The following is a 63,226-nucleotide window of genomic DNA, read 5'->3' as shown; positions in this document are numbered from 1 at the left end:
ACGTGAGACTCGTATCGAGTGGAATACGACATTTGTAGGCAAATTGGTGATGGCCATGGCGATTACACACTCCGGTCTAAAACTCCAAGGATATGGGCTCGGAGCAAAAGAGATAATTAATATGACGGAAGCATTCTCAGTGGCACATGGCAACAGATTTATGCCATCACAACGATCTTGACCATAACAACAATCAAGAAGCTGGAAACCCTAGATTGCATTGCCAAAATTAGCAAATGCCTCTCTGATTAGATGCTCCGCCTTCTTATCATGAACCCAACTATGCTCCCCAAAGGTAGTGCGGAGAAGAGGTATCTAGTATGCACGTGACAAATTTCCCATGCCTCGAAGGATAATCTAGCTTGCAGGGAATTGCTTCAACTTTCAAGCTCCTCATGGAAGGCTCGTGCAATCATTAGTGTCCCTTGCATCTAAGCTTGTCAAGTCATTACAATTATGCGTATCGGAGGGGAAATGAAGTAGGGGAGATGTTGTGGAAGTAAGGGATCGAACAATAAAATAGACAGATTAAGAAAATAAATAGGACATCAAATTCTCGTGATTATGTTGTAGTGACCTACGTCCACACAGAGAGCAGCAAGAAATTTCATTATAAATCAAGTTATATAACGGAGATTATAATCACACTCGATTCACTTTCAGGGTCCTCCATTACACTCAATAACTCACAAAATAATATTTCAACCCCACGAAAGAATTTAAAACAAATCTTACCATAAAATTTAACTAGCCTCAACACTAAAATTATTTGTGTAATTCCATGAAGAAAGCCGCGAAGAAAAACCAACGCCAAGCGCTCGATCACAACGGCACTTCAAGGCTACTACTTCGTTTTTTTAAGGAAAAAAAAAATCGCCTGACCAAGAGCACATATGTGTATGAGGTCAACGAAGTCCACATGCAAAAAGTAATCCACTACTTGAATCCCGTGAAGGTCGGTCAAAGGACAAGTCCGCGCCTACTCGGATTAAGAGTCCGTTTGTTTGAGAAAAAGTATTTTTCGGAAATCCATTTTTTAGACTTTCATTTGTTTGGTTCATCGAAAATGGTAAGTCAACTGAAAATACTTTCCAGTCAAGGAAAAAATTCACATATAAAATCAGGAAAGTGAATTCTCTAATATAAGAAGGTGAAAGCACTTTCCAAAATTGTCCATCTTGAATTTGTTAATATTTTTTTATTTTCTTTCTTTTTTCTGTTTCTTTTCCTTTTCTTTTCTTTCTAAGAAGGAAAACATTCATGTATTTTATTTTCTTTATAAAAATAATTTAAGAATAATTTAAAAATAACAAATAATTTAAAATAATTTAAAAAATACAAATTTTTTTGATATTTTTCACGATTTTCCTCACTAAACAGCTGAAAATACTTTTCAATTATTTTTTAGGTTTTAGCCAAACACCAAAAAATGAAGTCATTTTCCTGAAAACTATTTTCCATAAATAGTTCATTTTCCACGAAACAAAGGCATCTTAAGAAACAAAACCCAATCATATTTTCTTGTCCATTTATTTTAATTTATTTCTTCTCCCCACTTGCCAACAACTTGGACTTGAAACCCATTCGTGTGTATATTTTATTTCTTTCTTTCTTCGCGGACTTCATCTTGCCAAAAAATAGTTACCCTATTTTGCTTTGCTCGATTTTTCACATCAGTAAAATATCAAATTCCAAATATTCAAACCACCATAATTATCTCAGGTAGGATTTTGATCACAAACTCAAACTAGAGACATAATTTTAACAATTTCCACCATAGTTTAATGTTTGAGTCAAGTCACAATCACTTTGATAGAATCCGGATTTCGCTACTACCCTGTAGCCCCACATGAGCTCAACCGCCACAAATGTCTTTCAAGTACAAGACTCGCTTAAACATCCCCATAATCAAGGACCACATAAGAACATCAACTCTACATATACATTTAACTATTCCACAAGAATTTTTTGACACAACCTCCTCAATTTGAAATAAAGCAAAACATATCTATTAGGAGATCGAACACGTACCTAGCCAAACTCGGCAGTTACAGCAACCGTTGGCTCTACAGGTTCCACATTGCTACAAACATTAAATGTGTCGATTACTTTGCTAGTACTCGCTGTCTCAGGAGTTTCAGGTTGCAACTACACCTCAAGCTGAACACCATCCAAATCCATATGAACACTGCTATTAACACTCTTAACTAGAAATTCTAGAGACTCATCAAATGTAACTTCTCTATTGATAACATGTGAATTTAATTATAGGCATCACAATTGATAGTCCCTCTCATATTGTGCATAACCTAAGAATGTGCACTTTCTTGTCCTTCCATCGAGCTTACCATCACTAACTCGAACATAACATGGGCAATCAAATATCCTAAAAACAAAATAATGATCAACATTACATAACCACACTTCTTTGCGAGTTCGACATCCAATCACAAACAATGGGGATCTATCAATCAAAAAGCTCGTCGTAGTAAACGCATCCGCTAGGAATATTTTAGCCATACCAGCACTATAGAGAATTTTATGGGCAGTGTCTAATAACTTTTTGTTCATCAACTCTTCACTGGCTCTAGCGTGGTGTCTCATTATATCTTCCTTCATATAGAATTTGTTTAACAACTTTGAGCAAAACTCAATACTACTGTTAATCCTCACATGCTTGATCGTTATACGGGTGTTCTTTCGATCAAAGCTTTCAACTGCCTAATCATTATAACAGTATCAAACTTGTGACTCAGCACAAATACCTAGGTCTTCCTCGAGTAGTCATTAATAGTTAGCATAAATCTGGCACTCTTCCTTGAAGGAAACCGCGACAATCTGCGAACATCAAAGTGAATCAACTATACAGCCTTCATGGTTTCTCTCATACTCAAATTGAACTGCACTTTCTGTCGTTGATCTAAATCACAGCACCTACATACATTTAGTTCTTTAGCAACATAACTATTTAGCAAATTTCTTTCGCTTAAAACCTTCAGGCTTTTCTTGCTAATTACCCCATCGCATATGCCACAATTTAGACTCTCAAACAGATGCAAGTAACGTTTCTACAACGAAATTAGGATTGAGTAATTTCAAAATCAAGTAAAAGGAAAAGAATTTGGAGGATAAAAGCTTTTAGAGATAAGAAACATCCGCAAAGAGAAAATCTGATCGTGAGATGAGTTGGAATTTGAAAAGAAAGGATTGTTATCATTCTCATCGATATGGACCCATTATATTCATATAAATAGAGGACAGGAAGGCCACAATTGAAAAAGAAAAGAAGAGCACATAGAGAGAGAGAGGCGATTCAAGAGGTCTTCAAGAGAATTGCGCGGCCACTGTGCAGACTCACGCCCACCAACATCTCTTCATCCAAGTCCTTCACATAATACTAAAAAGCTCAAGGAAGGAAAACGTGGAGGGAGAGGAAAAGGGCAGCACGCCACTTTCAAATCTCCAACACATCTGCCGAAGGAAGAAGACCAAGTCGTGGCATTGGCATCCCGGTCTTCCTCCATCACGTCACTCGATCGCTCGACGTCACTCCCAATGCTACGACCAGACTGAGGTCCATCGACGGCGAAGCTCCATTCCACTGACGTCATGGACGACGCCGACCCAGAGTTGCTGCACCGCAAACGGCGAGCAAGTGAGTTGCACCACGACTGGAACGCCTCGGGTCCGCCACTGTACACATATTGTCCGCTTTGAGCCCCATTGGACTCTCACGGTTATGTTCCTCTGAGCTTCGCCCAAAAAACGCGTATGTACAGATTGAAAACTCCGAACTTTATAAGTCAGTTCAAAACTCCCCTCTAGGTAATGTAAGACAAGAGAGGCTCTCCTTCCCTGTGCACGTCCAAGGACCAAGGCGCGGACGTACCGCCATCCTTCCTCCCCGCGCACTGCCGCCTGGGCCGTCGCACTCTGCACCCCTTATGGGCATAGGGCCCTCGCTGTGGCCCCACATGCGGTCAGGAGTCAGCTTTGATACCACTGGAAACCCCCCGGTCCGCCGCTATACACATATTGTCCGCTTTTGGCCCCACTAGGTCCTCACTGTTTTGTTTTTTCCAAAAAATATGTATGTACAGATAGAGAACCCCGAACCTTATAAGCCAGTCCAGTACTCCCCTTAGGCGATATGGGACAAGAGAGGCTCCTCCCTTCCCTGCGCACGTCCAAGGACTAAGGCGCGAACGCATTGTCATCCCTCCTCCCTATGCACCGCCGCCTGGGCCGTCACAACGACGGTCCTTGGTGTGCTTCCTAACTTGACAACCCGTTCTGCTTCTTGGGGTGCTTCCTAACTTGAAAACCCGTTCTGCTTCTTGGGCTGTGTTGACACCTAAATTTTGGCGACCTAATTAGTCGTTCATTGCCTAGAAAATTAGGGATCGATCTTGGCCCCTAAACAAAAATAATAGTTAAATTGCATATAGATTAGGAGCATTTACATTAGTAATTAGGCCCATATAATTGCATTTCCATTAGACTGGCGGCGCATGGACTCGAGTGAATAGTTTTGAGCTTAACTGGACTAAGCCCGCAGTGGCTAAAATCATGTGTATCAAGTGAGGAAAATTTGATGAATATTTGAAACAATAAAGCTTGATATTATCAAGATTTTATGTCACAAACAATGTAATCGGCATGGATTCCCAGTATATCTCGTACATGCTTAACTATTTGAAGGAACAAATATAAAGAAGAGCACTGTGTACGCGGCCACCGATTTGCATATGGAGAATCCCATCCACGCTTGGAAGGAAAATTATGCATTGAGCCGTAAAATTGAGCAAAATTCGGTCAACATGGGGAGGGCAAGAAAATTGATCAGCATTGAATAAAGAAGAAAGAACTCATGCATGATCCTCTGGCCATATTCACGCAATATTGGCAGTATAGCAAAAAGGAGAAGGAATAAAAATCAATCTCACTTGATTGAGAGAAAATCAAAGAGTATATTTCTTTTCCTTGTCTCAAAATTTGATATCCTGTCACTATAAAAGGGCCACACATTCAGAGCTAGGGGGGCTTTTCTTTGGGTCTGATCACACATGAGAAACACAGAAAGAAGAGACAAGAGAGAAGAGAGAGAAGATTTATCTTCTTCCTCGGGCTTGCGTTTCCACGATCACGACCGAGAGCTCCACTACCAGACGCTGTTTCTTGCTGCTCTCGGACCTCCTCGTGGTTGCTCCTCCACTCATCGCTGCGTCACTTAACTAAGTCGGTGGCAGTCCGTGAAGAAGTTGCCGCTGCTGTGCCCACCTTTGTCGACGACAACGACGAGGAGCCGCTTCGACCTCTGGCCCTCGATGACCCTACTGCTTGTGCTAAACCGACGAGTCACATTGTTGAAGTTCCCTGTCCCGTGACGATTGCCACGACCTACTTCCTGTCTTGGCCCTGGTGACGTGGCTCCTACTTTGTTCCGACGAGGATTCGCTGTCCACGAGCTGTTTCGCCGTCACTTGATGCTGTCCTTGCCGCGAGCCCAGCCGAGACTGAACTTCTACGTTTGGCTCGGTCTTCTCTGATTTTGCAGGTTCACTCAAGGCTGGCTTATTGTTGACGGAGTCAACATACTACGTCCAAGCAAAGTCCAACTTGGTGATACCCCTGCCGAATTGCTCATCATTGATGCTGTTTGCCTGTTCACCGTGAGCCCCTACGGAGTGAGCCGTGACATCCTTGCGTTGCCAGCCACCATAGCACCGTCACATCCCGGTCTGGCGTGTCTCAATCAATTTGGACGATTCCCGGAGGTCCTCCTTTGAATACCACAGCAACGTCCACACAGCAGCGAATTTCCGGTAGCGATCCAGCGAGCTCTCGACTTTCTTGCCGTGCTCGCTGAATCAAATCAGCTTCTTTCCAAGCCATCCAGCACTGGCGGCACCACCACCATCAGCCACCGCAATTCGAGCTGCCCCTGAGCCGCCTTCGGTCACCCGCCATTGGCCATTCAGCGATCCCGATCCGCCGGTGATTCAAATTTAGAAAATAATCCGCAAATCAGGTAAAGATCTCTATCCAGTATATTTTCAAAATATTTAGATTCCTAGTTTGAATAATTTAGATATTTTGTAAATATTTGGTGGATAGCTAGATATCTTAGGATAATTTTGTGGTATCCACAATATTCGAAAACACCCAAAATTAGGAATCATTCCTAATTTGGCAACGTATCTGGACGACTATCCGACCTTATCCCTAAGGTACAATGCACGGCGATACGGAAAATCATTATCTTGCTCATAATCACTTGGATACGATAATAGATTTTATTTACTTTCCAAATTTGAACAATCGACTTTCTGTCGATATCTATAACCCTATAAATATGACCGTTAGTTTGATTTCTTTGCCTTATCTGAATTTGAAGAATCTTGCGGATTGCGTGGATTGTTTGAACGTGATTGTTATCTTTGTTTGATTGTTTTCCTTTTAAATAAAGAAAATATTTGGTAGTTAGATTTAAATTAGAAATTTTGCATGCTTAAGGAATCCTTAATATATCTAAAAGAATAAGATAATTATTTGATTTAAATTGGGATCTAGGGTAGCATATTTCCTAGTTTAAATTAGAGATTATTTTAATCTTAATGGATTATTTAGGATATTCAATAATTTCGAATTTTAATAAAAATCCCAAAAAAAGAATCACTTTAGGATAGATCAAATCATTTTCTCTAGGATAGATTGCATGTTGATTTGAGTATTTTTAATTCCGAATTTCATTGAAAAAATACCAAAAAATAAATCATTTTTCCGTCATTAGAATTAGGTCACGTCGTCGCATGACATATAGTTCGCATGCTAGGTTGCATTAATCGCATGTCATTTTTTGCACGTCATTGCATATAGGTTAGTTTGCATTTTAATAAAGCGTAAACCCTAAAGAACACCTTGAGTGCCTTGCTTTGTTAATTAGAAATCATATTAGGATTGTCTGTGTGATTTTCTACTAATAATGCAGATACTTGAGTTGCATTACGGTACGTCATTTTCCTAATCTTGCAATTTATTTATTGCTTTCTTGGGTGTTAAATTGGTGGTTTGCGCACCCACGTGAACACCTCACATATTAGTGATTAGGTAATAAAATGGATTCAGACTGCCTGCATAAACATTTTTGAAAAGAAAAGGTACCGAAAGGGCGTTAGACTAGATCTAGCGTAACCAAGTCCCCGAGCTTAGAATCTCTGGTTCGTAGGAATAAAACATATCTCCCTATGTTTTATTTAGGTTTCTAATTAACCTACCACAAATAGATTAGTGGCGACTCCAAGCATGAAAACTTTTGCATGTTAAAAACTTAAATCCTAAGTTGCGAATTGGTAGGGCTTGGGAGGGCCCGGGTTAGGCTTAGTCTTAATAATCCATTAGCCTGAGGAATTTTAGGTCGCGACAGGCTGCGATGCCTAAACCACCGGCTCTACCCTGACGTGAGATCGTGAGCTGCACCACGTTCAGCCGTCAACAACTTCGCCATTCTGCTCCGGACCGCTCCTGCTCTCCACCAAGCCAAGACAACTGCGGGCCAATCTGCAGTTTTGGCCGCCGACAAACTGATCTATTTTGCAGGTCGTCAAGCCTTGATCGTTGTTCACAGCTCCTACCGAGCTGGGTGTTTCGCAGAGTCCATCGCGAGCAACGCTGCCTTGCACCACCCTCGCTGCTGTAGCTCACGACATACCATGAGCCATTCCCCCGATGTGAGCAATTCATTATCTGAACTAATGGATAGTTATCTAATTGAGTCATCAAGTGTTATGCAAATCTCCAAGATTTTTCAGCTACCCTTAGCAAGCTTTCCTAATTCGACAACGTGCACTTGGTCAAGAGTCCGACCTCATGGGCATGACGGAAAATCGATAGGATCCGCCGGTTAGTTACCAAATTTGAATAGATTGTGATGGTTTTCAAATAATTTTTTAGGGTGGTGTTTTTTCCACTATTCCTTTGGCTTATACATTCCAATTTTTTGTGTTTTAACCATAATATCCTTGTGTAACCCACCACTTTTATTACAACTCTACAAAAGTGGTCTTTTTTTGTTTGGTCAACTCTTTTTATTACAAACCAAAAAAATAATCTTTTTATTTTGTTTCTTTTTTTTTCCTTACGGATCCCACTTTTCTTCTTTTTCTTTCTTTCCACGCTTTTAATTGCACCACATCTCTATGTTTGCTCTCTTGTAGGCCATTTTCTTCTTTTTACGCTTCCCTACTCCTCCTCAAGTTGTAGGGCATTGAAACAAGGTTGGCTTGCATTCATATTAATAAAGATCGAATACCCAAAAACAGGGTAAACATATATTGGCAACACTAACACCAGTAGACGGTTGCTGAGGATTTAAGTCAGTTGTCATAATAAGGTTTCAGAAAGGCAATGAGCTCTTTTATTACATATTACACCATTGAATCAAATATGATGTCACATTCACATGTTTAATAAAGTTTTCCAGCTCTAAACTTGAAAGCTGGCGTACTTTCAACATTGTTATGTTGAAGCCATTTTCTACTTTACCCAATGTTATTTGTGTCTAGCTCAATTTGTGACTCTTTGCAACGATATAAAGTTTTTCTTTTTGACCTTATGAGGGCATCTTGTACATGAGTTGAGATAATCAATGCGTTGTGTTTGTTCAGGACAGAAAGGCCAAAGTGTTGCGTGTGTAAATGCTTATGTTTCCTGAGTACCATATATCATTGGACGAAAGCCATAAAATTGACTCGGAAAATTATTAGTCAATTGTCATTACCAACAGTGTACTAGTGTTAGGGTTGCCAATGTATGTTTACGTTGTATTTGTAAAATCGATCTTTATTAGTGCGAATGCAAGCCAACCTTGTATCAACGCCCTACAATTCAAGGAGTAGGGTGGCGTAAAAAGAAGAGAATTTCCTGCAACAGAGAAAACATAGAGACTTTTGCAAGACCCGAGAACTGAGACATTAAAGGCACAGAAATAAAGAAGAAGAAGGAAAGTGGGACCCGCAAGGTAAAAAAAAAGAAACAATATAAAAAGAATTTTTTTTTACCAACAAAAATGGTGGGCCATGCAAGGGATAGTTTGGTCAAAACATAAAACAAATGAGTATTTAAGCCAAATGAGGAGTGAAAAAAGCACGGCCCATTTTTTATGACCACAGAATCACCCGATTAATTGTTGCGAATATTATCTTTGAGTTATTGGTGATAACAGTTTTCCCGAAAATTTGAAAATACCACAAAGATTTAAAGTGGTAGCTATGATAGAATTAGATTTTAAATCTTTGATGATAGGATAGAATAGCTCTGGATAGGAAATTCAAACTTTCCTAATAAATAAAATAGGATAATTTTAGTTAGAGTTTGCATTTTAGGATATTACCCATAATGAAGATAAGATTTTGATAAGATTTTGATCTAAATTGGGATTAAGATATGTTAACTCCTAGTTTGAATTTAATAATATCCAACTATAGATAATTAATCCTCATCAATTTTAATTTCGAATTTTAGTGAAAAATACCAAAAATATGTTATTGAGATAGGTTATGATTACATGTTTAATTTTGACATTTTAATTTCGAATTTTTAATTAAAAATGAAAAATACCAAAAAATACCCCTAGCATGTCGTTTAGTTAATTCCATGTCTTAAGTTAACTTAATTGTTTCGCATACCATGTTTGAATAGATCATGTAGACTATAATTTAGAAGTGGGTTCACATATCATGCACTGCATAAAGCCTAGTTTTAATAAAAAAAATTAAGAAAACCAAATAAGAGATTGTTTAGAAACCATGGCTAAGATAGTCTTTGTTTCATCAATTTCTATCTAGGTATTAAATTATTGTTTTGGTGCAATCTATTTAAATGCTTTGGTTTATTGAGTATTTATTTAATGTCTGTGCACCCTAATGAACACCTCACATGTTATAACATATGTCCTAAAATGAATCCAAGCTGCCTGATAAATATTTTCGTGAAATAAAAGAGAAATGTATTGAAAGGGCGTTAGTCAATCCATGATCTCTAGTTCGTAGAAATAAAGTAAATCTCTCAATATTTTACTTGGGTTTGTAATGGATCCATCAAAAAAAAAAATTAGTGACGACTCCTAATTGAAATGCAACTTATACCCTAAGTCGCAAATTGGTATGAGCTTGGCAGAGCTCGGGTTAAGTCTAGTTTTGATAATCCATTAGCCAAACTCCTAAGTGGTGCACCATTCGGTTGGTCACTACAGCTTTGCGACTCCGCTGGAACTTGAAAAAATTCATATTGGACTTAGGCCAATTTTCTCTTTTTGAAAAAAATATTTTTGCATGGCTACGAGGTTTCCAAGTACATCGGTGTTAGCTATTCTTGCATATGAGAGTTATAAGGGCAGAGTGATTGTTAACATTTGTCTTGCAGGGAGATGTTGGGGTTGAATGTTTTAATTTCGATATTGAAGCGCTATTTGCATATGAACTGTTGTGCATGCCAATGCATTTCCACGACACTCTAGCGCACATGGATTGCCGCCACACCCAGGTCGCATAGGATCACCTAGGATGGTATTAAGATGGATACCACTCCGACCGTCTGCGGTACAAGTCACCCATCTCAATCTCGAAATTTCGTTTTTGGTGTCGAGAGTACCCACCTCTGTTTGCATGCCCACGACATAGGTCGGCTCTTCGACCAATCCGGAGTCATGAGAACTCAACTTAGTCCGCATGCTCGCGGCTTGTCCGATCATCCTTGCGACTCCACTTTGTTAAGCCTTCTAGAATAAAAATCAAGAAATGTAACATGAGTATATCTATGAGACTGCCATCAGGGTCATCGTTGAAGTAAGTCTTCTAACCTCCGTCTTGCAATTTACTTACTTTAGTGCATATCTCTGGTAGGTCCATACAATCTAGGTTAGCAGTGGACTCAATGTCATTCCACTATGAAGGTAATAACCACAGTATTTTTCAAAAAAGAGGGAAAATAAAGAACTGAGATTTTTTAAAAATTTAATTCCAATTTATGTTTTCGTTTCCCCGAACATATCATGAGTCTTGCTTTCCTAAGTAATTTTTATGCCCTTGTTTTTCCAATGAACTCGTTATTAGTTCATTTCAAAGAAAAATCGGAAAAATGTACTGGGAAGTGAAAAAAAATGGAAAATTGAAAAGGAACAACTAGACTGAGTCTTGGACTGGCCATTTTTTAGGTCGTGTACTTATATTGTTCCATTTTTGGAACTAGGTAATTATGGTCCTGTACATAACAAAGTAGGAAGAAAATTGCCATCATTTGCAACATTTGGAGACTACTTTGACACAATCCTGTTATTCTTCGACAAAAAACTTAAAATCAAGTAGTTAACATTTAGAGGGAAAATTTCAAATCAATACTCAAAGGGGGTCCATTTTCTCAAAAAATAGTCTAAAGTGGACATAATGTCAAATAAGGGCATGAAATACTCAATCAGTCTCAAATAGGGGCCAGAGTGCCCAATTAGTATCGAGTAAGGGCTTGGGTTTGCCGGCAGGTTAAATGTTCACCGGTCGGCAAGCACATTACTGTTCCGGCGATCGGAACAAGAGCAATTTCTTCTTTTACTTTTATTTGTTTTTTCTCTTTTCCTTTTCCTTTTCTTCTTCTTCTTTTTTTCCTCTTTTCCCTCCGCCGGCCATAGCCAAGGCCGGTGGAGGTTGCTGGCCTCAGGCGGAGGCCGCCCGACGCCGGTGAGGGAAACCCAAGGTCAGTCCTCGCACGATGCCAGCGAGGGCGGCCTCCGCCTGAGGCCAGCAACCTCCGCCGGCCCCGGCTATGGCCGGCGAAGGGAAAAGAGGAAAAAAAGAAGAAGAAGAAAAGGAAAAGTAAAAGAGAAAAAACAAATAAAAGTAAAAGACGAAATTGCTCTTGTTCCGATCGCCGAAACAGTAATGTGCTTGCCGGCCGGTGAGCATTTGACCGACCAGCGAACCCAAGCCCTTACTTGAGACTAATTGAGCACTTTGAGCTCTTATTTAAAACTGATTAGACACTTCAGGCCCTTATTTGATACTGCGTCCACTTTGGACCCTTTTTTAAGAAAATAACTCCACTTTTGGTACTGATTTGAAATTTTCCCACATTTAGAAGAGGCAAAAACTGCTCCGCTCACATGTGACCGCCTAGGAACACCACCACATACTACCACCACGTAATTCTCCAAAATCGCACTCTATCTGTTAGATATATTTATATTATTTATGATATCTCATATTATGGATATCTTTTCGATAGATTTTAATTGATATTTTAAATATCTTTTTGATTGTTTGTAATATTTTATTACGGTAGATACTCATTCTATAAAATTTATAAATAGACTTATATACTTTTTATTATTATATATAGAAATATACAGAATTCTTGATTCGCTTTTCCGGATCATTCTCAACTATGTCCTCGCCCGAGCAAGCCGTGGTCTCTCTCCTCTCCAACATCGCCCTCTCAATCGATGGCGCCGCCGTCCTCGGCCTGACCCGTGCTTACGCCGCCGTCCGCACAATCGTCAAGTTCACCTCCAGCTCCTCCGCTCTCCGCAAGCTCCAGGACGCCCCGTCGGTCCGAGTTTCCGAACTCCGGTCCGTGCTCGATGTCGAAGGCGGTTCCGATTCATCGAGCCGGTCAGAAAGAGAGGTGCTCGTGATCGTGCGCGGCTCCGTGTTCTGCATCACTTTCGTTCTCTTTTAAGATATATTTATTTGGGGAACTACAATGGCTTGGAGATGGATGCACTGGTGTCGTTGGGCCTTAGTTAGGAAGGATATGCTAGTCCGGTTTGGGAAGACACCGCCAGAAAGTTGATTTGGTGTGCATACCTAGAGAAAAAGCTAGAAGCAAGGGGAAGATCAATATTTAGGAAGTACAGAGGGTCTCCCTGGCTTTTGCATGCACTGGGTGCCTATACCCTTCTCTCCCCTAATTGTGAGTTTATAGTTGAGTGCGTCCACATATCCTGTCACCTGCTTTGGGGGATCTTACTCGAACTATACGATAAGTTCTTTTTTTATTTTTTTTCTTTCTTTGTAGAACTATAATATCAATGAAAGGACAGGTCTTAGTCATGTGGAATCCACTAATGGAGCAATTATAACTGCAGTTCATGCATTAAAATGCCGTAATTACTCGTGCCAATTATGGTTTTTCTGCAACGGATCTGATAAGCTTGATCTTCTATTTTCCATTAGAAGTGCATATACAATGAGTGGAAGAGATTTTTTGGATGGACTTGGGATCTACTCGCTATCTTGTCAAGATCCTTGCGAGAACGAAAATCCTCATCACTAAGAACGGTAATTAGAATTGTTCCAGAAGTTGGTTCTTATTTTTAAGCTAAATTTTTGCGGGAAAACTGCTGTTAAAGGTTACATTACTTGTTCTTTGAGTGGGTTTACTTGTTGGATGTTTGTTTGTAAAACAAACAAAACAATGCTTTTTCTTTTGTCCCACATAGGAAAGTTTTGGGTAAGTGGGCCATTTTATAACTGTGAGTGTCTTCTTACTCTTTAGAGTGAAGACAGTGGGGTGTGTGCTAGTCCACACAATACCCGCGTGCGGGTGCGCGAATAATTGCGCGATTTTGGCGCACTTAGCACTTAGCACTTAGCACTTTGCCGCGGTTTAATTAGCTCTAATCCCTTTATTTTTTATTTTATTTCGTAAGGTTATCTCCTTAATCTTTATTAGTTGAAAGGTTGTTTTTTGTTTATTAAATAATTTTCGAAATTATGAAAATTCGGAATTTTATTTATATATATTTTTTATTTTATTTTATTCCGAATTTTACATGTGTCTTTTCAAGACAACTTTTGGAGATTATACTTGTTCAGTTTTCAACCTTTTCCGAAGGGTTGCATTTGTTCAGTTTGCAACTTCTTCCGAATGAATATCTTTGTTAGCTTTGCAACCTTTCGTGAAGAGTTGCCTATGAAGACCGATTTCTATATATGTCAGTTTTTGGCGAGAAAGAAAATTAATCAATTTTTTCAAGTCTTCTTTCGAAAAACTACAGCCATCATTTTCAATTGTTTCCTAGAGAGACCCTGGAGAAATACTAGAATTGCTATCTAGTATTCTCATTTTGAGACTTTGTTGTATCCTAGAGGATTTTTGCCGGTGACCATTAGCAACATTGTGGGGCAAATAAATCCTTAAGGAAAGTGATATCACGCCTCAAAGTCCGACTTGATTGCTCTTTGATTCGAAGCCATTCAAATTTTTCAACAATCTTAAGGATTTATTTCGTTCAACAATGGAGTCGGAGACAATCAAAATCATGAACCAAGACATGGTCAAACTGGACCGGTTCGATGGGCACAACTATGCTCGCTGGAGGGACAAGATGATGTTCCTACTCACTGTCCTGAAGATATCCTATATTCTGGATCCAAAATTGGCGCCTATTGAAGATCCGAAGCCTACTGTTGAGGGAGAACAACCAAGTGCGGAAGCCGTTGAAAGGGTTAATAAGGATAAGAGGAAACGTGAGGAGGACGAATTGCTGTGTCGTGGACACATTCTGAATACACTGTCTGATAGATTGTATGACTTATTCACTGAGATGAAGTCGGCCAGAGAAATTTGGAACGCACTGGAATTCAAGTACAAAGCGGAGGAGCAAGGTACCAATAAGTATTTAATTGCAAAGTATTTTGATTTCAAGTTTATTGATACTAAGCCCTTGTTGGAACAAGTCCACGAATTACAAGTGCTCGTCAACAAAATTCGTGCCCTCAAAATTGAAATTCCAGAAACCTTTCAAGTTGGAGCAATTATTGCAAAATTGCCTTCAACTTGGAAAGACTACGGAAAAAGGCTGATGCATAAGTCGGAGGACTTCACCTTGGAGCAAATACAGAAACATCTTCGTATTGAGGAAGAGTCACGTACACGTGATAATTCTGTTTTGTATAATTCCAAGGTAAATGCTGTGGAGAGAAAAAGAAAATTCGGCCAGAACTTTAAAGTAAAGAATGGGCATACATTTAAGAAGACACACAAGAAGAAGAAGGGTTGTTGTTTTGTTTGCGGCAAACAGGGACACTATGCCAAGGACTGTATTCATTGCAAGAGCATATCAAAGGACAAGAACATTCCAACGGTGAAGGCAGATGCAAATTTGGTTGAAGAGAACTATGTGGCCATGATTTCAACCAAGTTTTCAAATATGAACATTGCTGAAATCAATGGTTCGATGGCTATGATTTCTGAGATCAATTCTGCCACTGTCCAATCCGGTTGGTGGTTAGATTCTGGAGCGACAGTTCATGTGTGCAAGGACAAATATTTGTTCAAGCAATTTGAAGAGACTGTCGACACAAATGCTCAAGAGGTCCTGATGGCGAATAATGCTCTTGCAAAGGTTGCTGGCAAAGGCACGGTGGAGATAGATTTCACTTCTGGAAAGAAGATAACTCTTCTTAATGTGTGTGAAATTAGGAAAAACCTAGTTTCTATTGATTTACTTTGTAAAAGGGGGTTTCGGGTTTTGTTTGAATCCGACAAGGTTATCCTGTCGAAGAATGGGCTATTTGTTGGAAAGGGCTATGCCAATGATGGCATGTATCAATTGAGTATCAATAATAATATCGCTACTTCTATTTATATTGTTGAGTCTCTATCTTTATGGCATAGTAGGTTGGCACATATAAATATTCGTTATTTAAAGAATATGAAAAAGTTAAACTTGATAAATTTCAATGGTGACATCGATAAATGCGAAATATGTGCTAAGTCTAAATTAACTAAGAAACCATTTCCTAGTGTCAAAAGAAATTCGAATTTATTGGAATTGGTGCATAGTGATATATGTGAATTCAATGGCATGTTAACTCAAGGTGGTAAAAGGTATTTTATTACCTTTGTGGACGACTGCAGTAGATATTTATACGTTTATCTCATGAGGACGAAAGATGAAGCTTTTACCATGTTCAAGAAATATAAGGCTGAAGTAGAAAATCAATTGGAAAGGAAAATCAAAGTTCTACGTTCAGATAGAGGTGGAGAATATTTCTTGAATGAATTTTCTTCATTCTGTGAAGAACATGGTATCATTCATCAAGTTTCGGCACCATACACTCCACAACAAAATGGTTTGGCCGAAAGGAAAAATCGTTCCCTCAGAGAAATGGTTAATTGTATGCTTTCGAATTCAAAGCTACCAATTAATCTTTGGGGAGAAGCATTGCTTACTGCATGTCATATTCATAATAGAATACCATCCAAGAGAAATGACATAAGTCCTTATGAAATATGGAAGGGTAGAAAACCAAACTTGTCATATCTTAAAGTGTGGGGGTGTTTGGCATACTACCGAGTACCGGACCCCAAGAGAACTAAACTTGGTCCTAGAGCTATCAAAAGTGTCTTTATTGGATATGCTGAAAACAGTAAAGCTTATAGGCTTCTTGACTTAGAATCCAATGTCATTGTAGAATCAAGAGATGTTGAATTCTTTGAGAACAAATGTTCTACAGGTTCTGAAATTATTGAAAATAATTCAAGACCTATAGAAACTCATGTAGATTCTCAAGAGAAAGGAACAAATGATTCTAGAGACATGACTGAATTGAGGAGAAGCTCTAGAGCAAGAAAATCTAAGGATTTAGGTCCAGATTATATTACTCATGTTTTCCTTGTTGAAGGAGATAGAGAAAATAACGTGGTAAATAAATACCCCATAGTATTAAATTTAGAAGACGATCCTAAATGTTTTAGTGATGCTATGTCTTCTAGAGATGCTTCTTTTTGGAAAGAAGCTGTAAATGATGAAATTGACTCAATTATGTCCAACAATACTTGGGTGTTAGTTGATTTACCGAAAGGATCCAAGCCTATTGGATGTAAATGGGTCTTTAGGAGGAAATACAATTCTGATGGTTCTATCCAAACTTTTAAGGCTAGATTGGTGGCCAAGGGGTATAGACAAAAGGAAGGAATAGATTATTTTGATACGTATGCTCCTGTTGCACGTATAACTTCTATTAGAATTCTTTTTGCTATAGCTTCCATTTATGATCTTTGCGTTCATCAAATGGATGTCAAGACTGCTTTCTTGAATGGAGACTTAAATGAGGAAATTTACATGGAACAACCAGAGGGTTTCGTTCTTCCTGGAAATGAAAGGAAAGTATGTAAATTGACTAAGTCTCTTTACGGACTTAAGCAAGCTCCTAAGCAGTGGCATGAAAAATTTGATTCAGTCATATTATCGAATGGTTTCATTCACAATAGTGCTGATAAGTGTATATACTCTAAATTCACTAAAGACTATGGTGTCTTAGTGTGCTTATATGTTGATGATATGCTTATCTTTGGAACAAATATGACTGGAATTATTGAGACTAAGAAGTATCTAACTTCCATGTTTAAAATGAAAGACTTGGGTGAAGTAGATACTATCTTAGGTATTAAAGTTAAAAAACATAGTGGGGGTTATTCTTTGAGCCAATGCGATTACATTGAAAAAATGTTAAATAAATTTCAACATCTTGGTTTCAAGGACATAAGTACTCCATTTGATTCCAGTATTAAATTAAATTATAATACTGGTAGGGCTGTAGCACAACTTGAATATGCGAGTGCTATAGGGTCTTTAATGTATGCGATGCATTGTACTAGACCTGATGTTGCTTATTCTGTGTGCAAGTTGAGTAGGTACACTAGTAATCCAAATATGGAACATTGGAAAGCTATTACTAGAATTTTTGGTTATCTTAAGAGAACTAAAAATTTAGGCTTGTTCTATAATAATTATCCAGCTGTATTAGAAGGATACACCGATGCTAGTTGGATTACAAGTGTGGGTGATAAATATTCCACTTCAGGATGGGTTTTCACTCTAGGTGGAGGTGCTGTTTCTTGGGCGAGCAAGAAACAGACATGTATAACTCACTCAACTATGGAGTCAGAATTTGTTGCTTTAGCGGCAATTGGGAAAGAGACTGAGTGGATTAGGAATTTGTTGTTGGATATCAAATTATGGCCTAGTCCTATGCCTCCTATTTCTATCCATTGTGATAGTCAGGCTACTTTGGCAAGAGCTTATAGTAGTACCTATAATGGGAAGTCTAGACATATTAGCCTAAGGCATGAGTTTGTGAGACAATTGATTAAAGATGGTACCATAACAATTGTCTGCGTGAGGTCAAGTAATAATTTGGCTGATCCTTTGACAAAGGCATTACCAAGAGATATGGTAAAAATGACCTCACAAGAAATGGGGCTGAAACCCTTTAATTAAAATCACCAGTAATGGTAACCCAACCTTTTTTCTAGAACATCACTAGTTAGAAGGTTTAATGGGTAAGAACAAGTTACTGAATGTGATTGTTTGATACTGACGCTAGCCCTAATATGAGAAGTTAGTATCGTCTGTTACGTTTTAGAGGATGAATTGAATTCTTAATGAAGTATAGTACAAACTTGTAATGTGTTAATAGTAACAGAAACACATGATAGATACTTCACCTATATAAGCTTAGGAGTGGTGCCGCTTCTTACGAAAGTTTGGGTTACTCTCTAGAGAGCTCATGAAACAGGATCAAGCACAAGGCCATAATAGTGCGGAGTAATATAGAACTTCTCGCTGAAACAAGAGGTTAGTATATGTGCGGTATGTCCGATTCTATTATTTAAAAGTACAAGTTTAAAGCCGAGCTACTTGTCACTTTGATAGAGTTTTGAGATACTTGCACTAAGTAAAGGTTTAACTCGAAAGAGACCTTTATGCATGTATATTAATCTCACCGAAATCTTGGCTGTATGGTTTTTAAAATTTTTAAAATTTTTTTTTAAATCTTTGTTTTACAAACAAAGTGGGGGATTGTTGGATGTTTGTTTGTAAAACAAACAAAACAATGCTTTTTCTTTTGTCCCACATAGGAAAGTTTTGGGTAAGTGGGCCATTTTAAAACTGTGAGTGTCTTCTTACTCCTTAGAGTGAAGACAGTGGGGTGTGTGCTAGTCCACACAATACCCGCGTGCGGGTGCGCGAATAATTGCGCGATTTTGGCGCACTTAGCACTTAGCACTTTGCGTGGCCGCGGTTTAATTAGCTCTAATCCCTTTATTTTTTATTTTATTTCGTAAGGTTATCTCCTTAATCTTTATTAGTTGAAAGGTTGTTTTTTGTTTATTAAATAATTTTCGAAATTATGAAAATTCGGAATTTTATTTATATATATTTTTTATTTTATTTTATTCCGAATTTTACATGTGTCTTTTCAAGACAACTTTTGGAGATTATACTTGTTCAGTTTTCAACCTTTTCCGAAGGGTTGCATTTGTTCAGTTTGCAACTTCTTCCGAATGAATATCTTTGTTAGCTTTGCAACCTTTCGTGAAGAGTTGCCTATGAAGACCGATTTCTATATATGTCAGTTTTTGGCGAGAAAGAAAATTAATCAATTTTTTCAAGTCTTCTTTCGAAAAACTACAGCCATCATTTTCAATTGTTTTCTAGAGAGACCCTGGAGAAATACTAGAATTGCTATCTAGTATTCTCATTTTGAGACTTTGTTGTATCCTGGAGAATTTTTGCCGGTGACCATTAACAACATTGTGGGGCAAATAAATCCTTAAGGAAAGTGATATCACGCCTCAAAGTCCGACTTGATTGCTCTTTGATTCGAAGCCATTCAAATTTTTCAACATTACTTTACACAATATTTTTCTTCAGCTAGGAACCATGGACCTCCTTCTGGTTTAAGGGGTAATATCACATTTTTATTTTTGACCTTGACCCTGGAAATGTCTGGGATACTACATACAACCGTGATTGTAGACATGTTAAAATTGGTGTTTCCATGGGACATCATATGGTATTCATGTCCTGAATGACGGGATGTTGCACTATAGAGTCTGTACTTTATGCCAAATTAAAAGGCAGGGAGATTTCTATTCTTTTAGAACAACTGAGTTTCTAGAGAGCAGGTAAGAGTTGATGTGTTTATCATGATGGAAGGGACGTTACTGCCTTCCTTTAGACCATCAACAACAGGAAAAAGTGTTACAGAAATTAATTTATAAAGACAATCTCAATAAGATGATTCTACGCAAACTTTTCTTGAGGAATCTTCAGTTCTGTCGGCCAAAAAGAGAGGAACCTCTGGCTTCTGAATTCTCAAATCTCCAGCGCACAATGTGAGAACAGAAGCATAATAACTAAATGCTCAAGACTGAAAAGCTAAACCATGTCAAGTTGCCTTATATCTTAGAACAGAGCAGTGAATTATTGGCTTACTACTTTAGTCGTCCGACTTGCTTACATCTGTTATGACTGCGGGTTCCTTTTGTACTCAGTAATGGCAGTCAGATGCCAGTAGATAATTATGTTGTTGTGAATATGGATGGTTCAAAGCATCATCTACCTCTTACCACAGTATATCAACAACTGCAGCCGATTAATGCTTCTCCTTACACATTCCTTCGGGCACTTTTTGGTCATGAATACCCTGTAAGTTCGCAACGTCTAATGACATTCACTTCTTGATGCAGATGGGTAACTGCGATGTTTCTTGCACCTTGAAGATCTTCAGGATAATCTAGACCTTGCCGTTCCTTCAATTGTGTACTTTTGATGCATTCACTTTGATACAAGTATCTGATACTATACTCTTCTCCCTCTGTTTTTGAAGGTTGGACTGCTTGATGAGGAGAAAATTCTTCCAATAGGAAAGTATGTCAGTGCCGTTGGCCATTGCTTTTTGAAAAATGGAATTCCGGAGATCAAGCCATGCAATGATCTTCCTTATTTCCTGTGAGTGTTCCTCTCACGGTGATGGATGGACATTGGATTAGTCTTGATGCTTGCTTGAAGAGATTCTTTTCCCATTTGTGGACTTATTACCCATGTGCACTTTTTTCTTTTATAATAAATCGACCCATGTGTGCAAATTTATTCTCTCTAATTTTGGTCAAGGTTTCTAGAAGGATGTGAAATTGTAGTGAATTTCCTGTTTGGAAGTCTGTCTGGTTGCATTTTGCATAACATGGAGAGTTCAACAGTCTTGTGATTTCATGGATTTTTGGGTGATCTGCACAACCGCCTATTATTCTAGTATTTCTCCCGTTACCTGTCAAAAGAAATTGTGGCGCCTCTCCCTTTGATGCTTGTCATTTGTTTGAGTATGAATTGTTGTGTAAACGAACAGTCCGCTTCACATAACTCAAGTTGTTAAGAATTGACCATCTTGTATCTCCCTCTCGGGTAGTTGACATAATTATGCTTTAGGGTCTATTACTTGGATTTTGCACTGGCAGCCCTTCCTTGACAGTGTCATTTACTATTGAATGGACTGTGCTTTGACATTTTTCAGTACCGAGTTGACAAAAGATCAGATGGTGATTTATCATGCCTTCCGGACAAAGATACTCTTCTGGAGTAGTAATCTTCTTGGATCAGCATCAATTGGTATCCTTGGATTTGCTTTTGTAAGGTTGGTTGCTATCAACCAAGTAATTTGTCATCCGTATTCTATATCCTGTTGACTTCAAGATGTGATAATCTTTGACTTTATTGGACTTATGCTGAATATTCTTTCCTCAGAAATTGGAACAGATGGAAAGAGTGGAGGCAGCGTAGACCAAATGATCAGCAGCAGCAGAGCCATGCTGCAGTCGACGAGCTCAACACTCCCGTTTCAGAGGATGATGAATCGAGAGATGTACCAGATGGGCAGTTTTGTGTAATTTGTCTAATGAGGAGGAGGAGATCCGCTTTTGTTCCATGCGGTCATCTCGTGTGTTGTCAGCAATGTGCATTATTTGTGGGACGGGAGGTTTCACCAAAATGCCCTGTTTCTAGGCAGACGATCTCCAATATAGTCCGGATCTATGATTCTTGAGTATATTATTGGGTTCTGTTTCTTTTAGTCTAAGGGTGGGAAGACGTAATTGTTAGCTTTTCTTCCTTAAAATATTCTTAGAAAAAGAGCATGCCCATCCTTTAATAGAGAGACCACTGTGAACCTACGTAACACCGACGCGTGACACGATACGTGACACGTTAGGACATGTTGCATATTAAATGTATATTTTTATATATATATGACAAATTAATTTGATTCAAATCTACAAATAGATAAATAATAAAAAGAGAGACTAAAATGAATTTATGCTAAAATCATTAATCCACCATTTCTTAATATCATTCATTGTTTCAATTTGATAAATTCAACTATATTTCATTTCAATAATTCATAAAACTTGGAAAAAATAAAACGTGTATCCGGCCCGTTGACCGCGTGTCGGATGTCCGACACGCGTTGACCACGTGTCTGGAGTGTGTCCAACACCGACACGGTGGACGACTGAAGGTGTCGGTGCTTCGTAGCTGTGAATTGGTGATTATTTCTTGCGTAAACTAGTAACGATGCTCCGTACGTATCTCCTACCGTGAGTACACTGTTGTTCTGTAAATTGAGCCTTGTTAATTATTTGGACATTTACTAGAAGGCAAATCAGGAGGATGCAATTCATGCTTATGATTGGTAGACCTGTTAAACGGGTGGGTCGGGTCGGGTCGGGTTTGGGTCGGGTCATAAATGGTCCGACCCAAATTGACCCATTAACCCGTTTATGACCCATTTATTCATAGTGTAAATATCTCGACCCATACCCGACCCGACCCATATTGCTAAAACACTTTTATATTTAACATAATCTAGGAATACTTGTTTCTTATGATTTTTTTTTAAAATTATACTGCTAAAACATTTTATGCAATACAAAACTAGTGAAAATTTTTTATAGTTTTTTTTAAAATTGAGGTTCTATTTGTTTTACGAAAAATGTGACATTTCTAAAAAATATTTTCCATAAAGAATTTTTTTTATTTTCTAAATCGAATTTTTAATTATTTTTTTATTTTTCTTTTTATTTTTTTCTTTTTCCCTTATTTTTGGCCGATCGCCGGCCGCTGTGGCCGGCGACCGACCACAGGCGAGGACGAGCTCGCCGGAGGCCGGCGAAGCTCGTTCTCGCCGATCTGGCGAGGCCGAGGCCTGGCCGGTCTCAGGCGAGGCTGGAGCCTCGCCACAGGTCGGCGAGGCTGGGACCTCGCCGGGATCGGGCAAGCCTCGAGGTCGCCGGAATTGGGCGAGCTCGAGGCTCGCCAGATCGGCGAGGCTCGAGCCTCGCCCGAGGCCGGCGAGCTCGAGCTTCGCCGGCCTCCGGCGAGGTCGTCCCGCCCCGGTGGCCGGTTGCCGTGGCCGACCACCGGCCGAAATAAAAAAAAAAGAAAAAGAAAGAAGAGAAAAGAAAAAATAAAAGAAAATGAGAAAAAAAATAATTACATTTCGATTTTTTTTAAACATTTTTGTAAAGAGGGAGAGAGTGTGTGGATGGGTTTAGTAGGTGGGTTGGACATGGGTTCCAAACTCAACCCATTTAGACCCATTTATCTTTAAACTTTAAAATTTAAAACCCATTTAAGGTTGACTCTTTAAAATTAAAGTGATCCATATATGACCCATTTATTTTTAAATGGGTCATATATGGGTTTAAGACCCATTTTGACACCTCTACTGATTGGACATGAATACTGATGGCAAGCGCGCATGATGTTGATCTCTTCCTCATCGCATGGAGAAGGTTGCACTTAGCGCCTTCTTTCTTCTTGTTTTCCAGCGCCTTCATTTTCTTTTTCAAGGGGAAAAAACATTAGACAGGCGAATTGCCTTTTCTTTTTCTGCCTGTGAAGACTGACGAGCAAAATCCATCAAGTAACTTGCGGGGCATTTTTTTCCAATTTTAGTTATTATCTCGTCTTTTGCCTCAACGGACTGGTTTAGTTCTCAACATTGCCAAAAGAATCAGATGATACGTTCGAACAAGCAATGTAAAGAAAGAATATTTGTTGATTCAACTTTGGCGAAAGCATAATCAGCATCAGTAACAACTCAAAAGCATTACCGAGAGCTTTGTGACTGGCAAACTCTTGTGGCAAACTAGCTTTTGATGTTGCTAAACCCCTTATGCGAAAGTTTTCAGCTAACTTCCTTGGCTCTGGCATGGATAAACTCGGACTCTCGCTGTCAAGTATGAACAAATGGCTGAAAATGTCACTCTCACTGACAAGAAGACTAATCAGCATGCACGGAAGGTGGCGTATCGCAGTTATCAGATTAAGAATAAGCTTTTACCATTTTGATCACAGGTACGTATCGCCCTTTGAGTGGAGCTGAGTAGGCTCACGCACACCATATGGGCTGGTGACATGGTAGTTTACGATAAAAATTCTCTCCGGTGTGATCAAAACTATTTGGTCCTAAAGCTAGAGCGTGAAACGGATCATGTTAGAACTTGTTTGAAGGATAAGCGTTTACAAAATCCAGTCTCCCTTTTTAATTCGATTTGATTCCCTGGTGTGCCTTCTGAATCGGCTTGTTTTTAGTACCCAAAGTTCTGAAAATGCCCAGTTGCATGATAACACTTTTATCGGATCTTCTATCGCTCTTTTTCTTCGTCGCGGTTTTAAATTCGATTTGCAATTCCCGTGCGTGTTTTTGCATTTAACATCAATAATTTGGTAACTAAACATGAAAATGCAAGACCTATGAAGCTTTAGAGTAATTGAATGACAAACCAACTCACTCTCTCATGCGGGAGCATCTTATTTTATCGAACAACTCTCAAGCTCAACTTAGGTCTCAGTGTTTGACTAAGACCGGTCCTTACTCCTGCAAGTAAAGGCCAATTTAGGCTATAGTTTGATTCGATGGGTTCAAGGTCGAAGATGTCGATTCTATAAAGGAGTTGTTGATTCAATGGACTAGTTATCGATTTCATGGTTGCCAATCAACTATCAAGATACCAATTTACAATTTTATTGTCAACTTCGAGACTCCTAATTGATTATCTAGTAATTAGAGGTTGTTCTGATCGATTTCCTTAATGTTGGTTGATCTTCTAAAGTGGTTTTTCGGCTTCCAAGGCTGGTGGAAGAATTTGGAGAGTCTAATTTAAATTATTTGCATCTAGTCCTAGTTAAATGCATGTAATCCTACTTATTATGCATCTTAATGGTAATGTGGGTTACAAGTCAATTTTAAGTGTGTTGTCAGTTTGAAGAGTCATAAACATATAACGATTCATAGAATTGTTGTGGTTTTTTAGAATTCTAAGAGTAATTTTTTTTTTTGCTTAATTAGAGTCCCTCTTTAAATAAAGGTGCAATCTCATTTTGTACGAACAAGACTTGATAATTTGATGAATATATATAATTTTCATCAAGGGAATGAGTTTCTATCTTGGGTTCTTAATCCAATTTATTTGGTGATGAACCAAAAGTTCTATATTTTTTACTGGTGATGTTCCTTTAGGTCTTGATGGTGAACTTTATCCATCTCGAAGTCCTTTATCCTTAACTGGTGGTATTCTTTTAGCCATTAGTGATGAACTTTATCTTTACCGTTCCTTACCAAAAAAAAAAAAAACTTTATCTTTACCGTGATCGCCTTCTATCAACTTATTGTCACTCAAAACACATCCTCGTCACACATCTCTCTCTCTCTCTCTCTCTCTCTCTCTCTCTCTCTCTCTCTCTCTCTCTCTCTCTCTCTCTCTCTCAATTTTAAATTCATGTAAGATAGGTTTTTTCTTGGTTAGGCAAAAGAAAAGATATTCTCACCCAGTCATTCACACATTGAGATAAAAAAATTTCTAAAATGTGTAGTAGTGTATTGACTAAACTATAAGAATGAAAAAAGCACGGACAGGAACATTGAATAACCATGGAAAAAGGTGAGGAGAATAACTTATTCTCCAAGGAAGTGCACTCCCAAGATTGGGACCTCAACACTTAATAAAAGGTACATTGAAAAGATTTACTATAGATTTACTTGGGGCGCAAGGTGTACAATTTCGTTGGATCAGGGAACGTAAAAGAGTTTTCTGCTATCACAATCTTGCCTTTCGAGTTGACGCTAATGGGCTCTATTTGAATCATCTCCCATCCAAGTAGTCATGGCCACGGGCCGGTTTCGGCTCGGAACCGGCCCGGTCAAACCCGGGCCCGGCCCGTTGACAAGGCCCGCGGTTTGGAACCGGAACCGGCCCGTGCCCTACGGGCCCGATTTAGGTTCCAGAAATTTTTGAACCGGCCCGGAACTGCCGGTTCCGGGCCCGGTTCAAAAAAAAAAAAAAGAAGAAGAAGCTGCAGATCTGGCAAGGGTTCGACCTCGCCCGACGCCGGCGAGGTCGAGCCTCGCCAGATCTGGCGAGGGTTCGACCTCGCCGGCCTTAGGGGAGGCCGGCCTCGCCGGTGCCTGGCGAGGTCGAGCCTCGCCGGCCGTCGGCGAGCCGGCCTCGCCGGTTGCGAGCGAGGTCGACCTCGCCCGACGCCGGCGAGGTCGAGCCCTCGCCGATCTGGCGAGGCCGACCTCGCCGGTTAGGGCGAGGTCGGCCTCGCCCAACGCCGGCGAGGTCGAGCCCTCGCCCGACTCCGGCGAGGCCGGCCTCGCCCGGCTCGGCCTAGGCGGCCCTCGCCCGCGACGCCGGCGAGGGCGGCCTCGCTTGAGGCCGGCGACCTCCACCGGCCCCGGCTATGGCCAGCGGAGGAAGAAAAGAAAAAAAAAAGAAAAAGAAAAGAAAAAGAAAAAAAAAACAGAAAAGAAAAATTATGAACCGGCCCGGAACCTTCCGGTTCATACTTGGCCACGAACCGGAACCGCCGGTTCCGAACCGGAACCGGTCGGTTCCGAACCGTGGCCATGACTACATCCAAGAGGGGGAGGTGGAACCACAACAAGTTGGTGCAAGCCATCGTGCAGAATAATAGCATGTCACGCAAGTCATTCATTTGGGATTGAAGGTGCGTAATCCGAGCATCCTCTCTGTTGGAAGCCATTCCTTCAATTTGGTAGTGCGACAATGTCCTCTTGATGTGACAATATACCTTGAATTAAGAAAAATTGACAATATGTACAACAACTTAGGAAGATCTGTCCAATGGTCAATCGGCTATTTTGTCAGCAATGAAAAATTGTTAATTTATGAAACATTGAAATTATGAACTTTGAAATCATTGATTTAAAGTGTTTTTCAAATTGTACAATGATTGACTTGCTTGTCATAAAATGACGCGAAAATATGATAAATATAAATAATTTACGTAATAAAGTAGGGAGAAGGATACTGAAGGTGCAAAAAATTATGTACAGCGCTCACTTTAGTGCCAAAAGCTTTTTCTTGATCATTTAAGTGCCAAATTTTTTGAAAAATGCTCATTTCAGTGCCAACTCCGATCTTTTGGCTAGAAATCTGACGTGGCTTTTTTTTTATTAGTTTCTTAAGCCGATGTGACTCGCCGGAGAGTTCAGTTAGCATCTAAAGCATAAAATAACCTCGTCTAGTAGCTTTCCCCCGAATAAGAATCTTAAATCGTCAAATTAAAAAAGAATCCCAATTTCAAACCCTAAGCTGGCCATTGGATTGGCCGTCTCGTGTCTTACCCGATCACCCAATCTCTCTCTCACCCTCCCTCTGTTTCTTTCTCTCTACGTCTCATTTGAAATGAGTATGCTGCTATTTGTTTGTGACTACGATTCGATTGTTGTTTCGTAGAAGACTTTGGATTTTTCTCTTGTGGCTTGCGATAATTAGCAGAGAATGTGTATTGCCGTGGCGCGACGAAGGTGCACCTATCGCCGAAAGGTGATCTCTGCGAAATTGAGAAGGGGAAGGTGGGCAGTTGTAGTTCAACCTTCTTCCCATTGAGCTCTTCAACAATCATCTTCCCCACATTCCTTCTCGCTCTTTTCTTCTTCTTCCTCCCTCAAATCCCCGTTGTGTTCTAGAACATTGAATAGCTTCATTCTTCTAATAACTAAGCAACACTGAAGAAATAAAAAACCCAGCTCCATCATCAGAGTAATTTCCTCAAACACCTAGTGGGCATGGCAAGGAGATAAATCAAGAACAGAGGAAGTGGACAAAGGATTTCAAACAGACCGAGACGTGAGAGCAAGCAAGGATAATAGACATGGAGTCGGTCTTGGCGTGTTGGAATGCGGAGACGCAGAGATGGAAAGCCAATACCACGCCTTGCTTCAAGGGATGAATGTATGGGAAGCCAAGCCCAGCCTTCCTGTACTCCATCTTCAACCTTTGTTAGGGCTAGTTCCACACGATCTTCAAGCCCTCGCCAGAGGTTCCGTCGTCAGTGATGATGGTCGCCGCCGTCATCTCTCTCTCTCTCTCTTCAACTTCTGCTTCCTGGTTCTGGTGAGCTAGGAATGGAAAGCATGCTGTGTGACGTTGATTTGGACGTCCGAGCCACGTAGGCTGTGCCACGTGGTTTTTGTAGTCCACATGGACTATATATTTAAAAAAAATTGCCAAGTCATATTAACAAATTAATTATAAAGGCCATGTAATCAATTTGGCCGGAATTTCTCGCCGTTGGCAGTTAACTGATTGTTTTTTTTTCGATTTGGTACTTAAGTAAGCCGGTGAAAATTTTTGGCACTTATAGTGTTCTTCTCCCTAATAAATTGTGTAGGAAACTTGCTTTGCCAAGGGAGAATGACAATCGCATAGACACACACACGAGACATGAGATTTAACATCTAAACTAGAATGCTTCAAAATGGAGTCAAGAGGATGGTTCGACAAGTCGCAATTTCGCGTACAAGAGTTGAGTCCTTTTAGCTCCTGCTCAGTCAAAAGGTTATCCTAGTCACGCAATTTCGCGGACAAGGATAAATACTTTTGACACCAAGAAAGAACTTTCGGGGTTGAGAAGCGAAACCTCTACTACTTGGTCTCACTTTAAGATCATATCCCTCAACACCTCCCTACAAAATAAAGGTTAGCAAACACTTAACACTTGATGTTAGCGGTGTACCTTGTCTTCATACTGTCAAAGAATAATATTTATGAAAAAGAGAAACTTCATGCCTAAGTCCACTATTAAGCTTAATTCAAATCTCCAATGGAATTGCCAAGCTGCCGCGACCTTCTTAATGATAAAACAACTAAGTGAAAGCTAATGGACTACTAAACGTAATGAAGGTTCCTCTCAAGAGGCAGCTGCTTGCGTTTAGCATGGACACTCCCAAGTCCTACCAATCACAACTTAGCACTCAATTTTTAATGTAATTTCCTTACCTTTTGGAGCCGCCATTAATCAATTATGGTAGATTTAAAACCCAAGTAAATTTTGGGAGAATATTTGACTTCTACGAACCATAAATTCAACGGATTCGAGGACTTGATTATGCTAGATTAATCTAACGCATTTTTTATACTTTTCTCTTTATTTTCAAAATTAGTTTTGCAAGCAGACTTGATTGATTTTAAACCTAAGCCTATAATATGTAAGAGTAATCATGCAGATACGTAATCAACAATAAAACGCTCAATAAACTAAAGAAAAAAGTAAAATGCTAAAAATAGGGCTAACCTTAATGTAAACCAAAGCATAACCATACCATGGTTAGTTTTCCCAAATATCTTAATTTGAAATGCATGCCTAACCTAAACATGATTTCTAAATGCTTATGAAATTTTAGCTATGCAAATAAATGGGGAAAAAGAAATCTGATTTTTTCGGAGTAGAATTGGCTATATAGCTATGCAAATAAATGGGCAAAAAGTCTAAATAAAAAGAAGAAAAAAATGATGAAGATTGAAATCCACTAATGCATAAATAATGCAAATAAAAGATAACTATGTGGAGGTGCATACTAAAAAAGTAGTAATAAAGTACAATGAGATGGATATATAGGGAGAGGGGAAGGGTAAAATGTTGAAAAGGTGGAGTTGGAAAGATAAAACCTACTTGCACGTTTAGCCGAAAAAGTATAAAAAAAGTCATAAATTCATCGCATTAGTATCAATACAGTCACAAACCTTTCAGGCCAATTAAGTCTTAAACCTTTGCATATTTTGTCGGGAAAATTTCAAATAAGGGCCTGAAGTGCCCTTATTTTCTCAAATAAAGGCCTGAAGTGAACATTATCTCAAAAAAGGATTTGAAGTGAACAAATTATCTCAAATAAGGGTCTGAAGTGGCCAAATTGTCTCAAATAAGGACCTTTGGCTGGCCAATGATCATTCCGTCGTAAAAAAAGGGCGTTTTAGTCAGAAAAATTATAAGTATATATTTTTTTTACTTTCCTTTTCTTTTCCTTTTTCTTTTTTCCTTTTTTGTTCTTCCCTCCCAGCCATCATTATGCCTGACTGACGACCTCTACCGGCAAGGCCACCCTCGCCGGCGTCGGGCGAGGGTTGCCTCGCCTAAGTTGGGCAAGCGAAGGCAACCCTTGCCGGCATCGGGCAAGAGCCATCCAGCCTACGTCGGGCAAGGGTCACCCGACACCGGCGAGGGCGGCCTCCACCTGAGGCCGGCGGAGGTCACCGACCCTAGCCAAGAGAGGAAAAAAAGGAAAAGGAAAACAAAAAAAAAAGTAAAAGTAAAAAGTAAAAGATGAAAATACCCTTTAGTCGTTGAGGTCAAGTTCTTATTTGAGACTAATATGGCCACTTCATGTCCTTATTTGAGGCAAGATCCACTTCATGTCTTTATTTGAGAAAATGAGAGCACTTCATGCCCTTATTTGATTCAAGCCCTTATTTGGAATTTCTCCTATTTTGTCAATTGAGTCCATCCGGCCAAAGAAATCGCTGATGTATACGTTGAATGTCCTACGTGGCATGGCCGGCACTGACGTAATTTTTTTTTAAATTGAATTTTTACATTTTTTTGTTATTTAATTTTTACACTAGGCGAGGGCTTGCTAGCCCTCCCTAGCCAAAATAAAAGGGCAAAAAAAAGAAAGAAATAATAACAAAAAAAAGAGCAAAAATATTATAAAAATTCAAAAATTACTTAAATATTATTTAAAAATGTCCATGTCAATGCTAACCATTCTACATTGGCCATGCCACGTAGAACGGCCGCGTCCACGTCAATGATTTCCAGTCAAAAAATGGCTAGATGAACTCAATTGGCAAAACAAGAAAAGGTTTATGACTCAATTGGCCCAATTAAAAGGTTTAGCACTGAATTGATATTAATGCAATAAGTTTAGAAAATTGTTACAAGTTAGAATTGGATCAAGCGAATCAAACGCTCGATAGAGTTTTATCTATCATTTCCTTTTAACTAATCATCACAGTTATAATTAAGTATGCAACGTTTTGATGTGGATATCACCAAATATTTTTGGACATGTATATCCATTATATCCTAATGTGAAATGAACGAGAACTATACATCCTTACCTTATCCTGATAACACATTTGCTCAGAATTTGGAAGCTTGAAATGATGACTGTGTGCTCATGCCCTATGTGATCATCTATTTGAAAGTTCCAACCAAGGAGTAAATTCTCTTCTACGTATAGTAACAATTTGATTTTAAGGATTACAAATAAAAATAAGGGAAAAACCCACAAAATACCCCAAACTTTGTCTTATGTGACACATTTACCCTAAATTATTTTTTATGACACAAAAAACTCCTAACATGTACGCATGTGATACATATATCCCAAATTTTTTTCTGTGACACCAAAAACCTCTAACTTATACCTCTGACACATTTACCCCAACTTTTTTTTGTGACACCAAAAGAGCCAAACTTTGTTTCTGTGACACCAAATTTTTGGGGTAAATGTGTCACATAGATAGAAGTTTTGGGTAAATGTGTCACATTGTACAAGTTTGGGGATTTTGGTATCAAAAAAAAGTGTAGGATAAATATGTCACAGTAGGCATAGTTTAGGGTTTTTGGCGACTTTTACCCAAATAATACATAAGACCTTAACTTTCAAGGGATCAACATTCTTATTGTATTGAGTAATTTTCTTGCACCCTCACTAATTTTCCTTCCAATCAGGATTTGTCGTTGTCCCGTTTAATACAATGAGTTATCTTTCAATAAAAGAACACGCGTTTTGATGTGATTAGTTTCGATGAATTTTAATATCCCGCTCAAGTTTACAGCCCCATGCCTAACAATCGATCGAGTGCGAAGTAAACATAGAGTTTAAAATCATATCCGTACCATATACTAGGCCCGATTGCCCTTATGGAACCTCTCGAAACTTGAAGCTTGTCCAAATTTCACGTCTTGTAAAAACTTGATTCGTATGTGTATCGTTGGGAAGGATGATGCATGACCCACCTAACATGCAATTTTCAGGGCAAAATAAGAAGCCAAAGAAAGGAAACCCTAGACGATGGCAATGGTGGAGAATAAGACGGACTCCCAGGCCGATTGCGCAAAGAGGGCTCGTGGGATGTCAGCATTGACGTCATGTAAAATCCACCTGACCGGACAAATTCACCCGACGCCTGTCCATAAAATATCCAAAAGACATTATTACAGCCAATAAAAAGGTATCTAAAGTTGCTCCTCCATGCCCATTTTTCTCCGTCGCATTGCGTCGCCTGCGCTCATTTCGCTGCCGACCCTACTAGTCCGCATTCTCTCTTTTCCTCTCTTCCGTGAACGATTCATCATTGGACTAGCATTGGCATATCAAGGGCGTGGCTGTTAGGGACGAGTTTAGGCCCACGTCAAGTTTCTCTAATCTTTCCCTTTCATGTTGAGTGCATACAAGAGTAAACCTCACAACCCGTGATCTTCCCTATTATAGCCTCATTTTGTTTTGGCTGTTGCAGTGGAAAAAGAAAGGCAGTATCTCACGTTCTTTTCTCTCCTCATGTGCCAATGTGATATCACCGATCCAATCATGCCACTAAAAAACACTTGGTGACTATTATGTTGACGAAATGGTAAAGCTTGATTGACTCAATCACACCATGTCAACATGACACGCTGTGTCTATAAGCCGCGAAGACAGCACCCCAAGATCACAATAGATAAAATTGGCCCGAAGACACCGGGTTGGTGGAGGCCACATCGAAGTCAACGTTGTGACCACTAACCCCTTGTTTGGGGACACTCGTGGTGGACACGTCCGCAGAGGATCTAGGGCCAGGCAACGTAACATCTCACATATCAAATGAAAAAGAACTCAGGACTTGATCTATGAATAGAGAACTGCCTTATAGAGTTATTACCTTGAACATTCTGTCTGGATCGGGACGGGTCTTTCGGTGCATGTGAAGAATGCGTTTTGCTTATAAAGAACTAGATCGAGATGCGTATCTAGGCAGTCTGAGATCAATATGCTAAGACAGATAAGCAAACGAGTCGTTTTAGAGAACTAATAATCGGCATTTCCAGATTATTAGAATAGACCCGCCAATTACCTAAGAATCAAGGCACTAACTAAAAAGCACAATGCTTAAAATACAGCGTCTCGTTCACTAAATTAATTTATAAGATGACACAAGAAAGTCTATGCCAGTGAACGACGTTCGAGCATCCAATAAGAATTTGTCTCAATCACTTGTTAAATTAATTTGGCACGCTATAAATTGAAATACTAAATGCATGTTCGGACAAATGGATATCAGTTGCACAAGTAAATTCCCACGCACAAACTAGCAGACTGGTATGGTAACCTTTCAGAACAGGCGTGGCACGAGCACCTCTTTATTTGATATTTTTTTATATGTTTTTGGAAAATTACTGCTGAAATGTCTGATAAGAGTACCAGAATCTGTAACATTAGACCGACTAGCAGGATTTGGCATTCAAGAATACTTGAACGGAAGACAGCACACCGGCACAAGACTCTGTTGGTTTGAATGAACTCACCGGTTTAGCAGCATATCTCGCTCTCTTGTCAAACAAGCAAAATTGTTAAATTCTCGCCTTCACAAGGTTTGGGTTGACATGCTTCAAACCAAGTTGTCCACTTATTTACCTACCCAAATATGTAAAGATTACACCAACAAATTCAGGATCTCCAGGACAAGATCAGATACTACTGGCAATATATTTCATTCTGGAAAACCAAGTAGTGCCTTTAGAGGTCCTCAGGGCCACTGATTTCCTGCACAAGAAAAAGTTTTAACAGTTAAGACACGGATAATGACATCCTCAAGAATAAAGACGTAGACTCCATTATTTTCTACCTTGTTTTCCAGCACTGCCCCATCAGGAATATCCAACTTAACCCCGGGTTTTGCGGCAATGGTCACCTTTCCCTACATGAAATAGGGAGTATTAGCTTTTTGTCAAGGCGAAATTTACCAAACCATGATTGACATCACCAGATGCACATATGGACATCTGGTTTCAGGGAAGTACGACAAACGATCAGGGAGAGAGAAGCGTAAATGAGGTGGAGGAAATTGGCAGCTCGTGGGTTGAGCAACGAAAGAAATTAGGTTAAATATGTTGCGAACACATATTAATCGAAATGAATGAACTTACAGCATCCAAGACAAACCAATTACCTTGAGAGTAATGCCAGCACCAAACCAGACATCACCAGACACCTTCAGGCTAATGAGCTCGATAATGCTAGGAATTGACTTGAATCTGTTCAAGAAATTGCCAACCTACAGACATCATAACAAGTCAGTCATTATCCCAAAAGACATGTGATGGAAATATCTCTGCAAGTAAATCTTCACCTTCTTAAACTCAGGGCCCAATTCAATTGAAGGATTCGAGGGATTTGTTCTAGCCTTGTTTCGGATAACAAAACCATCTTCCAGAGTATATAGATCTGACTGTAAGACAGTAAGAGATGCACTACATGAGCTCCATCATTTATTAATGCTATTTCTTTAAATAAAAAAAATTAATACGGACTAGAACAAGATACTAACCTGAACAAGAAGCAAATCTGAAGTCGCCTTCACCGGGAGGAATCTCGACCGAGGTACATTGATGCCGATAGCATTATCAAAGAACTGATGCAAGAAGAGACACACAAACTTAAAAAGATAAAATTTCAAATACAGACTTTTTTAACGAAAAGTCAGGCAAAGAATAATACCTTGATTGCTGCACCAGCTGCAGTTTCTAATTGAAGAACTTTAATTCCATCCACTTCCTGGAATTAAGAAACATCCAAAACAAGGTCCCCAGTCTATACAGGCAGCATCTTGCAATTATTTGTGCAAAGAGAGAGGAGCAGGATCTAGTATTATGTACCTTTGGATTAGGAATGATCTCCATCTTAAGAGCTTCAGCTTCCACAAGCCTTTTAATTGCCTTTAAGTTTACCCACCTGCATGTGCCATGTCAGCGCTTGCCTCACTGTAATTACATACATGTAACGCCAAGAACTCGCTTCCATGTCTGCAGAATACACAAAAGATAGCATGACTTACAAATTGTTTGTATTGAAAATCTTGAACTTCTCAATTGATTTGAACTCATTGACCTGCATCAAGCAAATGAAACATAACATGTCAGCATTGAACTTGAGAATGAGTTGACAAAAGAAGGAACTCAAAACTGCAGAAAAGCAGTACCCTGTTTGTATGAACTTATACAAAGCAGTAAAACTGTTTGTACCTTACACGTTTTTAGATTTGAGACTGCTTATCAACTGACATATGCGTATGTATAAAACCATTTCACATTGTGTGATGCTGATCTCAGGATTTATAGTTTCTTGGCTAAGAAAGAGAAAGTCATCATAAGAGCCAGTAAAACGTCTCAAGGCTGTCACCTGGATAATGCCATGATCTCAGAGATAGGTCAATATCTACCTAGGAGATGCCGACAAGCAGGAGTCATTGACAACATTTGAAGATGGCAGTCACGTATGCTGTTGGCCTTCGCATTGACATGTTAGAGGTAGCACAGAGGGAACTAGTGTACCAACTAAATCATCTTAAAACAAATTAATGTCACCAGAACGAGGGTACCAATTTCCCTGTGGGCTGTTACGTAGCTTAAGTACCACTATGACTCCCTTAATTCCCATGTAATCTCAATAAAAGGTCAAGAAAAAAATTGCAATGGAATCGTAGTAGACGTACAAATTCTGAAAGAGCCAATGCATGCTTCAGACCATGGAAATAAAGGAAAAGGGGAGAAAGGATCGCTCACATGTTCATCAGGGACCTGTGCAATTTCCAAGAGCTGCCATAAGTAACAGAAGTATGTCAGTCATGAATCCCTTGTCCCCTTGGACTTTCAGTTTTAGTGTAAATCCAGCTTATGATCACACGTCTGTGATTTTTCTGTGAAATAACATGTTCTATTGACAATTGAAACAAAAAATATTACAAAGATGTAAAAGTTTTGATTTTAGCAGAATGTAAGTTTCTCTCTTAGAGCATTGCATTACTGCCAAACCCATGTCCATCCAGTGTTATGAAAGCTAGGATAAATAAAGTCAGTTCTGAGCGGAATTTAAGAAGTTACAGATATTGAAGGAATAAATATCGTGGCACCGAATTAATCTGAAAAATATCCATGGACGGAATCTCTGAGATGTCAAAATCAAATAAGGTTCCACTTTCAGATTTGGTGGGAAATGTAAGTTTGTTGAGACTCTAGTTATCTTAACCATCAGAAAGAATTGCACGTTTAATGTATTCTAGGGAACTTTGTAGCCTGTGTCATAATTTGAACAAAAGAGAGCTATCTCGCAGGAATAACTAACAAAGAAAATGATGTTACTTACTTGAACCTTTCCCTCATAAGAAATGAGGGTACCACCCTTCACATCAGCTAAGGTCTTTGGAGTAACCTGCAAAATTGTGAGCAATTTAATATAAATGCCTATCTATTATAAGAGTTTTTCACCACAATGCTCCTCATATACCTCCATACAGTACTCGTTCTTGTTTGTCATCAAATGATTTAAGATCTCTATGCAATTCAGTTAAGGTCCACAGAACAACAAAAAATTATCAATGGGCCCAATTGTTAAACTAAACTCGGGAAGTACAAAGACCATGTGGTTAAAATCCAGAAACCACAGTATCAGAAGAAACTAAGAATAGAAGGATACTCAGGTCAACAATAGCACCCAAGTTATCTGAGTTGGCAACAAAAACATATTCCTTGCCCTGTAAACATGAAAAGTGAGAGAAAAGGGGATAAGTAAACGAAAAAGCGAAACTAAGAGGAATGTACTAATGCTGATAGTGATAAAAGAAAACCTGCGAGAGCAAAGCATCAAGTTTGCCACTGTTCATTAAGGATGCGAATACGTCACCATGACCAGGTGGATACCTATGTAGAGCATTTGAGATGGCAGAAAGGTAACGTCAAAGATTTTCCATTAAAAGTTTATGACAAATGAAGATGGTAGAGTTCTGTCTATTAAAAAGTATAAAAAAGCACAAAAGCATGAAGAGATAGTGATTAGTCGGAAATTATTGTCGAAAAGATCAAAAGTCAAGTTCAACTGTCATGTCTAGTAGGGCCAGATATTGGTGGCAAATAACTTCATGCATCGTTTCAATTTGCTCAAGCCGGCATGCATTCTTCCCAAGTTTCATAAAATCGTAAAGGTGGAATTCCAAAAGACTAATGACTAGATACAGCGAGCTACAATGACAGCCTCTTTTATCAAATGACCGATCTTAAAGCAAAATCATTTCGATGCAAAAATGGTCCCAAAAATTTAATGAAGAAAGCATCACGATCATGAAAACTAAAGTCCTTAGGCTTGATGTTTAACCAAAACTTTACCATCCATCTTTTCCGGTCTGTCCTTTGCAAGGCAGAGGCGTAAAATCATCAACAACCAAACGGGGATACTGGCTCTGCACATAATTCAATTAAGACAATCGAGATATAATTGACTTAGTCAATTCTACTATAAACTCATAAGTAGATACTAAGCAGCTAACCAATATTTTACATCACAAACCTGATTAAAAGTATGAATCTCGATATTTGAGTTGGCATATTTTTCAACAATCTACAACGAGGGAGATGTGTCAATTACCGATCAACATAACTAAACTATCAACAAAGAGGTAGGGTGAAAGCTGCTCACCTTCGACGTATCATCATGGGTGTTAAAAGAGTTCATCAGAAGCAGGGGAACACTGGACCCATATCTAGTGTTCAGATTCTACATGAACAGAAGGAAGATTTGATCAGAAGGAATAGAGCTAAAGAAACACATGCACCACATGGAAAATTAAAAATTAGTACCTCGATTTGGATAACTATAAGGTCAAGAAAAGTCAATCCATCGCGTACTTCTATGACAGATCTACATCGCAATAGAAACATGCGAATTAACAAATAGGCAGCTTATAAAACATAGACACCCAAGTTAACATGGTAAAAGTTCCAAGGAAGCTACATTTCCAGCCTTACTAAATGTTACAACTAAATAAGATCAAGGAAGCACAGATCAAGTCAGTGAGGTCATGGATCTCAAAACAAGGTGATTAAAACTTTGCCACAAATAATGATTTCTTTTGTGCTGGTACTTCAGAGGCAAATTATCTGCCATACAGAACTTTTCAGCTCCAATTCATCAGATGAGTAACTAGCTGTCGGAGCAGAGAACTGTCCTAACCGCTCACCAACTTCACTTGCCTCTCCGGAAGGCTCGTTTTTCTTATTATTTAGACTATTTGGCAAGAAGAAAAGTGACGAAATTTTTTGAAGATCTCAAAAGTTTTGATCAACCTCTTCGATTCGACTTGATTTATTCTGTCAAAGTGGTGGTTTCTTAGATCAAGCAAGAATATTCTTGCTTTCTCTTCTTTCTACTCTTTTTCTTTTCCTCTATCTACAAATCCTTTGCACTTTATTCTTTTCTTGCAATATTCCCTCGCTTTAATAGAAAAAAAAAAAAGGAAAAGTCGTCTAGATACCAAACGGATCCCTCGATAAAGTAAATTTTTGCACAACAGAAGTGAGAATAGAAAGAGGAGCCAATTGTTGCATTTTCGAATCTGCCTCGTCAACATTACTTGCAGGTCAAGTTATAAGAATTTACAGATTTCAAAAGTTCTTTGGAGGCTCTAGGAGGAAAAAAGAGGCATGCACCTTGCATCCCTTCAAGACATGCGCAACTAGGTATGGTACTGCCTCGTGTTGCGTGTATGGACTAAAATCAAATTGCAAATAGCAATATTGTTCGGAAGAGAGCAGTTGGCATGATTTACATGTCCTACCGGTGCAAATACATTATCCTAGAATTACTTATCCCAATTCTACAGCAATAACAAAACAAAGCATCCGTAGTTGACCAATGAGATCCATCAAACTAAAAGAAGATGAGAAGATATGAAATATAAGATCAAAAGGCATACTTCGGACCAGTACAACCCATCGTAGTTCCCAAACCACCATTGAGCTTCAACACAACAAGTTTGTCCAAAAGGCTCTTGGTGGTCGCAGGATCTGCACAATTTTAGGAATCGCGATCTTATTGGCAGAGAAAAAGAATAAGATCTGGCGACCACAAAATCGAGCTACACCGCATGGAAAGTTTTGCAATGTCGTGCAAATCGAAAATGAATCACGAGCAGGTAAAGTTACCGGGAGTGGGCGCCAAGCTATCATAGGGGACGACAATTTCGTCAGTGGGCGTCTGGATCTTGCTCCATTCAACATATTGAGCTTCGCCACTGAAAATTCGAAACAAGCAAAGAAACCAAACAAACTATTAACTCTAAGCATTTACAGAGACAAAAAAGAAAAGGAAAAGAGAAAAGAGAGCTCCATCTCGCTTGAAATGTTGATAAATTCAGCTTTCAAATCGAAGGAAACATGACAAAAAATGGGGCTATCAACAAGTTGCACCTAACCTGAGATAGCGGGACACGAGGTTGATGAATCCGTTCTTCTCGCTCTCGCTGCAAAACAGAACCAAAACGAAGCAGAGTGAGATCCGGAACGAACGCTCCCGACACGCACTGGACCAGAAACCGATCTTTCTAGAATTCAACAGCCAAACAAAACTCCCTCTCGCGAATCAACCGACGCAAAACCACCCCGGAAGAAGAGACGGACCGCGCGCGCTCAAACGTCTTCCGCCGGATCACAAACAAACCACATGCCGCGAACGCACAGAAACACAAACAAGCGCGCGCGCGGGGAGAGAGAGAGAGAGCTGGTGGGAACCTGATTTGGCCGAGGCCGGAGACGGCCGATTTGAGCTGGGAGAGCTTCTCGGCGTCGGGGGCGCTTAGGGTGGCAGCGGCGGCGGCCATTTTCGACTAGCGAAAGAGCTCCGGATCTGGACGAAAGAGAGATGAATTTGGAAGAGAGAGTGTTGAGGAGGAGAAGGTGGTGGTGGTGATGGTGATGGTGATGGTGATGGTGGTGGTGGTGGTGAGGAGGAGGAGGAGGGAGCGAGATTCGATCGGGGTTTGGAGATGAGTGAAGGCTGTGGAACGAAAGATGATATAAAAGTGACAGACAGATTAGCGGCGAGGAGAACAACAAGTGTGTAGCCAATCTCGGCCGTTGCTGTTTCGGCGGTGGCGTGGACAGAGAGAGAGGTGGGAGAGAGAGAGAGAATATGCAGGCGAATATGACGCCCAGCCCACCGGTTCTCCAGATCCGCTGGCCTCGGGACGGGGCGTGTATATCGCGCGCCCCCTTTTGGTCTTCGCTAATTAAATTAGTCCCCATTTTCAGACAACCGCCAACGTCTTACGTTAAAAGTTACTTCGTTAAAACCCCAAAATGTACAAATAAAAAAAATTAAAAAAGGAAGGAAGGAAGAAAACACAAGGCTAAAGCATGGATCAAATCATGAAAGAGGGGTTTAAAGTACTAGCATTTAAAAATCAAGCCTGCTTGTTTAATTCGAGCCGATTCGGTTCCCTAGCGAGCCTTTGGAATTAGCGCGTTTTCTATATCCAAAGTTTTTGTAGATGCTTGATTACATAATAACTTTGCTGTTTTTTCGCTCTATCACTCATTTTCTTTGTCACTGGTTTCCAATTCGTTGTGTAATTCCCGTGCGTGCTATTACATTTAACATTAATAATTTGGTGACCAAACATGAAAATGAAAAGCCCATGAAGCTTTAGAGTAATTAAATGACAAACCAACTCGCTCTCTTATGCAGGAGCATCGGGTTTTGTCCGAACAACTCCCGAGTTCGATTCAGGTCCCGTCGATTAATCCAGACCGATCCTTACTGCTGCAAGTAAAGGCCGATTTCAGCTACGATTTGATTTTGATGGGTTCGAGGTTGAAAATGTCAAATTCTGTAGGATAGTTGTCGATTTCATGATTGTCGATCGACTACCGAGATGTCGATTAACAAGTTTGTTACCAACTTTGAGGCTCCTAATTGACTATCTAGCAATTGGAGGCCGTTTTAATCGATTTCCATCACTATCGGTTGATCTTCCAATGTAGCTATTCGGCTTCCAGGACTAGTTGACGAATTTAGAGTGTCTAATCCAAATTATTATACATATGGTCCTAGTTAAATGCATTTAATCCTACTTATCATGCATCTTAATAGTATTGGCGGTTACAAGTCCTAGTTCTATGAGTCTTAAGTGTAGTGTGTTGTTGCTTTGAAGAGTCAAAATTATGTAGGTCGTTCTGTTTTTTTAGAATCCTAAGAGTCATTTTAGAATCCATCAACAAATAAAGGTGCCATCTCATTTTGTATGAACAAGACATGAATTTGATAAAATATATGAGATTTTTCTCAAGTGAGCGAATTTCTATTTTGGGTTCTTTATCTAATTCCTTTGGTGGTGAACCAAAAATTCTTTATCCTTGACTGGTGGTATTACTTCAAACTTTGGTAGTGAACTTTATCTATCCCAAAGTCTTTTATCTTTGCCTGGTGGTGTTCCGTTAACCTTTGATGGTGAACTTCATTTATCTCAATATTGATCTTTAGCTAATAGCGAGTTACTTGATGCCTAGCTAGTAATCATCTTCTTTATAAAGTCTTATACATCCTCATCACGCATCACTCTCTCTCTCTCTCTCTGTCTCTCCACAATTTTAAATTCATGTATGATAGGTTTTTTCTTGGTCAGGTAAAAGAAATGATATTCTCATCTAGCCATTCACAAGTCAAGATAAAAAGTTATTCTAGAATGTGTAGTTGCGTATTGACTAATATATAAGAAGGAAAAAAAACACGAATAGGAACAATGAATAACTATGGAAAAAGGCGAGGAGAATAAACTTATTCTCCAAGGAAGTCCATGACCAAGATTGGGAACCCAAATATTTAATAAAAGTTACTTTTAAAACATTCACCGTAGAGATTATGTTCTTAGAAGAAAAAGGTGCCTCCTTTCGGGTTTCGAATTCTCTTTTTCCACCCGACAAGGCTGAATAGCGCTCTTTCAAAAGTAAACTTCCACCGCCATATAATATCAAGAAGTACGTCAAAAGTCGAAGATAACACCGAAAGAAGCGGATTCATTGTTCTTTCAAACAAGACAGTGAATTCTCGGCATCTAAGTAGGAGAACTATTGATTAAAAGCACCACTGCTCCTTAATAGCCTAATCCGCGCATTCCTTTACACCCGGCAAAGTCCCATTGATGGAAATTCGTAGCATGCTCCGATTAACCCGACAAGAGAAAGAAAAAGAAAGGGAGAAGAGCTGAAAATGATTGCAAGGTAGGTGGAACGATCCAATCCAAGAGAGCGAAGATAAACAAAGCCTCCAAGCCCAGCCCAAGATTAGCTTCAGGCGTGGCCCTGTTGTGCCCGTTGGTAGCGCAAAAGCTTCTTAATCAACCGAACAAAGAGAATTTGCAGCTTTCGGCGTGTTAATTTTTCCAGCGTTACGTCGAATTAATGTTTTGAAAGCCGTAGCATTTCTTATCCTACGTGCTCCACAAGTGTTCGAGAACGCTCGATAACAAGGCTTTTCATATCGAGCAGAGGGTATCGCTCTCCATTTCTTGGCATATGAAGTAGGCAAATCCGTGGTCAGTGGAGAAACAAGTTGCGCAGCTTCCATGGTTTTGGTAATGGGTCAAGAGGAGGAGGAGGAATGGAATCCAACGAAAAACAAGATCCGAGATAGAACATTGGAGTTGCTCTAAATAAAGTGCCTTTAGTCCAGTTTTCCCAAGGGACTTTCGACCTCTAAAGCCCCTTGGAGAAATGCTGGGCTATTTAGTAAATCTTTCCAAAGGACTTTCGGCCAAATTCTGGCATTGGGAAAGCTGAACCAGCATTGGACTTTTAGCATTTGGCCGAATGCTGAAACTCATTCTTTTTTTCCCAAATTATCCTCACTAATTATCTAATTTTTCGGTTTTGCCCCTATTGTGATTGTTCATCTTCATTGCGCGAGGGCGACCGATGAGGCTAGATCGAGCCAACAAAGGGCTAGCAAGTAGCTGGTGAGGGGCCGGCGAGGTCGTGCGACCCTAACTACAGCTGCCTGGGTTGCGCAACCTCAGGCCTCGTTGCTTGGGGTCGCGCAACCCTGGTGGCCTTAGCCTTTCCCCGCTTAGAGCCGGTGAAGGGTTTGAGTTTTTTTAATAAAAAAAAGAAAAATCAAACCCCAAAGCCCTTTGCAATCTTTTTTTTTTTTCCAAATACTACTTAGGTCAAAGTAGCTTAACAAATGATTTTTTTTATCAAACACAATTTTCATTTTCCCAATTTCCATTTGCAAAGCTGAACCAAACACACCCATAGTACGTGGACGCGTAACGTGACTAATTGAGTTTTAGTATGTAATCAGAAAAGGCGAAATCCTCCTACGACTGAATCAGAGAAGCGGACCAACCCAATTCACAAAAGTCGACTCGAGATGCCATTCGACCATCGTAAGATAGATAATTTAGAGTTCGGTCGCATGAAGGACTCCGAAGCATGCCGACTCGGGACTCGTTCGATGTTCATGGCCTGGCCAGGATGAAGATGAATTGATTTTCATTGTCCATGTTATCAATAGACTCAACTCAATGACGATCCCTCGTAAGATCCTACGGAGAAGTCAATTCGACTCGAGTACCCAATCCAAAGCCCATAAAACCTACGGCCCGGGCTCCGGCCCCCGGTCCCGTAGCTTCGGGAGCGGGGCCCCACAGATTCCACGTGGCTTCGCGATTGCAGAGGAGAGAGAGCGCAAGAAAAAGACAAACGGAATAGAAATTTCAACGCGGCCTACAGAGGCAGACACGTGCCCGCCTCCATCCCTTCGCTTTGCATTCATCTGTTGCGACACACGTATATTTCGACCTTTGTTCTCCGCAATAAAACTCGCGCAAGCATCAAGTCGTGAAATTTGAGGAATCGCTAAGGAAAATAATCCAAAAAAGAAAAAGAACACCCGCCCGACATTGATTAAAACTCGAAGCCCCACTGATAAAGCGCGCGGGGCAGATAGACGTTGACGTCTAGCTGAAAAAGCGTTCGAGTCTAGTTGGAATTTTGACAATTGCAACCACATTCGATTAAAAAAAAAAAATTTAACAACTTATATAAAAAGGACAGAAAGCGCACGACGAATCTCAGCCACTCGTTTCGCTGTGCTCGGTTGACTGCACGTAAACCCTAAATCGCCCCGCCGGGGCCCCCCACCCACCAAATCGTGCACCCCCCGGGAAAAAAGCACCAAAAAGCGTCTGGCCCGTCGGGCACGTGTCGCGATCGCATTGGGTGGTTCTGGACGAACCCCTCCACAAAGGAAAAAGCGAGAAAAAAAGGGCGAATTGTTTTTTTTTTCTTTTCTCTTTTTATGAAAGACAGAGAATATCCGAGGGAAAGATCTTGAGCCTCATGTTTCAAAGTGTTGACCGGAACCTTCCACGTTCCCATGACACCTGTCACCACCTAATCGCTTTTGCTTTGCTAATCGCTTTTGGTTTTTAATAATCCAAAATTTAATTTAGGATAAATTTATCGCATGTGTACCGGTTTAGAATTTTACGTAACATTAACGCAAAAATGAATTAAAAATTACAGAAAACCCCTTGAAATTTGAAGATATTACGCGTTTGCCCTCGAAATTTCGATTCTTGCGCAATATCAGTAGGAACTTTCATTTTGCTGTGGCCGCTAATTCTCCGTTTCTTTTTCCGTTAGCATATGCAACGCACTTGAAAAATAAAAGTATATTCTCAAATCATTCATTTAAAAGAGATCTCTCTTTTATCCTTGATTGTTGTAAAAAATGATGAAAAATATATTGAAAATTAAAGAAATCTATATTTAACTCGGGGACTAATAATAGAAAGCTAAATACGAATGATGACATTAAAAAAGGAAAGATCTACAAGTTTTTAGGATGCTCCAAAGTCCACACGAGTGTCCAAAACGAGGTCGCTTCCATACAATTACTTACTTTGACCAAAAATACAACTACTTAAATAGAAGTAAACAACATATGTCAAGAAAAAGAACGAGCACGGAGTATATAAAAAGGGAAAGAGCCTCGACAGTAACAGGTCAAATGGCAAAAATGATTGCTCTTCATGTATATCCAAAGGGTTAATTAATAATTAACACGAATGTTTAGAAAAATTCAAGACGAAATGATGCGATGTCTTTAGAGCGGGGAAGGAAATGATTACCTGAAGCCTAATGCATTTTTTAGGGCCATCCACGTATTTCGTTATAGGTATTCCGTTTAATTTATCTTCTTCCTCGAGTGCCTTTTTTTTTCATTCTTACTTCAGGGAAATCGAGGACAGAAAAGAGTTTTATTTTACAAAGCGACGTGGAATCACATTGTCGAATATCTAAATTCGATCATATCAACGATGCAAGAAAGTAATGGAAATTCGCACAATACAAGAATTTACGCGGTTCAGCAGGGGAGATGTTCCACCTACCTACGTCAACGGGGAGAAGAGATCCGTTTCACTAATAACGTAGAAAAGTGTACATCCACTCTTTCTTACCCCCTACCTCTATCCTAGAGACCCGTTTCGCCCTAAATATATATAGCGAAACCCTACATGGCATAAATTATAAAATTGCTCACATAGCCTAAAATATTTAGCTTTCCCATATAAATCATTCTATGACTGAACATAAAACGCTTATGGCGGCCCCCCGTGCTGTCCAGTTGTCAGGAGACCTTTCGGAACCGCCCTCATAATCTCTCGGATAACAGAATACAAGACATCAACCTCAACACATATAACGGAAGATTAATAGCCGGAACAAAATGAAAGTTCGGGATCAATGTGTCACAGGCGAGAGAGCCTCGGGAGAACGTACATGCGCTAATCGAAAGATTAGGTGGGGGGGGGGAGGGGGGGGGGAGGCTTGTGTAATTTCCGCTCGCGAAAAAGCGCATCACCGCTCACGAAAAAGCGCCTAACGAGAGCGGGCTTGTGGCCAGAATTTTTCCGGGATTGTTTTAACACGAGTGGTCCAGAGCCATCCAAAAACATATCCGCCTCGTTCCCCTGTCTCCCTCCCTCTGTCGCTTTCTCTCTCTTTAAAAAAAAAAAAATTGACACGTGGCGGGAGGCCATTGCGGAGGGCGGCGGGTGGGCCCGCTGACGTGGAGAAAAGCGCAAGGTGGGGGAAAGTCACCTGAGGCCAGCTCATCCGGCTCATCCTCATCTCCCCCACCCCTTTTCCATCCACAACTCTTGGCCTACTATCCTCTCTCTGTTTTTTTTTTTTTCATTTATTTATTTATTTTTTAAAGGGCTGCAGATATTTTATTTTAATTGTTTCTTCCTCGGCGTCAGAAACATCATCGAATTTCACGAGTTAAAAAATGGGGGACAAACTTGGACGTCCCTCGTCCTGTTTTCTCGTGGGGGGGTTAGGTGCGTGGATTGTCGTCGCGCGAGAGTAGGGGATAGAGGCGTACTCGCCTTCGATGCCATGCGCCCTTTAAATGCGCTCTGGCCTTCGATTGAAATCGTCAGCTCGCGGGGGAAGGCTCCCGATGGTACCGGAAATGCACGGTTTACAGTTGACGTTGATTGATGGCGAATCCGATTTAAATGGAAGCTCTCGCATCGTAAACATATACTCGTGGGGTTAATAATTAGTCATTATTCCGGCATATACTCACATAGTATTTTATTCCGTTTTACGCGCTTCTGAATGATTATACGTTAATTGATGAGATTCTTCACGTCGATTCCGATTTTTCTATTTGGAATATTTAGTGGAGTAGGTTTTGATAGAGATGTTGTGAATTCACGTGCAATGTGCACGATAAAGACCTAGATCCCTACGTGGGGGTGAGTGCAGTGCTAAGGAGAAGTGGATCTTTTAATTTATTAGTCACGGCGGTGCTCAGTTATAATTAGCAACACTGACTCTCAACTCTAAAGAAAGAAACTTTCGCTTATCTTTTTATCAATACGAACGATGTCAATTACATGCGATGTCATTTACACATGTCAATAAATAAGAAATTGTATATTGAAAAAATATGAGGACAAATTAGCCGAGTCACATCTGTACATGACCTTATCGAGCGATGAATGAAATAATCGAAAACTTCTATTTCAGCCTCTCAGGGCAAGAACAGGAATTTGCTCGCTGTGTTTTCCCCGCGATAGTAAATGCACATAGATAAATAAATTACTCGAATCAAGGATTCAACATATTTGCTCTTGCCTCTGTTCAATATCATTCATTACATCGATTAATTACCAAACATATCGCGTAAGAGATGGTAATTTTCACATTCCCATATCAAATTTAAAAGTGTAAAGTTGCGATAAAGAAAAACTTCGTTGAACATCCTTTTCCCCGGGGGGGGGGGGGGGGGAAGGGAGGGATTGGGCAATACAGTACAATATGTGTGAGAGAAAGCAAGGGGAAGAGCGAGGGGCTCTTGCAATCCACACAAGTGCCAATCCCGCTCCCGTTTATCCACACGTGGCAGCTCCAGAGGGCGAGTGGCGCCCACTCCCCGCTTCGGCGGGCGAGTCGGGCGCGTCCATGTGCTCACTAATTTTTCTTCCCCCCCCCCACCGAATTTAACACGCTGCGCAATGAAAAACGGAACACAGAGAGAGAGACGAGGGAGTGCCACGTGTCCGAGCCCCTCCGCGACGTGAGCCACAAGATTCCATCCCCGTTTCTGGAGCGTTCTTCTCTCGGGTTCATTTCTGGGCGAGAAAACGAGAGAAAGGAAAAAAATCCAAAAAAAAAAACAAAAAACACAAAACTTAAATATTTCCGCGAAAAACCGGCTCTGACGTGGCGTCCTCTGCTTTTTTATCTTTTCGGCCATCATCACCAAACCAAACAACACACGGACTCTCTCTCTCTCCCCCTCCCTCCCTCCCTCTGCCTCTCTCTTTCTTTCTCTCCATCTCTCGCAGAAATCCCAGTTCGATCTCACGAAGAGCACGTATTTCAATTCAAGCTCCTCCTCCTCCTCCTCTTCGCTTCTAGTCCCTCTCTCTCTCTCTGTCTCTCTTTCTGGGTTCTTTCGCCTTCCTGATTAGTAGCTTCTTCAGCTGTCCTCCTCTGCTTCTCTTCTTCCTGGGTTTCGAACGGTTTCCACGCGCGCGCGGGGTGCTTCTTCCCAATCGGTGCTCCTTTCAGTTCATGTAAGCTGCTCCGCAAGTTGTGATTGCGTTTCCTGCTTCTGGAACCGGTTGATTTGCTTTATGCTGCAATCCCTTTTGCGTTTTTCTCTTTTTCCTCTTTTTTTTTTGTTCTGTTTGGTGGGTGAAAGCTGAAGTTGATGTTGCTGGGTGTGAACAGTTCGCCCGAACCGAGGCGTGAATTGAGCGCTTCTCCATTTTCGAAGCGGGTGCTTTCTTTTCGGTCGTTCGGAGCTCGAGAACTGGGCCGGAGGAGAGCCTGTACGGACGGGACAGGAGCGACGGCGGCGGTTTTAAGGGATCCAGATCGGTCGGTCGTTGAACAGAGCCGGTCGATTCGAGCGCAGAGCAAGTCCAGAGGAGAAGCGTTCTTCTTGACTCTGTTGGGGGTCGGAGAAACGAGATCTTGCATGGTGTGTGTTGATACCGATATGACCGTACAGGTATAGATGCTCGCAGCGTGACATGATTCTTCTGCCATGTTCTTTGTTCATGTAACTTGGTTTTGGTTTTTGAATTCTTCGTGCTTTCTTGTTCCTCCTCGAGTCAGTTGATTTTCCCAAGAGATGTACAATTTCTCACGTTTGTTCTTTTCAAGAAAGAAAAAAAAACTCGGAACTTTTGTTTTTTGAAGAGAGCGACAATCCTTTTCACTAAATCCGTCGAGACAGTAGATCTAACTTTTGAAGCTGATCTATCTCTGTGTTCTGCAATGGGGCATGACCATCGAACGAGTTTCGTGGCTGAAAGTTTCAGCGTTTCTTGGGGAATTGACAATTCTTTTGAATTATGGTTTTTGTCATGCACCCATTTTTCATGAGGGAAAGTATAGTCTTGTAAGAATCTTTTATATTCACAGGACTATAGAGAAATCCACGAAACAGTCGAGGAAACTCAATTTTTTCAGACCAATTTTTGGACAATTTTTCTTTTCTAAATTTCTGGTAGCCAGAGATGTGCAAGAAGATTTTGCTGATTCTTTTTTTTTTTTTGGGGGGAGAGGGATTTAAATGGAGGTGGCTACAAAATGTGCATTCCGTTGCAGTGCAGTAAAAATCTTTTGGCTTTTTGAGGGACACGGCCAATCTGCTATGGTTGGAAGATACATTTTGTATTGATAAGTTTCCCCTGTTGCCAAATTCACTGGTAAAGGTATTCAATTGATTGGGTTTCTATGGCGTATGGATACATTTCCGCTTAAAGGTCAATCCATGTGCTTTGAGTGTCATCCAAATATAGCAAGTCTGATTCTTCGTAACACTGCTGGTGATGCGCTAAAAAGATTCATCACTCGCTGGTGCTCATTGAAATAAAAGATTCATCACTCGTTGGGGAAGAAGATATGGTGAATGTAGAGATTGATCTGTTTAATGCAAGATCTCTTCCTCTATTTTAAGTTTCAGATTTTCATGATTTTGCTGCAGGGTTCATTAACCTTTATCGCTATTAATGTAGGATCAAGGTGGCAGTGCTCATTCGAGCAATATGATTGTAGGAAGCAACGAAATGTCATTGAGTGATAGCCTCCACTCGATAACCAGTATCTCGCTAAAGGAGCAGTTTTCTTGCGCAAATGACTATGCTCCCAAGGTCTACTATCCCTCTTCTCCTGTGACAATCTTTAGGTTCTTTTGCTACAATTTTTTTTCCCTGTTCAATCCGATTTGCTCATCACTTTGATATCGATAGGTAAGAAAACCTTACACCATCACGAAGCAGAGAGAGAGATGGACAGAGGAAGAGCACAAAAGGTTCCTTGAAGCTCTTAAATTGTACGGTCGAGCATGGCGTCGAATAGAAGGTAATCAACGGGAACAATTATCTTCTCACTGTTAATTTCTTTGGTTTCTCTCGTTCACTAGATAAATATTTTCATTTCTGTTCAGAACATGTGGGCACCAAGACTGCTGTTCAAATTCGGAGCCATGCTCAGAAATTTTTCTCAAAGGTTTACTGCTCTTATTCCAGTACCCATTCTCTACCAAAATAACTGTGTCCCATTGACTGAAGTAAGTCTGATCTTTTATGACCTGAGGTGTTCAAATGGTCATAGAAGGGATGGTTTTTGCTATTCTCGATCCTGTCCTAATTCTGCTTGTTTCACTGTGTCTCAGGTCGGTAAAGACTCGACCGATAGCAAGGTGGAACCCATCGAGATTCCTCCTCCGCGCCCAAAACGAAAGCCGATGCATCCTTACCCTCGTAAGCTTTTGGTTCACCCGATCAACACAGAATGCTTGCCTCAGGAGCAGCCAATTAGGTCTGGATCTCCGAATTTCTCCGTCTCCGAACTCGAGAACCAATCGCCCATGTCTGTGTTATCCACTTTAGGCTCAGATGGTTTGGGTTCCTCTGGTGCAAGCACACCCAGTGGCAGCTTGTCACCGATTTCCTCAGGCGATGCGGCCTGCCGTGCTAGTCTGTCACTCTTTGAACCGTCAGCTAAGGAGAATGGTCCAATCACTAGTGAGGTATGCTAAACATAGAGCTAATTAGCCTTGCGGTCAGCGTGTCATTTTTAGACTCTTTATCTTATGGCATGTTTCTGGGACTGTAGAAACTCGAGCTGTATGCTAGGGGATGTGAGACCTCAGGAGGTGCCGTGGAGGAAGCGCCTTCCCGAACCCTCAAACTGTTTGGCATGACTGTATCTGTAACAGATTCGCATTGGCAATCTTCTTCGGCGGTCAAGTCGGAATTGAAAGAAATGAAACTTCAAGATCCTCTTTCTCAGGATACTGTATCCGCGACATCGTCTGTGAAAACAAATCGGGTACTTCACTTAGTGCAGCCACGGGACACAACCACCGATCACACGGAAGCTGGTCCTGCTCCTTCAGCGCCTTGGTTGAATCTTTATGGCAATTTGGCAATCTCTCTCTCGCCGTTTCTCAATAAAGTGGCTCAGCTATCTACTTGCGCAGACATCAACAAAAATGGGATTTTGGAATCCGGGAATGGCGTAACTTCCAATGAGTTCCATAGTGGCTTTGACCTAAAGCTCGGTTTCCTTTCGAAACCGAGCAACACGTCAGCGGCCCCTGAACTAATGACAAGGCAAGAGAGACAAGGAAGAGGATTCATGCCTTATAAAAGGTGTATTGCAGAAAAGGAGATGCAGCCCTCAGGGGCGATCGGCCAAGAAAGGGAAGTACGAAGAGTACGCCTTAGCTTGTAGTGCCGCGTCCTCGTCGCAGCGCGCTCTTCAGGGCCTTCGAATCGCATCTGTTGGTCTGTTGTCCTTGCCTTTTGTTTCACCCCCCAATCTGTTTAAAATATGTAGGTTCCTTATAAATGCCCTGTATTCCCTAATTTGCCTCATGTCTAGTTGCTTCCTTTTTGATTACCCAAGTTAGTGGTGCTTGTTTCTGCAAAAAGATAAATTGTATAAGAGGAGGACCAATAAATCGAATGAAGAAGTCTCGCAGTTTTCTTGTGATTTCTTCATCTTTCTACTTAGACTCGGGAAGGGAGAGGTGGTGCTGGTGCCCCGGAAATGACAAAATTCAGGAGTTACTTTGAAAATCTGGTCTGTTTTCATTTTCGGGGCCCGGCAAGAACTTAACACCGAATGATGTCCAAGCCCAATTGAATCCTGACATCCCATCTTGCAAAAGAAGTTAGAAAGAAAGCTTTCATGAAAAGAAGAAGAAGAGAACCAAGAATCACTCGGCAAAAATTTCCCGGAAAAATTTTTCAGATTCGCTCCAAGTTTGATTCATGCCACACCTCCTCGAAATTTTGTTCCACTTATGCCTCCACATTCGCCCCCAAAATCGCTCAGAGTGCGGTCGATCGGGCGAGGACGCCTCGACCCATATAAGAACATCTCTCATGTAATCGAAGCAAAATTTTATTTTAGCCGGAAAACGCGGACGCCGGCTCGATCGGAAGGGAATTTAGATAGAGAAATGAGAAGATTACTCTGGACAGATCCGAGGTCCGTGCGGGCTGTCTGCTGTTCTGGGCTAAATCGAAAATGAATTGAAAATGGAGGGGACAAAAAATGGAATTGAGCCAAACTTGAGGGGCGAAATGAGAAGAACTTTCCCGAATTTTGGAAAAAGAAGTAAGCGCTTTCACTTTCAATGGGAAAGCAACGAAAAAAGCAAAGCGGAGGCACTCATAGCAGTGAGCTGTGAGCCCGAGCACTGAGCACGCAAGTCCATCCATGGAGTCCGACAAGCTAAAGAAGACATCAACCTAGGATCAAATCAAAAGCTTCCCCGTAGTTGTCTCTCTGCTTGTCTCTCTCTCCAGCAATGTCGCCTTCGGCTCTAATCCTCCAAACCCTAGCGCTCTTCCTCGCCCTCGCGTCCCCATCCGCGTCCCACACCCCCACCGCGTCGTCGTCGTCGTCCTCTTCCTCGCCCTCCCATTCCTCCTCCTCCCTCTCCGAGTGGCGGTCCGCCCGGGCCACCTACTACGCCGCGGCCGACCCCCGGGACGCCGTCGGCGGCGCGTGCGGCTACGGCGACCTCGCGCGGGCCGGGTACGGGATGGCCACCGCGGGGCTCAGCGAGCCCCTGTTCGAGCGCGGCCAGATCTGCGGCGCGTGCTTCGAGCTCCGGTGCGTCGAGGACCTCCGGTGGTGCATCCCGGGGACGTCGCTGATCGTCACCGCCACCAACTTCTGCGCGCCGAACTACGGGTTCGCCGCCGACGGGGGCGGCCACTGCAACCCCCCGAACAAGCATTTCGTGCTCCCGATAGAGGCGTTCGAGAAGATCGCCATCTGGAAGGCCGGTAACATGCCAGTCCAGTATCGCAGGTAAGCCTTGGTCCGACAACCTATTTCTTTGAGAAAACATTTCAATGGTCTTGTTACGTTTGGATCGACCTTGTAGTCCTAGATTGGTAATAATAATCTAATAAAGAAGACGCTTTCATATCTGTGCTTGCACGATGTACGACGCCTGGACTTTTGTTCTTGATTTTCACTTAATTAGTCTGTCTGCTTCAGGAGAACACAGAGCTAAACGAAAAACAGAAATCGTGCTTGCTTAGTTCCTAAATTTGTTTCGTCCGCGATTAGAGACTCTGCTACTCCTGCAAATGGTGTTATTATTACCGCATCTTTTCTTTCCTGTATTCTTGTCATCTTTCTTGATTTTGTTTGGTGTAAACCTGCGAAATGGGCCAACTTTTGGCATATCTGAGAGGTCCCTATCCTGCCTGTAGTGAGTTGATAGCGAGGCGTATATTTTTTCAGGGGAAAGAAAAGGAGAGGAAACTTAATTAGACGAGGGCGATCTTGGGTTAATTAGGAAGTGTGTTTCTAGCTAATTTAATGCTATTCTGTAACTAACGGTGGGTTGGAGTTGGATTATAGAAGTGCCCTTCTACTCGGATGTTCATCTTCGTCAGGACCAAATATTGGTTACAATAGGTTAGTCTAGAGGACCCTCTGGTTTATCTTTTTGGCGATTAGATTAAGTTCAAATGGCAACATCATCGACCAATTTGCTGCTAAAAGGTAATTCCTATGAATGAGGTTGGACCATTCAGGTCAGCTTCTACCATCTTCGTAAGTCTCATGTTTCAATGGTAGGGGGTTCTTAATGACATTATGTATTTCTACTTGTTCCAGTTCCATCTAATATCTACTTTTCGCTTGGAATCTTTAATGTATAGTGAGTGGCTTAGATGGAACTAGAGGGTTGCTTTGGATTAAACTTGCTTTTTTGGGAACTGGAAGCCAAGAATGCATTTGTCTGAAAAAGCCATTTAATTCTCTTTTTGCTGAAATTTTATCTGATGTTTCCATAGTTTTTCCATTTTCATGGACGTTATATTTTATTTTGTTTAGACATGCAAGTTTGTCAAGAAATTGGAATTTACATCTCATGCTGATAGATAACTTGTGAAAACATCCTTTTGTTATTCTCTAGTGCTCTAAAAATGTGGCTATTGTATGCATAATTAAATAGAAAAAGCAGTCTTTTTGGGAAAAATTAATTGTTGAAGAAGTCCTTGTTTATGGAAGGATGAGTAGTTAATTAATAGAAAGTAAACAAATCTATTTTGGAAAATGTCTTTTCTATTGGTAGTCTATGTGATAATACCTCCTTTCAGAAAACCAGAAAATTGAAATGCTCTCATCACCCAAGTAGTTTAATGGAATAACTGACTGAAAGGATCCGTTTTTGGATGCAAAGAATTTTTTTCCTCTATTCTCTGCCTGCTTACGTCACTGGTTAGAGAGTTCGGTTTGTGATTGTTTTTCAGAATTTCCACAATGAAAATAGGTAGTATGTTGGTTGGAGAGAGTTCCCAGCCTGTTTGGCGTGTGAAAAGTCTCCAAATAGTTGTTTTCATTCTTGCTTGAAAAGAAAACACATCAAGGGGTGGTGTTTGGTTGAATTTGGAAGCAGACTGCATTTAAAATGCGAGGACACTGTTTTCTAAAGTTATGCTTAGGCCGAAAGTTAAGTGTTTTCTATCCATTTGAAAACATACGATGTTAGCGAAACATGTTGCTAACTCGCTCCTCACAATACATGTTTACATCTGTCTTTTGCATTTGTTCTCCAAATTAATCGTCATGATCTGTTAGTTGATAATTAATAAGCGACCAAAGAAGACACTCTTGACGATTAGCACTCGCTCTCTCCCTCCCTCCCTCCCTCTGTGGAGACTTCAGAAACAAAGCTTGAAGGGAACTTCCTTTCTGAAGGCTGAAACTTTGTCTTCAGCTCCCAGAAGCTTCAAGGAAATTTTCCTCTTCCTTAAAGCTTGCGCCCTCAATGTAAAATGCTATAAGAATTGTCAAATACAAAAATAGACACTAAGCGATTAGTACATGAAATAACAAAGTGGCATAAAAAACACAATTAATTTGAAGATGCTCTTTCTATATTCAATCTAGTCCTTGAAATAATTAATATATGTAATGCTTTTATTAGTAAGATTAGAAAGTGTAGGGAAATTGAAGCTTTCGATCAAGGCAATTAATAGTATATAAGCATTTATTAAAAAGGCATACCAAATACATCATAACAATTTTTAATTCCTGAAGAAAGTTTTCATGTACCAACACATTATTAAGCAAACAGAACCTGAAAATTTTATAACTGTTTCATTTTTGCGAATGGGAATTTTTCAAGAACTAAATGGGGCTTCAATTCATTTTGTCTCATAGTTTCCAAACATCAATCTGCATTTTCAATAATTTGCTTCTCTGAAAATGTGCTTGATCCATAATTTCACTATGTACCTGTTCTGTTTTAATATCCACAGAACAGTTCTCATGAGAACTCTGGCTTGTTTCGAGCTATCAATCTGGGAACTTTATTATCAAGTTTTTGGATATTGCTTCTTTCTGTTCATCCTATCTGTCTAATGGCATAAGGATATACCATTTATCTGTAATGAGCTCTGCAAATTGAGTGCTGCAGAGTTACAGAAGTCCTCTAAAAGAATAAAATGCCACAACATCCAACAACTCAATAAGTCTCCATTTATAGTTTTCTAGTTGTTTGATCTCTTCAATTCATTGCTCAACACAAGCAACTTAATCTGGTAATGCCTCAGAATGAGACGTGCTTTCCTTTTTGGACATGTGATCTCCAATTCTAGGGCACTCTGCCTTTATTTAGATTCATTTATATGGTTCTTCCAGAGCTTCGATTGATAATGCTGCTCATGGTTAAAATTTTTTGCGCCTGGAATATGCTTCCTTTACCTACTTACTGGGAAATTGAACCCTGGTATTACAAATGTTTTGTCAATTCTTCACTATCTGACTGACCAGAGAAATGCCACTAGCCTAGGCATTAGGAGGGCTACAGCAATATGCTGTAGAGATACTTCTGCAATGCAAATTCACTTAACTTCCGGACTCTTGAAAGAGATATTGTTCATTCTCTTCTTTGTCACTATGCAGGATCAAATGCAGAAAGGAGGGAGGGATTCGTTTTACAATTGATGGCTCGGGTATCTTCATCTCAGTCTTGATCAGCAATGTGGCTGGTGCTGGAGATATAGCTGCAATAAAAATTAAAGGCACGAAAACTGGATGGCTTCCAATGGGTAGGAATTGGGGTCAGAATTGGCACATTAATGTGGATCTTAAGAACCAGCCCCTGTCCTTTGAGGTGAGCTCTAGCGACGGGCTTACGGTGACATCTTACAATGTTGCTCCTAAAAATTGGAACTTTGGACAGACTTTTGAAGGCAAGCAATTTGAGTCCTGAAAGTTTGATTAACATAATCGAAAACAAGGCATTTTTTATATTACTCTCTCCCATCCTCATTGGTATTGGAGATGCTTGTGTGCTGGAATAGTGCACATTTTGATGGAAAAGGAGGTGAAAATTTGCAAGTGACTTGAGTAGCACAAGGAAGCTCAAGTGTGTGCCATTAGTCAAAGAAAGGGCACTTTCATCATATATAGGTGTCTCCTTTCATAAATGTGTTCCACGGGTCTCCAGGTAACCAGGATAGCATGCCCATGCCCTTGGATTATTATAAAGAAAAGGTTAATATGCTACCCAGAATCTTTAGAAATGTAAAACTTAGGTATCCAAGCAGGAATGTTTTCCTTTCAGTTGACATTGAGTTGTATTTTATGGATGCGGATTTGGGAAAGTTCTATTCGCTGCTGTACTTTTCTTACAAAGAAATCAAGGTTGCGTGGAGGTGCCGATTTCTAAGAATGAGATGAGACTTTTATGTTGCAGTGGACTGGATTGTGGGTGATGATACTATTATGTTATGAAGGATGATGCATCTTCAATCTAAACCGATAGATGCACTGAAGATCAATTTACATGCGTCATGACATCTGAATGCATTGTAACATGCAAAAAAATAAACTAATGGATTGATTATTCTTTGCAGTCAATGTTATGTTCAGTCCAATTGAAATTCCCTTTGGGTGTGAATCTGCTGTTTCCATTCTTTGAGTCTGGCCTCTTTAGCTCTCAAAAGTCCAAACCCAAAACTCTTGAGAAACTTCTTGTGGTGTATGCACTATCCTCGTTGGAACTAGGCAACCATTTGGCCAAATTTGTAAGTTGCGTCATAATGCGCTTTGGGGTGATGCTCAAGGGGTGAATCTCCAGTAATGGGCATCAAAATTCTGATTCCACGAGCTCGGTTTTAGATGCTTGTCTAGACTTAAACTCACTGCTGACCGATTGTCATGTTTAATTGAACAAGCGTCGATAACACAAGAAAAATGTCAAAATTTAAATTTGTCGAACGACAACTGCGATGGGGTAATAAGATAAGACGAGATAAAGATATTGATATGCAGACATACTATATGACTCTAAAACCTTGAAATCTCATTTGCTTCTGATTTTTTATGTGGCGACAAAAGATGGAAAACAGGCTCACGTTATGTGCTTCCAGAAGATGGAAACTGCACATGGGACGAGGAGCATCATCTTAATGCAAAGCCTACGCCTCGTAGCATCGGTGTTTCTTCACAGGGCCTTCAGCGACAACCGCAAATTCCAAATCTCCAAGCTCAGGAACAAACCCGCGAAAATTGCGACCTTTGGGACTTCTCAAGGCGAAAACACCTCCCAAAATCGGACAGCGGTCACAAGAAACAACGACATCAAACAAAGGTTGGATAAGAGTTGATGTCTGAGTGGAAAGGTCCTAGTCTTTGCCCAGAGACTTAGAAGGCTCTGAAAGGTCAATTTAAGATAGAGGCACGATTGGCCCCCCCAAAAATGAAAGGAAGGAAAGGAAAGAAGGCGTCTCGGGTTGTTTGTCCTTTGGCCGAAAGATGAATGTTTCGCGACATGTTCTTTCCATTTTGCATGTGGCCATGCACCGTGAGCCCCTCCATACTATCTTGGAGAACCCTACTATTTAATCGGTTCATACCATCGAGAATGCGGTTTGCTCCAAGATCGATCGAAGGTTCGATTCTGAATCCCCTTTATCTTTTCCTAATAATTCAGATACACAAATTTGGAGACCGGGTTATTTGAAAGCATGTGAAACACCCATGAAGTCCCACTAACCGATTGAAACCATTGGCCTGTAAGATGAACTTAGAGCAGTCTGTACGGAGTTAGTGAAACTAAAATAAGTAACGAGAGACTTCAACTGATGTCCGTCTACTTAGGGTTCGATATATCAGGGAAGGATGCAAGCCCATATGCAAGATATTGATTCAAATATGAGATTTGTTTGTGTTCAGCGACATGGAGATTCGATACCATAGGCATCCACCGGCATACATTCTTTTTTTTTTACAGCCCACAATTTTCATATTGGCCTTGAACTACTAAAATGCTAAGCAAAATCTATTGAATTTAAAGGATGTCAACCATATAATACGGTGAGTAGTTCAATTTTCAAGATATTGGCTATACATGACACGACGATAGATATTGCATTGAAAACTACAAATTTTCTTTTATAGATTGCTTAACGAGTATGATTAAGACGGCTTTTTAACAAAATCTTAAATATAATGCTTTGGGATAATCATGATGCCATCTTTTTCAATGCATGGACTCTCTTCAAAATGGCGAAGTTGTCCCATGCCGTTGTTTGGGAGGTTGCGGAGTAAAATCCACACAAAACTGAACTGACCCACACCCCAACATGCCCCGTAGCGATGTAGGAATTAATTTCATTCCCTTTTGGCAATACCAGTCATGGATAACATTTGAGCTGATGCGCACGTCTATGTCGAGTTATTATTGTTATGCACTCTATCCATTGAATTTGAGGTCGATTTCAATCGAATCATGCTTCCACAGAAGACGACGAGCAAGCTCTGCACCTTTAGCATCTCCAAAATCAAGCGTGAACGAAACCGTTTTCATCGTCTGTCAATATGCATTATTGCACAGAAACGCGTTATAAAACCAAACAATTTTCAGATGAAACCAAAGTTCTTGCCTTTCTTACTAGCTTGGACTTTGTGGGTGTAAGTGAGTGGTGCGTCCGCTTGGATTTGTACGAGCCTATTAGAAGAATCAATGATAGACGTCCAAATGCAAAGTCCAGGGTTCCTCTAGGATGAGACTGTGACTACTCATCAATATTGTTAGGTATGAAGTAAGCTATTTTATACACCTAGGCTGCGAATGATAACCATCATGTTTCTCTATTTCTGAAATAGGTTTAGAACAAAAATTCATTTGGTAACGCAATTTTATTTTTCTATTTCTGGAACAAATTTTGATTTCAAAAATAGGTTCGAAACAGAAATGAAAAGTAAAAATTTTCTAATTTTCTATTTCTGGAACAAAAATGAGAAATAAAAATTATTCTCATCGCTCGCCTTTGCTACTAACCGGTTATCCACCCGCCGCCCGCCGCCGCCCCACCGCGACCCACCCGCCGCCCGCGCCTCGGCCGTCTCGTCGCCGCCCTATACAGCCTGCCGGCCTATTCCGCCGGCCGGCCGCCGTGGGCCGCCGCTCACCTCCCATAGCCGCTTCGTCGTCCGCCGACCACCGTCTCCCGCCACTGGTTACCACCCGCCTCCTGTAGCTGCCCGCCGGCCGCCATCTCCTACCCGCTGTTCGCTGCCCACCTCCCGCCCACCGCCCTCCTCCCACCGCCATTCGTCGTCCGCCGTCCCCTCGCTGACTGCCCGCTCGGGAGGGAGAAATTTTGTGCCGTTATCAAATAAATTTTTGTTTCGAGAACAGAAATTTTATGTCATTATCAAACGAGTATTTTTCTCAAAAACTCATCCATGTAATAGAAATAAAAAAATCTATTTCTGACCAGAAATTGATTTCTGAAACAGAATGGTTGTCATTCGCATCCCTATCGGACCGTGAATATGATCAAATAACAAGATAATCATTTCCGATTTTCTTTCTGTACGTTAACTGCAGTTACAAAATGGCTGCCATCAAATTGAGTTGAAGTGGACTAAAATAACATTGTTAAATAAGAAAACAATTGATCTCGAGGTCGAAAGTCCGCCACACGGGTCCTGTATTAGGGTCTAGAACAAGTTTTTTGAGGATGACTCGTTGCAGGCCCACAGATGGCTAGACTTGCGGTGTTTGATTCCGTGCCACAAGTCCCCCTATTCGAAATCTACCAAACCGACCATTCTATAAGCGCGTTTCGGCAACTACGTCCCCAGCAGCAATCGGTCCATGCCCATCTGCTTCACATAGATCATATCAGATCAGGTAAAGAGGACAACGAGGCAGAGAAAACCAGATTGTCCCGACATCGCTGGGCAAAATGGAGCCCCTGTGCAAAGTACATGTTGGTATTGTGTATGATGTGCTCCACCAGACAGAAATACAGACATTGGGGAGACAACGTACGCATGGGGCCAATCCAACGTTAGCCCACTTCGTGTCTACCGGAGCCCATCCGGCACGATGGTCAGCGACATCATTTTCACCGGCCACTTATACCTGCTATCATACATCGGACCTGCAGATTCTGGAACGAGCAGCAGACCAAGTACACAGTTTCACCTTTCTAATTACACCGAGTTCGGACCGTATTGTGTTTTGCATATTCGAGACTTCCTAATCTCAAACAGGAACCAAATCTCAAAGAAGAAGAATCAATCCAGACATGTGATCATCAGATGAGGAACGCACGATTTGTCACATGCGGTCCGCTTTTTTGACTGCTCTCCTGCTTTTTATATGAGTGGAACCTGGAAAGTTAAAGCAATCATGCCCCTCACTTTTGTCCCACGAGTTGAAGCAGTTGAGACCAACTGTTCACGCACAGTACAACCTAGATTTGATTAATTAAGAAAAGGGATTTTACGTACGACATAAATATGCATCGAGTATCGAACCACCCTTTAAAAAGTCTCCCTCTTTCTCGGGTTTAGTACCGCAATATTTAGCTGTGTTCTTTCCTTCTTGGGGGAACATTTTAGCAGATGCCCTAATGCAAGATCAGTCGCACGCCCCGGTTTCTCTTTAAAAAGATGGACTACTTGGATATTAGAAGAAGTTGCGTTTGAGTTTATAATACTTTGCGAGAAATTCCGAAAAATGAGTGAATTCATGCATAAGTTGGCCAAGTACTTGTCTCGTGAATGAGTAACATGCGTATATTTGGTTAATCGCCATACATTTGCTATAATCTAGGCATTGAATTTTCCAAACTATTATGTCGTATTCTCGTTCACCGCTTAATTATTATCGACCGCCTCTTAGAGTCGTGCACCGCAAATGTCCAAGACGGCATGCATGTATGATTTTCCAACCCATTCGTTCGATTTAAGCTAACCCACGTCAACATCTGCAGTTATGATTTCATCACTTACTAGTGCAGAATCGTGAGGATCATACGATTAGTCTTTTAACTTATAAGTATTCTTGATTAGAATAATCTTATTTCTCGAAATATGAAAACATTAAACTTTATCTTTTGATAATAAGAACTCATCTAAGTTAGTAATTTCCAAATTCATGAATATAATTCGATAAGGTCGTTCTTATTCTGAACATGTGTTGAGAATTCTAGTACATTATCCCTGAAATAATCAGCCCTAGGGTCCACCACGGCACGTAGGCTGTAACACTTGGACGGACATGGATAACATGCTCATTAGCACCATAATTACTTTCAAGTTTCAACTGACGGAAGTGCTACAAAACAAAGGGAGCTCCCAGTTCCAAAGCTTTAGTTACTTAAGTGGCCTATTGTCTAGGTATATATATATATATATATATATACCTTGCAAGAGATTTCAATTTAAAGCCTACATTAGTAGCCCGCAATTTCTCTCTCATTGTATCTATGATAAGATAATTTTCGCATTCTCCCAAGGTTTGTCTAAAGCTCGTTCCCCAAAAGATAGGTGTATGTCCACATGTTCAATGTCTCGAGCCTATGTTTTGGTTGGTATGTATTTAAAAATTAGGTGAAATTGTCGTGCATGCTATTGAATTGCCCGAAAGGAACCAGACATGCTTAATTATGATCAAGGCACTCTAAACGAAATTCCATTGACTTTATAAGCCCCTCTATAGTCGCACGGACAATATGCTAAGAGGTCCCAGGAGCAAAAGAAAACATTTTTTATCAGGGTTAGTTAGGTGATGGATGTAAGCTGTATGTTTTTGGTGAATGAAATTTGCCGCGAAAACCCTAATTTCTTACTGTCTCAACTAGAACTTTTGACCTATTGTCTGTCGCACTATCATTATATCCATTTGTCTTGGTTGTGATTCACGTTGGAGCTTTCTAAAGTGGCGAGTTGATTTCTTTTATTTCCCTCTTTTGTACTTCACCATCGTTGGAGAATGAGTTTTCACCAACATTTGCATGTGAAATTACTCTCCGAATTATAGAAACAACACGGCTTTCAAGTTACATGATTGCATGCGATGCCTAGGGTAAGATTTTGATTTTTTTCATGATTTGATAGTCGCAAGTCGAGTCTTTCCCGGAATTTTTCCCTGTCTCATGTCGCGATCTCGATCCAGATGATCAAACCCTTTAGGACACCATTGCAGAGTCAATATCAATCTTACTAGTGTGAGTAGTAGGTCAGTTGAGGAAACATAAGCCCTCGAAATGTCATGGTTGTGTTGGTGAAAATTGACTAGAGGATGAGCCCAAAGAAATGTTGATGAACATCGGTGTCTATCGACACGATCCGAACTTCAGACAATAAGAGAGCGATCGAGATGCTTTGCCATTCGACATTTAAATCAAAACTACTAGTTTTTGTAGGGAGGATTATCACAAAAGTCCTAAATCTATTGTACGAATGTCAATTTATATGCCCACCGTGACACATTTATTCTAAATTATTTTCGTGACACCAGAAATCTCAAACTTGTACCTATATGACATATTTATCCTCCATCAAAGTTCCGTCAATGTGAACCATTAAAAATCTACCTACTTGGACGCTAGAAAGTAAATAGGGTCGATATGGCGCCGGCGTGGCTTAAGTGAAATAAAAAAGGAGTTATTT

The 63,226-nt window shown here is 40.5% G+C and overlaps 4 protein-coding genes, 1 long non-coding RNA gene and 1 other non-coding gene across 7 annotated transcripts; 4 read left to right on the top strand and 2 right to left on the bottom strand.

Annotated features, from left to right (window-relative positions):
* The first annotated feature begins 19,706 nt into the window (after positions 1-19,706).
* On the top strand, positions 19,707-21,908 carry LOC130136695 (E3 ubiquitin-protein ligase SPL2-like). The gene is made up of 4 exons (XM_056306817.1): positions 19,707-20,491; positions 20,673-20,794; positions 21,354-21,473; positions 21,584-21,908. Exons 1-4 carry the CDS (start codon positions 20,351-20,353, stop codon positions 21,879-21,881), a joined length of 681 nt encoding a protein of 226 aa, XP_056162792.1. The 5' UTR covers positions 19,707-20,350; the 3' UTR covers positions 21,882-21,908.
* Positions 21,909-27,635: 5,727 nt separating this feature from the next.
* Positions 27,636-27,782, top strand: LOC115662504 (small nucleolar RNA snoR135). Its single transcript, XR_004003264.1, has one exon. It is a non-coding gene; the product is annotated as a small nucleolar RNA snoR135 (small nucleolar RNA).
* A 40-nt stretch (positions 27,783-27,822) lies between these two features.
* LOC130136697 (uncharacterized) lies at positions 27,823-28,290 on the bottom strand. Its single transcript, XR_008815475.1, has 2 exons — positions 27,988-28,290; positions 27,823-27,862 (listed from the first exon to the last, which is right to left on the bottom strand). It is a non-coding gene; the product is annotated as an uncharacterized LOC130136697 (long non-coding RNA).
* A 5,447-nt stretch (positions 28,291-33,737) lies between these two features.
* LOC130136693 (UTP--glucose-1-phosphate uridylyltransferase-like) lies at positions 33,738-40,168 on the bottom strand. Its single transcript, XM_056306816.1, has 21 exons — positions 39,965-40,168; positions 39,649-39,696; positions 39,380-39,468; positions 39,151-39,241; positions 38,036-38,096; positions 37,875-37,952; positions 37,746-37,796; positions 37,565-37,638; positions 37,030-37,102; positions 36,879-36,936; positions 36,690-36,736; positions 36,549-36,614; positions 35,969-36,001; positions 35,242-35,294; positions 35,063-35,138; positions 34,905-34,961; positions 34,735-34,818; positions 34,537-34,635; positions 34,357-34,461; positions 34,033-34,104; positions 33,738-33,950 (listed from the first exon to the last, which is right to left on the bottom strand). Exons 1-21 carry the CDS (start codon positions 40,051-40,053, stop codon positions 33,924-33,926), a joined length of 1,431 nt encoding a protein of 476 aa, XP_056162791.1. The 5' UTR covers positions 40,054-40,168; the 3' UTR covers positions 33,738-33,923.
* An 8,332-nt stretch (positions 40,169-48,500) lies between these two features.
* Positions 48,501-51,766, top strand: LOC115669684 (protein REVEILLE 1-like). Of its 2 annotated transcripts, XM_056306897.1 has the most exons (6): positions 48,501-48,770; positions 49,783-49,917; positions 50,017-50,128; positions 50,214-50,275; positions 50,442-50,798; positions 50,885-51,766. In XM_056306897.1, exons 1-6 carry the CDS (start codon positions 48,738-48,740, stop codon positions 51,503-51,505), a joined length of 1,320 nt encoding a protein of 439 aa, XP_056162872.1. In that variant the 5' UTR covers positions 48,501-48,737; the 3' UTR covers positions 51,506-51,766. The 2 variants fall into 2 exon arrangements, with proteins under 2 accessions (XP_056162872.1, XP_056162873.1); XM_056306898.1 differs by lacking the exons at positions 48,501-48,770; positions 49,783-49,917 and having other exon boundaries at positions 50,040-50,128; positions 50,214-50,336.
* A 654-nt stretch (positions 51,767-52,420) lies between these two features.
* LOC130136721 (expansin-A13-like) lies at positions 52,421-56,984 on the top strand. The gene is made up of 2 exons (XM_056306899.1): positions 52,421-53,098; positions 56,213-56,984. The coding sequence occupies exons 1-2, from the start codon at positions 52,590-52,592 to the stop codon at positions 56,520-56,522; spliced, it is 819 nt and encodes a 272-aa protein (XP_056162874.1). The 5' UTR covers positions 52,421-52,589; the 3' UTR covers positions 56,523-56,984.
* The last annotated feature ends 6,242 nt before the right edge of the window (positions 56,985-63,226 follow it).

This window comes from Syzygium oleosum, unplaced genomic scaffold, assembly GCF_021117445.2.
Source record: "Syzygium oleosum isolate NSW1041296 unplaced genomic scaffold, Sole_v2.1 Sole_v2.48, whole genome shotgun sequence".
Lineage (NCBI taxonomy): Eukaryota > Viridiplantae > Streptophyta > Magnoliopsida > Myrtales > Myrtaceae > Syzygium > Syzygium oleosum.
This window is presented reverse-complemented; position numbering and strand designations above follow the sequence as displayed.

Coding starts and splice junctions, on each gene's coding strand:
- LOC130136721 (XM_056306899.1), top strand. CDS start 52,590: ATGTCGCCTTCGGCTCTAATCCTCCAAACCCTAGCGCTCTTCCTCGCC. Junction 53,099..56,212: donor ATGCCAGTCCAGTATCGCAG/GTAAGCCTTGGT, acceptor GTCACTATGCAG/GATCAAATGCAGAAAGGAGG.
- LOC115669684 (XM_056306897.1), top strand. CDS start 48,738: ATGGTGTGTGTTGATACCGATATGACCGTACAG. Junction 50,129..50,213: donor AGCATGGCGTCGAATAGAAG/GTAATCAACGGG, acceptor ATTTCTGTTCAG/AACATGTGGGCACCAAGACT. Junction 50,799..50,884: donor ATGGTCCAATCACTAGTGAG/GTATGCTAAACA, acceptor CTGGGACTGTAG/AAACTCGAGCTGTATGCTAG.
- LOC130136693 (XM_056306816.1), bottom strand. CDS start 40,053: ATGGCCGCCGCCGCTGCCACCCTAAGCGCCCCCGACGCCGAGAAGCTC. Junction 38,097..39,150: donor ATGGGTTGTACTGGTCCGAA/GTATGCCTTTTG, acceptor ATTGCGATGTAG/ATCTGTCATAGAAGTACGCG. Junction 35,295..35,968: donor CACAGGTCCCTGATGAACAT/GTGAGCGATCCT, acceptor TGCTTGATGCAG/GTCAATGAGTTCAAATCAAT.
- LOC130136695 (XM_056306817.1), top strand. CDS start 20,351: ATGCCAGTAGATAATTATGTTGTTGTGAATATGGATGGTTCAAAGCAT. Junction 20,795..21,353: donor AATGATCTTCCTTATTTCCT/GTGAGTGTTCCT, acceptor GACATTTTTCAG/TACCGAGTTGACAAAAGATC. Junction 21,474..21,583: donor CTTGGATTTGCTTTTGTAAG/GTTGGTTGCTAT, acceptor TTCTTTCCTCAG/AAATTGGAACAGATGGAAAG.